Source organism: Xenia sp. Carnegie-2017, unplaced genomic scaffold (assembly GCF_021976095.1).
Source record: "Xenia sp. Carnegie-2017 unplaced genomic scaffold, XeniaSp_v1 HiC_scaffold_19, whole genome shotgun sequence".
Lineage (NCBI taxonomy): Eukaryota > Metazoa > Cnidaria > Anthozoa > Malacalcyonacea > Xeniidae > Xenia > Xenia sp. Carnegie-2017.
Window position 1 is genome coordinate 7415286 of NW_025813481.1, and position 60948 is coordinate 7476233.

At 37.7% G+C, this 60948-nt stretch overlaps 10 protein-coding genes and 1 long non-coding RNA gene across 14 annotated transcripts in view; 4 read left to right on the forward strand and 7 right to left on the reverse strand.

The window, feature by feature from the left end:
- Positions 1–1176, forward strand: part of LOC124439566 (transmembrane protein 72-like) — a 1331-nt gene extending 155 nt beyond the window's left edge. Inside the window, exons 1-4 of the mRNA XM_046989823.1 lie at positions 1–90; positions 540–600; positions 674–745; positions 817–1176. The exon at positions 1–90 is cut by the window's left edge and continues 155 nt beyond it. Of these exons, the coding sequence (XP_046845779.1) occupies positions 66–90; positions 540–600; positions 674–745; positions 817–1051 (393 nt within the window). The 5' untranslated portion in view covers positions 1–65 and the 3' untranslated portion in view covers positions 1052–1176. The remainder of the gene's footprint in view (positions 91–539; positions 601–673; positions 746–816) is intronic.
- Positions 1122–7721, reverse strand: LOC124439562 (annexin-B12-like). Of its 2 annotated transcripts, XM_046989819.1 has the most exons (16): positions 7618–7719; positions 7253–7397; positions 6859–6916; positions 6703–6779; positions 6552–6614; positions 6231–6467; positions 5376–5463; positions 5194–5288; positions 4359–4472; positions 4204–4294; positions 3966–4045; positions 3670–3773; positions 2455–2521; positions 1937–2012; positions 1672–1853; positions 1122–1420 (listed from the first exon to the last, which is right to left on the reverse strand). In XM_046989819.1, the coding sequence occupies exons 2-16, from the start codon at positions 7388–7390 to the stop codon at positions 1346–1348; spliced, it is 1545 nt and encodes a 514-aa protein (XP_046845775.1). In that variant the 5' UTR covers positions 7391–7397; positions 7618–7719; the 3' UTR covers positions 1122–1345. The 2 variants fall into 2 exon arrangements, with proteins under 2 accessions (XP_046845775.1, XP_046845776.1); XM_046989820.1 differs by lacking the exons at positions 1122–1420; positions 1672–1853; positions 1937–2012 and adding an exon at positions 2019–2191 and having other exon boundaries at positions 7618–7721.
- A 3-nt stretch (positions 7722–7724) lies between these two features.
- Positions 7725–15287, reverse strand: LOC124439560 (CCR4-NOT transcription complex subunit 6-like). 2 transcript variants are annotated; one of them, XM_046989817.1, is made up of 7 exons: positions 13910–15287; positions 12858–12923; positions 12392–12549; positions 11590–11744; positions 10648–10955; positions 9192–9675; positions 7725–7957 (listed from the first exon to the last, which is right to left on the reverse strand). In XM_046989817.1, exons 1-7 carry the CDS (start codon positions 14379–14381, stop codon positions 7855–7857), a joined length of 1746 nt encoding a protein of 581 aa, XP_046845773.1. In that variant the 5' UTR covers positions 14382–15287; the 3' UTR covers positions 7725–7854. The 2 variants fall into 2 exon arrangements, with proteins under 2 accessions (XP_046845773.1, XP_046845772.1); XM_046989816.1 differs by having other exon boundaries at positions 7725–7960.
- A 28-nt stretch (positions 15288–15315) lies between these two features.
- LOC124439561 lies at positions 15316–20596 on the reverse strand. The gene is made up of 8 exons (XM_046989818.1): positions 20187–20596; positions 19244–19527; positions 18391–18642; positions 18207–18297; positions 17433–17603; positions 16714–16797; positions 15701–16344; positions 15316–15416 (listed from the first exon to the last, which is right to left on the reverse strand). Exons 1-7 carry the CDS (start codon positions 20368–20370, stop codon positions 15821–15823), a joined length of 1590 nt encoding a protein of 529 aa, XP_046845774.1. The 5' UTR covers positions 20371–20596; the 3' UTR covers positions 15316–15416; positions 15701–15820.
- LOC124439567 lies at positions 17348–18983 on the forward strand. Its single transcript, XR_006946362.1, has 2 exons — positions 17348–17435; positions 18806–18983. It is a non-coding gene; the product is annotated as an uncharacterized LOC124439567 (long non-coding RNA).
- Positions 20597–21048: 452 nt separating the features above from the next.
- LOC124439386 lies at positions 21049–22251 on the reverse strand. The gene is made up of 2 exons (XM_046989609.1): positions 21952–22251; positions 21049–21328 (listed from the first exon to the last, which is right to left on the reverse strand). The coding sequence occupies exons 1-2, from the start codon at positions 22173–22175 to the stop codon at positions 21049–21051; spliced, it is 504 nt and encodes a 167-aa protein (XP_046845565.1). The 5' UTR covers positions 22176–22251.
- Positions 22252–31797: 9546 nt separating this feature from the next.
- LOC124439564 (nucleoside diphosphate kinase homolog 5-like) lies at positions 31798–41918 on the forward strand. Its single transcript, XM_046989822.1, is given in 8 exon segments — positions 31798–32007; positions 32157–32254; positions 32340–32363; positions 32365–32445; positions 39386–39486; positions 40437–40533; positions 40535–40553; positions 41699–41918. Coding segments are annotated over 8 exon segments (657 nt in total). The 5' UTR covers positions 31798–31863; the 3' UTR covers positions 41792–41918.
- Positions 32828–34564, reverse strand: LOC124439563 (tyramine receptor 1-like). Its single transcript, XM_046989821.1, is given in 2 exon segments — positions 32828–34013; positions 34015–34564. Coding segments are annotated over 2 exon segments (1050 nt in total). The 5' UTR covers positions 34167–34564; the 3' UTR covers positions 32828–33115.
- A 2798-nt stretch (positions 41919–44716) lies between the features above and the next one.
- On the reverse strand, positions 44717–47284 carry LOC124438414 (small nuclear ribonucleoprotein E-like). The gene is made up of 5 exons (XM_046988540.1): positions 47117–47284; positions 46797–46823; positions 46224–46286; positions 46024–46102; positions 44717–44970 (listed from the first exon to the last, which is right to left on the reverse strand). Exons 1-5 carry the CDS (start codon positions 47162–47164, stop codon positions 44903–44905), a joined length of 285 nt encoding a protein of 94 aa, XP_046844496.1. The 5' UTR covers positions 47165–47284; the 3' UTR covers positions 44717–44902.
- A 512-nt stretch (positions 47285–47796) lies between these two features.
- Positions 47797–48919, forward strand: LOC124438392 (GSK3-beta interaction protein-like). Its single transcript, XM_046988525.1, has 2 exons — positions 47797–48050; positions 48163–48919. The coding sequence occupies exons 1-2, from the start codon at positions 47844–47846 to the stop codon at positions 48304–48306; spliced, it is 351 nt and encodes a 116-aa protein (XP_046844481.1). The 5' UTR covers positions 47797–47843; the 3' UTR covers positions 48307–48919.
- LOC124438390 (transcription factor E2F7-like) lies at positions 48857–60681 on the reverse strand. 2 transcript variants are annotated; one of them, XM_046988522.1, is made up of 13 exons: positions 60546–60681; positions 59477–60130; positions 59279–59352; positions 57716–57846; positions 57500–57589; positions 56186–56282; positions 54766–54854; positions 53883–53958; positions 52872–53015; positions 52341–52571; positions 51355–51435; positions 50447–50671; positions 48857–50140 (listed from the first exon to the last, which is right to left on the reverse strand). In XM_046988522.1, exons 2-13 carry the CDS (start codon positions 60004–60006, stop codon positions 49059–49061), a joined length of 2850 nt encoding a protein of 949 aa, XP_046844478.1. In that variant the 5' UTR covers positions 60007–60130; positions 60546–60681; the 3' UTR covers positions 48857–49058. The 2 variants fall into 2 exon arrangements, with proteins under 2 accessions (XP_046844478.1, XP_046844476.1); XM_046988520.1 differs by having other exon boundaries at positions 52341–52622.
- Positions 60682–60948: the final 267 nt, after the last annotated feature.

Genomic DNA, 60948 nt, shown 5'->3' on the forward strand with positions numbered 1-60948 from the left:
CGGATACGATAACTTGGACAAACGAACAACCAACTGTTTTTGTCGAAACTGGAATGTAATCGCAAATGTCGTTGGTTTTATGCACAATCGGTAATATAAATGTAAAGCTTCTTTTTTATCACAGCATGGTCATCGGTTAAGAAAGCAGTTGAGAAAGCTACGTATTTCACCTTACTTTGTGTTTCGCCACGTCAACAAAATTCAGTCAGTCATTGCAAATTTTATTACTATCTAATCAGTTTCTTTCTGTTTTCCCATAAATTTTCATTGCTAATTTTCTATTTTTGTAATATCAAGATACAATTATTTTTATGGCAAGACGACATGACAGGGATGTATTTTGTCCAGGTGTTTGCCTTCTGTCTTTACAATTAGCTGACTTAGCTTAAGTAAAGTGAGCTTGTCGCTTTCATAGGGTTGAACCCAGGAAAAACTTTGCTGACTCATAGAATACCCCTGGGCACCTCCCACACACACATGCACACTTAGGAATGCATAGAGAAGCTGCATACAACAATTAACATGGTTTTATCATATAGGAATTTGGGGTTTGGGTCTCACTATCATTAATAACCATGAGGACATTGGAGTTTATTTGATGTAAGTCTGTGCTCAGAAATCTGTTCTCATACAATACACCTCCAATAAATTTGTTCAACTTTTGTTTACATAGATTATGTGCTGTTGCAATGACGATTCTTGAAATGAGCCTCATTATACAAAAATTGCTTTCTACATGCTTAAGGTATATTATGAAACAATGCAACACTTTGGTTATCATTTTCAATAACATATATGATTTTCCTCGATCTCTAGCGAAGAATCTCTAATCCAACAATGTTGGACCTTTGTTGTGGCTACAGATACTTGGAAACGTGCCCTGTTGTACATTGGTTTGTCTGTAGTGTGTTTCATCTATGTTAAGAAAGGTTGGCAAATTCCTTTGGCAGGAGCTCTTATGGACCTTTCAGGTCTATTTTATTTTGTGAAAACATACAATGGAAAACAAAAGATTAAACCATACAGATATAAACAATTATCAGTAACATAAATTGTCAAACCACATTCAGCGACAAAAGAACATTTATACTTACTCTCATGCAATACATGTCTCTCGTTAATTATGCAAACCAGCAATATTTATTATTTCACTTAAAATAAAATGGTGAATGTTAATTATAAAGTATGAATAGTGTTTGGGCAAGAAATACCCACCTAACTATAATTGTCTTGCACGTATAACAACACTAACTATAATTGTATAAAATGAGTACAGTATCTACAAATTCATTGATAAATATGTGTTTTACCACACAGATGTAAGTCTAGAAGACCATGATAGTGATCAACACGGTGTCTTTATTTTGTGACTCTCCAATAAGTGCAAGTAAAGTGATGCAATAGTTTCGCTTGTGTCACCCTATGAAGAAATGCACATAGCCGTGACCTTTTAAATATTCAAACATGGTAAACACGACTGTAATAAAGAATTATTTTTATACAAACTCATGCATATGCAGCAAGTACCTTTATAAAACTTGCACATGCATATGCAGCAAGTACCTTTATAAAACTTGCACATGCATATGCAGCAAGTACCTTTATAAAACTTGCACATGCATATGCAGCAAGTACCTTTATAAAACTTGAACATGCATATGCACCAAGTACCTTTATAAAACTTGCCAAACTCTTTCGGTAATGTCTTTCGAACTCTTGTTTGATATCCAACATGTCAACCTCACACCTGGTGACAACCACTCTTATTAAGGTGGAGTCGTCGGTGCCCAGTCCTTTCATACTTTTATACAATTTCATAGCAAAATAGGCTGGCATGTTTCGTACACATCGCACTGAAAAAAAGGTATAGTGCCAACAAAAAGTTCTGGTTGATTTCAAATTCACCAATAAACACTGTGATTAAATGCCACCTTACCCAATGTCACCATAGAATTTTTCAAATCACCAGACATTTCTCTCTCAATTGACTTTTCTATATCGTACTTCGAGATCTAAAAAACAGTTATTTCAAACTCTGATGGAGTGATTCCTTGATGCCTGCATGCAACTATCAAAATTAAATTTCCTTTTGTCTTGATTGACCAATCAATGAATTGTTTTTCTAGTTGGTCATTTTGATTGGTTGATATTTCTAGCTCCATCAGAGCAATCTGAGAAGTTTCAGAATCGACTGAAAGATATGATTCAATATTTACATGATTTAAAACTTCCCATACTGCTTTTCAAGTCAACGCATATCTTTCTAAACTTATAGAGATGCTTCTTCTGATATGAGCTTGACATATTGTATACCATCTTCATTCTTCTGACTTATTGTTAGTAATAGTGGGCCATAAGTTTATCACATTTGTGGTGTGAGTCTTACTGTCTTCAACAAATGTATTCAAACATTCTTAATACGTCACACATTTACGTAGAGGTTGTTCGTCATACCTTTGCGTATTCGTTAAATGTTGCTCTCAGCTGTGGAAAACTTCGTGACGCCAAGATCGCGTTAAACCTACGTCAAAATTACGGCTGAATTATTTTTATGGTTTGAAGACATTACAGCTGGACAATGGTCTGTCTCGTACGCAGTAACACCACTAGAGCTCGATTATTAGAGAAGGGAGACAAATATTCATGTGTGTAAGTTATAATTCCTAAAAACCAACGATTTCAAAGGAACATCATACGGCAAAACGCGGATTTATGAATACTATACACCCCTACCCCCAATTAACAAGCTGGTGTCACCACTGCTTGAAGAACGAAATACTCAGGGATAGTGTATTGACGACCACATAAAACTTGCTGAAAAGTTGCAACGACTAAATCATTACAGAAAGCAAACAGCCAAAGTAGATTACGCGATAAAGTACTTTCATCGTGGACAGTCAGGCAAGCTGTAAACCGAACAGCTACCTGAGTCCTGGAAACTGGTTGCTCACTTAGTGTAAGGGATTCCTTTCAGTGAGGATAGTGCAAGGGATTCCTTTCAGTAAGGATAGTGCAAGGGATTCCTTTCAGTGAGGATAGTGCAAGGGATTCCTTTCAGAGAGGATAGTGCAAGGGATTCCTTTCAGAGAGGATAGTACAAGAGATTCCTTTCAGATAGGATAGTGCAAGGGATTCCTTTCAGTGAGGATAGTGCAAGGGATTCCTTTCCGAGAGCATAGTGCAAGGATTCCTTTCAGTGAGGATAGTGCAAGGGATTTCGTTCAGTGAGGATAGTGTAAGGGATTCGTTTCAGTGAGGATAGTGCAAGGGATTCCTTTCAGAGAGGATAGTGCAAGGATTCCTTTCAGTGAGGATAGTGCAAGGGATTTCTTTCCGAGAGGATAGTGCAAGGGATTCCTTTCAGTGAGGATAGTGCAAGGGATTTCTTTCCGAGAGGATAGTGCAAGGATTCCTTTCCGTGAGGATAGTGTAAGGGATTCCTTTCAGTAAGGATTAATCGGATTTGTGATTCACAAGGTGAAAAGTTCGGCCAAAATTGAACTGTCGTGTTATTTGATAATCAATGTCGACTGCGCAATAACCACGCAAGGTTTTTGTTATGATCAAATGAAGAGCCAAAATATATCCGGGTATTTGATGGTCACTTACATAATGAATACAAGCCATACGATGAAAGGAAAAGATTGATCTTGAAATAATTAACATTACCTTGCTTCATCTGTTCCCCATCTCTTCTCTCCTGCTGTATAAAGTGCATGGGCGTCAGCTCTCGCTCTGTCGTAATCCACATTCATTGATTCGTCTCTGTTTGCCTATAAACGAAAACACAAAATCAATTGTGAGTTTGCTTGGTCATGATGCAAAGATGTGTTGGAAAATCTCCTCAATAAATTGCTGACGTCTTTAATGCTAGACAAGTAAACAATTAAAAAATTAACAATGGGGGCATTCTCTAAGTACTTCAGCGTCCCCACCCCACCCCATACTCGGGTGGCGTACTATACCTGCAGAAGTGACACAAGGAATTTCTTGAAATGGCCTGACGTTTCGGAGATCACGTCTTTCTCAAGATCTCGACCGTGCACTGCAAACAAAATATTTGACAAGATTATATTATTTCGTGGGCAGTCCCAGACTCCCACGGGTAAAACATACGCCATACATCTAATCTATCCACCCATCCATGTACAAGTAACTACTCATGATTGATTTAAATAATATACGCATTAAAAAACAACATACAATTTTTATAAGTCTTTTTAATCCCATCAATTTCAGTATTTGTTCGCGAACATAAGATCTCTATAAGAACGCTTTCATCCGTACCAGCGCCCTAGAATTCAAGAAATTCAAATGATTCCACAAACACAGCTAATAGATGCAGTCCTCGCCCATACTTTCATTGCTTTCCTAAGTTCCACTGCGTCACTTTCTAAAGGTGAGCGCATCATGGCCAAGAGTAGATTTTCCAAGTTTCCACTTACGGCGTATTTCAGATCCGTATTCAAATCCTATGATAGACAAAGAAAGTAAAATGAATGATTTAAACTCACTACATGTATACAGATGTAGATCGTCCAGGTAAGTGGAGTCCCGACAAAGACTGTTGGTAAGTAAATGGTTTTGAACCCGGGAGTATCGTTACATGTTTGTAAATGTAGATCGTCCAGGTTGGTATAGTCCTGAGAAGGACTGTTTTTGTTGCTGTTGACTGACGTTTCGACAACCTTAGCGGTAGTCATCTTCAGAGTCGAGTGACTACCGCTCAGTAAAATACATGTAACGCTACCTGTCAGTGCCTGGAGCAAATAATTGAAGCCAAATCTTACACCCTAACACGCATGTGTAGTATATCTTCAGAGACAGACTACCGCTAAGGTTGTCCTTTTGACTCTGAAGATGACTACCGCTAAGGTTGTCGAAACGTCAGTCAACAACAACAAAAACAGTCCTTCTCAGGACTATACCAATCTGGACGATCGACATCTACAAACATGTAAAGACTGTTGGTGTTAGTATGTTGACTGATGTTTTAACAATCTTTCAAAATCTACAAACACGGAGATACATGGCGTTAAATATGGCGTAAAATGGCGGAGATAAATACCCCCACCCTCCGTCCACAAAATTGCTAGCTAATAACGTGAAAGATAGAAAGTGCGCCTGAAAATTAAGTGAGTTCAGACTTTACTTAAATAATGTGAGTAGCAAGGACAGAACATACATCCATACCCTGCCAAACTGTGTTTTATACTCTAAGGCGATCTTCCTTCGTTGTTGGTTATTTCGAGTTGACAGAATACTGACTATGGCTTTCACATTTGTACCTACAGGCAATAAATGTTAACTTAGTCGAATAGCTATCTGCCATGAAAAACATGTGAACACGAACAAAGTATACAAAAAACACTCACCAACCCCTCCCACAGCCTTTCTTATCACCTCTGCATCTGCTTGAGGATTGAATGAAGCGCAAGGCTTCACTGTTCCTCTGTTGGCTTTCTACAATTATAAACAATATGCATTCATTAATTCATTTTAACCCATGCAGTCACCCTTCCATTTGTTATTTAGATGGATTAATAAAAGCCAAATGTGGATAAGACTTGACTTAAAATGATTTGAAGGCATTGTAAACAGTGTAGTACTGTATAGTATATATACTATATATATACTATATATACTGTATAGTAAGTTTGAAAATTGGTTATCCAGGCATTTAATACATAAAAAATGAAAGTTTCTCCAGATTGTTTTAAAAATTATTTTATATACTATATAGTATATATACTATATATATACTAGATCTATAATACCGCTGTTGAGCGATGACTTATAAGTGGCTCATATATGATTGCTTTTTTCATGAAAAACGGTATTAAATTACATCAGTGGTAAATGAAACAGTCTTTTATGAACTTCAAATTGTATTCATCTTCTATTACTTGACAAAATCAGTCGTATTTGCTAAAGTACAAGAATTTCCAATGCTCAAACTTTCAGCTACACTGGAATGTTGTTTTTCAAGTTTTGTATCACAAAGGGCATGCTCAAATTTCAAGTGCACTATGCCTTCAAATACACTTTTGGACAATCACAGATGGCATTAAGCTCGCTGAAGTCTTTATGTTAGCTACCCCCCATATTGGTTTCCTTTCCTGGGAAAACTAGACCGACAAATTCTTCATGTACAATACAGAAAAGATGAGATGCATTACAATTTTATAGCATAAACACAAGAAAGTATCAGAGCATAACTGAATACATACAACAGAAGGTTGCTGAGTTGGTCTTGATGGGGTAGAATGTGTCGTAGAAGGCTTTGATGGGGTTCCATGGTATGACTGTGGCTGATGATGAGCAAAAGGAGCAGAAGGAGCAGATGAAATACCATGAAAAGAGTTTCCTTTTGTTTGAACAACATGTTGTTGTGCATATTGCATTGAAGTGGATGCACCCATGGATGGTGGTCCAGAAGGATAGGGAGGGTTGGTAATAGGATAAGACTAAAAACAATCACATTCTTAGATAAATTACCTGTTAATTTATTTACATCATAGAAAGATGCACGAGTAAATTTGAATGCTTACAGTTGGCATTGGTCTTACAGGTGCTTGAAATGCTGTAGCCGCATGAGCAACATTGGCAGCAGTCTAAATACAACAAAATTGATGATTGCAGAAATAAATTTCTTGTTTTACGGTTCCATGCTTCAAAATATTAATTATCACAACATATTACCCCGAAATTTATGCCACTTGGCATTGGAAATTGACTAGCACCATGGGTTGTTTCAGGATAAATAGGGCCATATGATGCTTTTAAAGTAGATGTTAATATTGATCAGTGACAAGTTTGAGACTGAGTGATGAAAATCATTTCAAAAGAATTTCATACCAGGTGGAGCTTCATAACCAGAAAATGGTACTGGTCCAGTGGGGTACGGCACTGTAGGCTAAAAATATGATCATTAACAAAGTAATTAGCAAATTCATAAATAGCACTACACTATAGAGTATGATTGGTTGCCCTATTGAACATAAGGAGAAATTTTCGCAATCATTTTTAGAAAAGCAATGGAAATTATATGAAAAATATAAGTACTTATATCGCACGTTTTCATCATTTCATCAATAAATAATCATTCAAACAAGCTGCAAATCAATCTGCCAGCATTAACTAAAATTCTTCATGGATAATAGTCAAGTAAACAACCATGTTCTTGGCACAGATACGTATGGAAGTCTCGAATGGCGAGACTTCATACATCAAATACAATCTTTGATACAACCTGTGGAGGATACGATGGCCCAATCATTAACTTCTCAAAGCCAATTCCCTCCACATCATTACGAGGCGGATACGCAGGGCCAGATTGAGGAGTTTGGGGTATAGGGGGATATCCAGGATAGCCAGGTGGGTAACTCATAAATTATCTGAAAAAAACGTCTAGATCTATTAAACTTTCATCTTTAACTAAAATCTGACGATATTTTAACTAAGTCAACACACTGTGTGTTCTAGAAATCTGACTTCTGAAACAGAACAGAATAGCCTGGTAATTATGACGCACTTTAAAAGACAGCCACCAGATAAAATACAGCCACCAGAAAAAATACTAGGTTTAGACAAAAGTTTACAAAACAAAACACAAACCTCTTTTGATTATCGAGAGAAAAATATGACAGCATTCATTTAAATCAAAGCAGCTTACGGTTTAACTCCGTTGTAAAACGGTTTAACTCTGTTTTTAATTTCCTTTCTTTTCTTCTACAATTCCGTTAATTCCAGTTTCCCGGATAGAAAACAATTACGTCATTGAAAATTTGCCATACTAAACATAAGCATAGGTACACCCATGAGTACGCCACAAGGCGCCTTCAAGTTTCTTTCTCAACATAGCTCTTGATCAGTGGATAAAACTTTCTGTCGCAGCAAAGGAAAAATTCCAACGACATGATACATTGAGCTGATAATAATCCAAGGTTGCGGCTGTCTTCTGCCGCAAAAATTTAAACACAGCAAATTTAATGATGGCAATATATTTTTAAGATAAAAAGCGTGTAAGATTATGACAAGATATTCAATTGAAGAAATTCTAGGAAAGCTATATGATCTAACATAGCCCCACCTAAACGTCGCTCTCAAATACTACGTGCACATGAATTAATATAAGTTAGAAATCGCTGGTCGCTTATTGGTATAGATTCAACCATGTATCAACAAGTTAAATCAGTCGATGTAGAGATGGTTTTATGTACAGAGCTAGTTTTATATATAATTAATAAACTTATACTGGTTTTATATACAGAGCTTGTTTGATATATACTTAATATATTTATATACATTAGGGAAATTTTAGGTTTTTTCCTATGGCTTTTCTACACCAATAAATTTCCATCGAATTTCTGTATGCGATTTCAAAAACTGCACACTTTCAAAAATAAATGAATGCCGATAAATTATAATGAGCGAAATAAAAACTAAGTTCAAAATGTATTTACGAATACTACGAGCCCGCTTCGTCATTCAAAAAAAAATCAATTTGTAATCTATGCTGATGATATGGGCCGAAGAGTGTTTCTATCGAGACGAAAGAAAGTTCAAGTCTAGGTTTGGTGATATCGTTCAGGGAAATCAAGATTAAAGAAAATTGAATTGGTTTGAATTTGTGCATATGATTCAATGTATATTGGAAGTGCATAATTCTTAGGTTTTTCGGTACAATGGTCGGGCAATACTTAATGCAAGCGAAATAAAAGCAAATGCAAGAAAAACTAAAGGCGCTGATCATAGAACTAAGCACATCTCGATAAAAACACTTCTTACATCGTTATCTGGTTCTATATTAATTTACAGAAGAAAAAAAAAACAAACTAGAAACCTACAAAGTACCCGATAAGGAAATTTTCTATATACCTATTGCTGTTCTACAAAGTAAAATGATAAAAAATAGCCGGCAAAAGCTCATTCGTTAGTCGTCAACAAAATGCAACATAGCAAAAAAAATCAGCTAGCCCTAAAATTCAACAGGACATGCTGAGTGCATGCCAGTCACGTGACTCACGTGATTATTTTAAACATATGTAAGAGATGGCTAGCAATCGTCATTCGCTGAATATGCCATGTGGCCATAAAAAAGAAAAATTTCTTCCGTAGGAAAGATGCAATTATCTGTTAACTAGATGTCGACGAAAAAAGCAACTCTCGTATGGGAATGTGCTGCCTACCGTTGTTGCATCCACTGAGGATTGGCATAGTCACCATTTTGGTTGATCGTTTTGTCCACAAATTCAAATTCAACCAGAAGCGATTGATGGTCAGATGGAAAATGAGGATGCGGCCAGCCAATCAATTTATTCCGCTTAAGATATTCCTGATCGACAGATGCGAGCTCGGCTATTGGCATGAGAGCATTGTAGCTGTAGTACACCCAGTCGATGACACCGCGAAAGTGGAACGTGTAATTACTGTACTCGAGGGATTCGTAAGTTCGTTTCAGTTGGAAAGCGTGCGTGAGCTCCGCGCACATCTCACCTTTGCGAGTGATGCTTAATCGCGACAGGAAACCACCATAATCGAGGGACTGGAAATCCTCGTGATCTGTGGATATGCGACCCTTGTCGAGAAACTCCACCGGTCCGGAGTCTGGGAGCGAATTGAGATCTCCACACATGACGAGTGGGATGGACCTCCCGAGCGTGCCATTCTTACCTGGAAACAGATAAAACTATGAAAATTGGAATATTTGTCTTCACGTTTGAATAACGTGTCGTGAAGTTACTTTTTATTGGTACAATGATATAAACACTACACAAAAGAAAGCCACCCCGCCACCCCCACCGAGATATATTGGTATAAATTCTACATGAATGAATCCCGGATAATGAAACACAACACTACTTAGACTTATGACAATTTACTAATTGCCATATGAAGAACAAGGTCACTCGTGCTTTAAGCAAACAGGTGTCGTCTCTTGAACTCAAAAATACCAAATTTAAAATTATCATTAAAAGTAGTAGTGTTACCAGTTTCACTCACGATTCAACCACATTGTTTGTTGGTAACCTTCATCGTCCAAGTCACCTGTTTTTCATGTGCATATTAAAACCTTGTTAGGATTAATATATTATATATATATACTCTGATGATGGCTTTGGAATAAAGTCGAAACACGGTGCCATCCAATAAACTGCTATAGTGGCGAGAATATCTCGTCCATACGCAGTTTAAAAGAGATTTGACTCGTCTCCAATCCCTGTGGGCTTGGTAGCTCAACAGGTAGAGCGGCGGACTAGTATCTCCAAGGTGCGAGTTCAAATCTCGTCCAAGTCCCATGCTTTTCATGTGCATAGTAAAAACCGTGTTAGGATTAATATATTATATATGTTCATCGTTTAAAGTAGTGTAAAGATTGCCCACATAATCGTATTAAAATAGGACAATCGAAATTGGCCTTTTAGAAACCGACTGGGATTCATTCATTTAGCACTCTTATTAATCTAACTAGTGGTGAACCTTCGTTGTTTTCTTTGTGTGTGTGGTTTATTTCGAGCAGGGGATGATAGAATAAAAAACGCTGTCAACTTTAACTATAGTTTGCGCTCACTACCGTTCACTACGGTAGCTGCTTGACATTGATTTCGTGAGGTGCGTTTAAACTACGAAACCGCACTTTCTCACCTGGCAATATAGAGATATTGTCAACCTCCTCTCGAAACTTCTGCAAAAACTGCATCAATAGAACGGTTTGAATCAACTTGACATCCGAATATTCGGGCTCCCAAGCCATGTGAACATTTGAGACCATAAGCAGACGCTTCGTTCGATCAGAATTTTGACCAAAGCCGAAGTCATCGTTGGTTTCTAACAATGCGACAATACCAATATTGTCTTTCGTCATCACCCGGTTCAACATGTCGGATGCGTCTTTGGAGTTGGCAGCCGCCAGCTGGTTAAACTCCATCATATCGTGTTTCTTTAAAGTGAATCTAGGAAGAAGAGAGTGTATATTTTATAAACCAACAGTCATTGCCACCACGTGCATCACCTGCTGAACCAACAGTCATCACCACCACGTGCACCACCTGTTAAACCAACAGTGATTGCCACCACGTGCACCACCTGCTAAGCCAACAGTCATTGCCACCACGTGCACCACCTGCTAAGCCAACAGTCATTGCCACCACGTGCACCACCTGTTAAACCAAGTCATCACCACTGCAAATACTACCCGTCCTTACCACATACACCACCACATGCACTACAGGTCGGCCACCTGTCATCACCATGTATACTACAAATCCCACCACAAATAACAATCACTATGAGGTGACCACCATATGAATCACCAGTCATCATCATGTATACCAACAACCACACCATGTGACCACATGGTGAATCACCTGTCATCACCACATATACTACCTAAACCCACCAAATTCTAAGCATCGGATACACAATGTATACCACAACACAATTCACAGCAAAAATGTAAACATCTTTTCGTCCGTATTAATGTCTTGGCTTTTTTAGAAAATGTCTAGTGGCATTAGCTGTATAAGACTAATTAGAAATCAGCGGTAGGCACAGTTCCTATGGTAACCATAGCATGTCATGACATACCTCGTAGTTTTAAAAAATATGGCACAGCCATCCACCTTCTTGCTTTCGTCCTCACTCATAGTCCTTGCTCTTGATTTAGCACTAAAGATACCCTCGTAGCCATGCTTTTGTAGCTCTGGTAAGAAGAAATTGTAGAATTGTTCTGTCTCCACTTCCTAAAAAGAAATTTTACCATCTTTGAAAAAAAATCAATCTCTCAAAATTCACATCAACAAATCTGTCATTGAATGCAAGCAATTTTGTCATTTTCCATTCCTACATGAGAATCTGTCTGCCATTTTCAAATAGAAAGTTTTAATTTGTTTTAATTTTTCTACTTAAATTACATTTTGGTTTCTAAGACAGTTTATGCACATCTCCTTTCATCCTCACAATATTGAGGTCCTTGTAATGTATAACTTGCACAAAAAGTGATAAGATATCATGTATAATTGCTTTTATGTTACTTCAACTGGGGAAAGTTCCCATCATTTCTTTTAACGGTATTAATGGTATGAAATGCTTCATAATCATTTTAATCAGATGTTGCCAAGAAATTGAAGGAAATTCAAGGCTTCGCATCAATTCATAATGCAAAAGAATGTCTCTAGTCTATGAAACAATAATTGCAAAGACTTCAATATTTTGAGAATGAAAAGAGACATGCAAATTGCTTTAAAAGAAAGTAAACAGTCGTTATCAAAGTTACGCTGAATTAAACTATTATTTGAATGACAAAACTTTTATTTCATAAACAAACAATACGATGAAAGTTATTAACAGCTTAGGAAAGTTTAAAATGTAAAGCAAATATTTGTGCTACCTGTAGACTGAGTATATCTCCTTGATGTTGCAAAATTTCATTCATTATCAACTTTTTCCTGTACTCCCATTCTAGAGCCCAAGATGGACAGTAGCCATAGACAGATTTAGTGCAATACTTGTCACATAAGACATTATAGCACATGACAATAAATGAATCTAAAAAGAAGCACCACTCATGAAGCACTAGTTTTATACTGACTAGGGGAGGCTAAGGTACGGTTTACCCACTGAACATAAAATAACATGAAGACTACTTCACACGACAATTTGAAGGCAAAAAAATCGCAAACCAAACCAAATGTTTTCAGTAAGCTAAAATGCATGAATTTACCACTAAAAACACGAGCCTTGACCACTAAAAACACATGCAAGAACAGGTATGTTTATCTAAAGATAACCTTCCAATTAATGGGTTTTCTAAAAATTGTGTTGTTAATTCGTGCTCTGAAGAAAATGGTCCTTACTCTCAGCTGTACGTCTTTTATCAGGGACCAATAGCTGCCAATGTCGTTCCTCGGGTCTTTCACAAACTGAAAGTATAATAGATCTTATCAAAGAGATTTGTCTATCTTCTTTGCTTTGTCTTTATTCAAAAGAAATCAAAAAAATTCAACACATGTTATGAATTCACTTAAAGTCATTAGAGCAGGTCGTTTCGTAATACATCTTGGCAAAATAAGTTTTATACAACAACATATGCCAAAACTGTCATATTTCTGTGCTGTTCTGTTGAAAAGGTTTGTTAAAAGAATACAGCATAAAAATAAGCAGATTGTATTACTATGCTTGAAAGGGTAGTCAAAGGGCATTCAATGTGTAGTGAACATACTATTAATCATGGTAAATTTAACATATGGAGTCACTTGAGGCAATTACATGCGAGCAATCAGCCCCCCCAAGTAGTATTGTATTAAAATAATATATAGACCAGCTGAAATATAAAAATGTGGGCAAGATCTGACATGCTATCACAGATTATCATTTGTGAAAAACAATGAATTTCCACATCGAACTATCACATGCACTCAGTCCCCTTGCGAAGAACTGATGACTTTTTATAAAGTTGGAAGCTCTCTGGCATTGCTAATACTCATAAAATCCAATTACTGTTGAAATGATTTTTCAAAGGCGGATTTTTCATGAATGTTCAAGCAGATTAAAAATGTCCCCACTGAAAATCGCAATACGGAATGCTCACGTCACGTAGGAACTCGAAACCTTCAAAAAGGCATTCTTCCTAAGAGGCAAAATATTGCCCATACGATTAATTTTGATTGAGATGACTGTGCTCGCGGTCGATTTCACAAGTGAAGAGCTATTTTCTTAGCAAGTCAATAAGGTGAAATCTCGAAAGAAAAATTCTCCATTCACATACTTTGCCTCCCATCTATGAATGAAGGGATTTTACGCCACACATGTGCCCTTGTTTTAAAAGAACAGAATTGTTCCATAACAGAAGGAATGCAACCAAGTATAATGAGATATTGGTTATTGCAAACAACTTGAATTTACTCACCGGACGAACGGTCCAACAAACACGATATTAGCTGAGCGCTACCATTTTTCTTGGCGTTCCACGAGAGCACCTCTTGTGACAATGGATTACCATCCAATCCAAGAATTTGTATCTGAAATAACCGTCCCAATTCGTGCGGTAGACTGTGCAAACTATTGTTATTTAGGTATAGTTCGATGAGATTGATAAGGTCCCCGATTTCAGTTGGTAAACTTCGTAGTTTGTTCGAGGATAAATCAAGTTTCTGTAAAGACGTGAGCTTGCCAATTTCGGCTGGAACTCTTGTCAAGTTTATATCGTTCAATTTCAGAGTGGTAAGGAAGTTTAAACTCCACAGTTTCGGGCTTAAATTTTTGATATTATTGAAAAACTCCAAGCCAGTCCATTTCGAATTCGCAAGATCTTTCTCGTTGGATTTAAGATTTGAATTTTTCGTTCGGTGGTTTCTGTATTCGTTATTTTCATTCTGCATTATTGACTCAAATTCATGATAAAAACAAGTGTACTATTATCAAAGGTCTTCGCGAACGCATATCTTCGTAGAGCGACTAAATCGTAAGTATTAAAAACATATCAACGTAAAATTTATTACAAACAAAAAGCCTTTGCAATACAGTATGACGTCACAAAAATACACGGACACGTGACCTTCAATATTTCAATGGTAGAAGCTCGCGGTTTTTATGCAAATGTTTACTCAAGACACAACGGGGAGTGCGTTGGACAAAAAAAATTCCGAAACATTTTCGGTCGTTTCATTATAAATGTTTGAATTCAACATTGACGCCCAATATTACCAACAAAACTTAAAATTCAGTGGATTCTTGTACTTTCCAGCCGCGGTAAAAAGTTTAAACTTTACATAAACTATCGAAATGAAACAAGAAAAAAAATCTGCAGAGGCGTGTTGCAACCACAAATTCATTTCAAACTCAGTCACTACAATCACTAGCTATAATTGACGACCGTCCTCATGATCGTATTACATATATATTAATATCTTCTGCCTTTACCCGCATCAAAACATCACATTTTTAATTTCTTATGTACTCTTAGTTCGAGAAAAGCAGCTTTTGGAAAAATATAAGTCATATCTAGCTCGACCTTGTCAAGCAACGATTATCGAACTGTAGGATTTCGCGACCAGTACACCTACTTTCGCTCTCTAAGGAATTATTCGGCATGGAGTTACGGTCTTTCGGAAATAGGACACCAGGAGCTTTGTCAATTCCAGGAAGCTTTTGCAACTTGTTTGTGAAATGTGGCTTCAGACCAAAATTGTAGGGATTAGTTACCAAATTGTGATTTTTTATTGGCTTCAAGAGTTTCGTCAACGCCACAGGTTTGATGGGCGCTCCAGGGTCTTCTCTTTGTTCACACACAGTTTCTTTTTCTGCGCTAGGGTTCATCATTGAACATCTGTGGGTACACTGTGTATCATCATTACCCCCTGAGGTCCACATTGCTTCGAGAATTCCATAGCGACTTAGACCTTCATTATGGCATCCTACAAAACAAAAGTGAAAAATTATTGGTTTTCTTATCTCCTGTATCCTAAGTACATGTAAAATTGGAACATGAATAAATTAACATGAAATATCTGTGAGGACTTATGTCGCTCTGTTCCAGCTTCCCATCTCACATGTCTGAGTAATATGAAATGACACTGACTGCAAGCAATATCGAGATCATCAATCACATATATTCATAATTAAATAGATTTGTTTTTTCATAATTAGCTAAATAGATTTGATGGAAATAGCTTAAGAGATACCAAATTGATTAAATTACCAGTATCGATCGTCAGTTTTGGATTCACTGGTAAAACTCTCAAAGTTTCGCCCTCCATCTTTCTATTACCAAGGTTTTTCTTGTCGACCACAGACACACTTTGTAATAACCGCTCACCAATCACGTCATCGTTTCGCGTAAAAATCGCATTTGATGGAGAAGGAAACGTGTAATATTTAAGCGCAGTGCCTTTGGGGGGTAAATTAGTTTAAAATCTTTATCCATTGTGATCATCCGGGGTTCCTCAAGTACGGATGTTAGCGCTTGTGAATGGCTTGCGCATAGTCTATCATTGATTGATATCGACGTAGCTTCTTCAGACGTATCTGAAGATACTTCGTCAAATGTCTTGTCTCTGCGCCATGCATCGCCCAACTTGGCTCTTTTGCGCTCGCTAGTACCAACACGCTTTGTACAACGAATTTTTATCTTCGGTATCAATCGGAATTCAGCTGTTTTATCACGCGAGAGTGATGACGCCGTTGAGACCAGGAAACGTTCTGGGGTTTCTTGAAGATTTTCGAGAAGTAATTGTCTTTCGATACGACGCTGCTGTAATCCTCGAAGTAAGGATTTCCGTCTTTCGTTGTTGAGTGTAGCTTCAAAATGATGCCGGGCATTCTGGGAAGATCGATCGTCGATGCCTGTCCAAGTGAAACGCAAAATACTTATTGAGCTTAATATCATAAGAAATTTGTATTATTTGTGCAATGTTTGCGGTACATTAAGCAGTAAAGTTTTTCGTTCAAAAGCGCAATTTTAAAGATTTAGAAAAGTTTGTTCGATCTTTGAGCAGTATTTTGTTATTATCTAGAACTATTCAAAGGTATCAATCAGTAAACAGTTTACTAACCACGCTGTCAAACAAAACCAAGTTGCAGTTGTCCTTGTCGGCTAAATTACACATATCTAGTGCTCATACGATTAATCAAAACATAAACAGAATCGTGTATAGTTTAGTCGATCACATTTTAAATTATGAATAGTGCATAAAATTTAAATGACGAGTTTACCTTTTACTTTTGAGTCATATTTCATAAACTTATGAACTTTTCCTCTGGATGTAGACCTCCAATGTACAGATCGTTGTTCTATGTCTAAAGCATTAGAAAACAACATTTTTGAATACCATATTTAAGGTGACCTTATAAAAAGGCTATATTCAAACGGCGGCTTCTAGTTTAGGAGCTCTGAGTTAAACACACGATTTTTCTACCTTCCCAAATGAAAGTTCAAATGAAAAAGCAGAGAATTCAGAATGGTCATAAAATTAAAAGTTTGTAGATGCATGTAGTAGGTTAGTGCGGTCTTCACAAGGACTATTGGTGCTGGTGTTGACTGACGTGTCGAAAACCGTAATGGTTCAAATTCAAATGACTACCGCTAAGGATTTCACAACGTCAGTAAATATACCAAAGCATGCAGTCTTTCTATGGACTCCACTAACCTGGACGAACTACATCTATCAACGTGAACTTTAGTGTGAGTGCTCAGTGCTGTACTTCATTGATTCGCCACAGAGTTAGTGGAAGAAACAGAGGCAGCCTCCCTCCCAAGACACATACAAAATGACATGCAGAGGATCATAAGAAAATCCTGTCCATGGAGATAATTGTCTTTATTTCTCGCACTGAATGATTGGCGAAATCAACGGCAAGCACTTACACAAAACCATACAAGTTGACCTCGATATGTTTGAGTTTTGTGATGTGAAAGATCATGAATACATCACCAGGTAATTTCAATACATCTTGAGTTTTTTCATCTTTCACTCGATCATGACTCTTTTGCTTAACAGCAATGCGCGTTGTGCTGCTTATACTTGTCTTCACTCCGTCGATAATTCTTGGGAGAACGACTTTCTCTTGGTTTGTTTGGTTTCGTTTTGACGTATTCCCATCAGCTGGGACAAAAGAATGAATACTTCAGAACATAACTCGGCAATAAATCATAAAATTCGATATTTTTAATTTGGTTGATCAAGTCAATGCTTTTGAATGCACTTTGCCAGACAAAACAACAATCAAGACACCTGCTGAGGTATTCATACCACGTGGAGAGGTATTCATACCACGTGGAGAGGTATTCATACCACGTGGAGAGATGTTCATGCCACGTGCGGATGTTTACACAGCAAGATTGAGACAATGAACTCTGGTCGTGTCAACTTTTGAAATCGACGAATATTAAAAATCCTCGAGTCATTGTAAAATCACACTGGCCCATCAGCGCGTGTGGAGAAATAAAGCACAAGAATGGATTTAAAGGCGTGCAAGGGAGACAAGGGGCTAGAGGGGGTACAGGAGTAGTAGTGGCAATTCTCCTATAGAACACGTATATACGTATATAATGGAGCACACTTCCAAAAATCTCCCAGTCACAATAAAAAGATAACCTAATTAAACATAAAAGTCTGACATACAACGCGAACGAGTAGTTACCGAGCACGCTCCCCCATACCCCCCCCCCTGACTACCGTGGATCCATTCATGATAAAGATTTTTACCTTGTCTCATTGATTTTAACGTTTTACTCTGACCAACTTGCTCACTTTCGTCTTGATCGTCACTTACGGCAATCTTTACAAAAGAGGATCCCTGGTAAAAATAAAGTGTGATTTCCATTTAATCGTTTCGTTCATGATAAACTAAATAAAATTGTTTTTGGTGAAAAGGTGACTGACGATTTACCCTTAACACAAACGAGGGCCTTTCTTCGGCTCTCGAGCCCATTCTCGTCGCGCGCATGTCATAGACATCTAAAGCATCGAATCCAAGCCTTGATAACAAGTTGCAGCCGCTCATTCTGCTCGGGGGTCTGTATTTTAGTTTATCATCAAGGCGAGGTAACATATCCCCTCCTCGAAGATCATGCAAAGACGATATAGAGTGTGTGGAGGATTTGTGAAGCGTCAAATTAACTACCGATACACGTGTTTGAGACTAAATGTGAAGAAAGAATTTGCATTAGTAAATACCCTAGTGGGTACATGTTGGTAAAGTGGGTACATGTGGGTAAATTGGGTAAATGTTGGTAAATTGGGTACATGTGGGTAAAGTGGGTACATATTATTTATGTTATTATATTTTATCATTTTTCTTCTAGAGACACGAAATTTCATTGCCCATTATAAGAAATGATGTTTATTCGAGAAATTAAACCATAGATGAACAGTTCTGAGCAAACTACAATTTGGTGCCAAACTCTTTATTTCGCCATGTTTGTATGATTTGATCGTTTATTATTTACTAGTTGCTTGCTAATTATATTTAGTAGATGTTAAGTATAGTCGCAAACTGTCTGATCTATGCTATGTCGAATGATATTGAGGCACGTGTAGAAACTGACGAAGACACTGTAAATAAAATGCCGATTATACTTTATTTTTCCAACCGCTAGATGTGATGTGCCACTGAATTGAAATACGTAACTTGAGCACGCCGTTAACGCAAGCAAGCATCGAAAGTTCCAAACGCCGTTCTTCAAATGAGTTGCTTGCATCTCGCCGGAAACATTGAACAAAGTCCCAATTTCTGTTTTTACCTGAATTGGATTCAAATTTCTAAAACTTGAAATGCGGCTTTCTCGTTGAAGAGATTGGCTGTCGTCGCCATTGATGTCATCTAGACTGGTAGACAACCATTTTTTTATATAATTACTTTTCTCCAGCTTTTCCTTGGAAATTTTCAGTTTGGAAGATAACATGTCTTCTCTTGAAATTAACTGTATTCCACGCAAAACGGGCATTTTCGACTCCGGAGTTGGAGATGGTGAAAGGATGTTCATTTTCACAAACAAATTTTTAAGACCTTTTTTGTCTTTTACACCTACAAACGTACACAAGAAAATACAACTGAACGGGTAGAAAGCGATACAACTATTTGTTACCATCATAACTAAAGACACTATTCTCAGGTGGAAGGGCGCTATTTATATACCTAAAGATACTATTATCATACCCAAGGATTTTACTGTCATTCCCAGGATCAACACTGTTTGACAATTTGACTGCACTGTACATTCGTAACTAAAGCTACTGATGTCAAACCTATGGATACTATTGTTATATACCTAAGAATGCTAATGACATATCTAAGGATACTGTTGCCATATACCTAAGAATGCTAATGACATACCTAAGGATACTATTGTCATATACCTAAGAATGCTAATGACATACCGAAGGATACTGTTGCCATACCTAATGTCAAACCTATGGATACTATTGTCATATACCTAAGAATGCGAATGTCAAACCTATGGATACTATTGTCATATACTTAAGAACGCTAATGCATACCTAAGGATACTATTGCCATATACCTAAGAATGCTAATGACATACCAAAGGATACTGTTGCCATACCAAATGCCAAACCTATGGATACTATTGTCATATACCTAAGAATACTAATAACATACCTAAGGATACTATTGTCATATCTAAGGATATTTCTGTCATATACCTAAGGATACGATAGTCATACCTATCAAGTTAGACAAAGCATCAAGGGCATCTTGCTGTAATTCCTCAGAACCGTTTGCCAAGCACATCACGAGTCCTTCGATAGCTTTCTCTGTCAGTATATTCAATTGTTGCACAGCTTCAATACTGATACGTCGTATTGCCATGTCTGGATGTTGCAAATTATCCACCACAATCTTCAACATTTTTGACTTTTGTTGATCAGAAATGGCGGCAGATCTATCAAGAAATGGAATCACAGGTAATTAAACGTTGATAATTTGAATTTGGAAATTTGCAGTTATGATCATATTCTGAAAATCAGAAAATTGATCTTGGCCAGCAAACCACAGAAGAATAAGTTTAAGAAATCCCCAATAAAATCATTCATAAAATAACAATAATATAACGCGTGCGCTGATTGGGACAAAGCTTTGTTAATATAATCCTGTGCAAACCGATCATAGCTCAATCAATTAAATCGATAAAGAGAATTGGCAAATCATTTTACGTTCATCCGTTTCGCATTATTGTCATTTTATAAAAGAAATAAAGGCGTTTTTCGTGATTTCAATGGCTTATGCAAACTTCTGAAACGTTTGTGAGAGCTCTCGAGCGGAAGAACGGTCTCGGGTTTGCATTGATCTGCTCTCAAGTTCTCCCAAAAGTCTCCTCCGTTTGAATAAGTTTGTGCAAACACAGTACACATTCATTTATTTCACAGACTAATTCTAAAATATTTTACACGAGATGAGAAAACGACGAAAAGAAGAATGGTAAAATCGGACAAAAACTCGTTTTATAGAACACTTACGATACCAAAGCCAACAGGTCATCGCAAATCTTCCCATAAGTCGTCGGGGCGCAGGACGACATAATGGCAATTATTTCATCAAAGATATTTTCCGCCGTGAATCCGTCAACCAAAGATGCTTTGGGAAACCACGGTTGGCCAACAATGTGTTGTAGAATATCAGGTAATTGCAACGTCGGATCATCGGCCGCTGCATCATGGGATACTGCATCAGAGACTGATTCATCAAGCATAATTGCTTCTCGGTTAGTTGCATCTTGGATTGCTGTATCCGGGACTTTGCTTTTGGCTTCATCGTCACATTCCACATCATGGCCGTCTGGCTTGACGTCATCATCGTCTTCGGCTTCCTATTATCATATAAATTCGTGATGCTTTCACTTGAGATTGACAAAATATGATGTTGAATATGCACTAGTTTTGCAGTGAATTGAGATTATGAACTAAGATGGGCTTAAAACAATTAAAGCTGAATAGAACGTAATTCACGGATACTATAGTGGTTTTGCGCGAAAGTAAAAGATGAGCTGGCTATGGTAGTGGAAATTATAATGAATTACTCAAAATCGATTACCCCCAGAGCGCTGATTATCGGCATGTCCGGCTGCTTGCTGACCCTTCTACGTCCGCGAGCGGACTGACGAGCTCGAACGCTCGACAACATCTGATTCCTTAAAACAACCACAAATTATGAGTGATGTTCAACTTGCTTGTTGTCAACTTAACAAATACGGTAGATGTTATGTACTAGAAAAACGATAAATTCGTGTGACGTCAATCTGTGCTTTTGCATTCCTGTGCAACATGGTCTTGGACCAATCGAATTGCTTGATTATCTAAAGCTGTTACATAAAGCCTGGTCGTCACTTGCAACATAAGCAGAAACATGAGCATAGCAGAAATTGATAATCTTGTGCTTATGCCGCTTGTATCACAAGTAATCACCAGGTCTCGATCAGTCTTTATCATTTACTTATTCATCGTTGTTTTCACTGGGGCTTTCCATTTCTTGGTCATATCTTCTTTCTTCTCCCTTGCGTTGTCATCGCACTCGTCAATAAAATCGGGCAACGGTTGATCAATGACATCATGCAACGCTGCATCGTATCCATCAAAAATTGATAGGTAACCAATGTCGTAAAGATCCTCAAGGGTCAATGGAAGACAGTCCACGTCGGATAATTCTAATAAAGACATATTGTGTTTTGATCACAGCTGGAGAGCGATCGTGAATAGCCCAAAGACGTAACTAACCGATGGATAGTAATTCTCAACCTTCTTAAAAAAGATGCTTTTACTTTCCTCATAAAAATGCAATTTGTCGTTTTGAAAATATGTTTTCTTCCACATATTGTACAAATGAAACTTTTTGCTTTTGAAGAGACTTTTCAAACTATTGAAAATTTACCATCCAATGGTTGAATAGCGCCAGACAAACTTTGTCCATTCTCCTATATAGCTTATTAAGTGGAACGGTTAGCTAACAAAGACTGAATGTGCAGAGATTTTTTCCGTGTTTTCAATTTTTTTATGAAAGAACAATTTTTTATGAAAAAAAAACGAACGACTTTCACCTTATAACTAAAATCTTGTTAAAAACTATAATTATCTTCACACACTAATATTTTTCTGTTTATCATTTTCTTGCTCACAATTGAAGATGCCCGAAAGTTAAAGACGAAACGTTAGCTACAGTTGATTTTACTTGAAGACATTTCATTTTAGAGGCTGTTTTACGGATCAATTGTTGGGCAATTAATACTCATTCAAAATGGGATCTTCGTACGTGGAATACATCAAAACTGTACTCGATCATAACCCAAAGGCTGCACACAAGATGCGGCACAGTATGGTGTAGTCTATCACCATTGAACTAAAATACATGGAACGCATCTGAAGCAAATAATTTTAGCCAAATCTTACATCAGACACGCGAGATTTTACCCCAGACTCGCGTGTATAGTGTTTCGAGATTCTCTCGTGGAGTAATATTTGAATGACTACACATGCGTGTCCGGGGTGAAATCTCGCGTGTCTAGGGTAAAATCACGGCTTCAAAATATTATTAGGGTTTTGTATTACAGGTAGCATTCAATGTATTTTAGTTCAATGTCTATCACACACTTCAAACTTTTGTCTCCCCCCCTTACCTTTGCGTCCTTTTACAGCTTTCCTCTTTCTGGTTTTTGCTATCCATTCTACCGCCTTTAATCCTCTGAGAAGCTTTGGTATGAGATACTCAGGAAGATCTCTTGGTGGAACTCGTTCTCTTACGACTGAATTTGGGATAAATCCATCAGGAGCACAAGGCCAGTAATCATCCGGGATTTTTCGTACATATCGCCGTAAAAGAGTCGACGGAGTTGCTCGACAAGATCACAGGACGATTCCTCTCCTTGTGTTGTTGTCTATAAGACGAAAAATAATTGATATAGATGATAGAGATTACGTAGTTAATAATAAAATACAAAAATATAATGCCGAGAGTCACATTTAGATCAAAAAATCGAAGGGTACCCCAGGACTAAATGTTCATAATAACACATCGGTTATCCATTTGCTTAGTCAGAGTGATTAAGAATTTTACTACACCGTCACTGTGAGAGATGTGATGGTTAAAATGCCACAATCGACAGGTGTAGCGGGTTTTGTAAAGAGAAGGAAAAACCTTTATCATCCTGGAATTTTGGACAGTGCAGTTGAAACCTCCCCCATCTAGGTAAATCTGCATTTGTTATTTTGTATAAAGTAAATGGTTTGAACCCGGGAGTATCGTTATATGTTTGTAGATGAAGATCGTCCAGGTTAGTAGAGTCCTGAGAAGGAATGTTCTTGATGATGTTGACTAACGTTTCCACAACCTTAGCGTCATTTGACTCTGAAGATGACTACCGCTAAAGTTGTCGAAACATCAGTCAACATCAACAACAACAATCCTTCTCAGGACTCTACTAGCCTGGACGATCTACATCTGCAAACATGTTATTTTGTATAGCAAGTTAGGGAAATACTTGTGAACAAGATAAAAAAAAACAACATAGCAAGTTTTAAACATCAATGAAGATTTCAACTTACATGCTCTGACCTATGGCTCCTTCTTCGAAAAATGTCAAACGGTGTTCCCTCGAGTGAAGATGTTTGAGCAAGTGAGCCTCGCTGGCTCATCACGGAGCGTCGAAATTTGCTCAAGCGCTCGTCAAGCTCACTTTGTTCAAGTGCGGTCGAAAATCGCCTGACGGGATAATTTGTTAGCTCTTCAACGTCTTCGTTCTCGGAAAATTCTTCTCGAATGGCAAGATTAACGCTGAATGCATCTTCAAAGTTGGCTAGGAAAAGAATTATACACAAGAACCATTATGCGGTTCAAAAGTATGAGAAGATGAGCTTTCAAATGACTTTTGATCAAGCTTCGGACATTATCACGAAATTCTGAAGTGAAAAAAAAATTTTCTGATCCTAAGCAATGATTAATCTTCCACATAGTGGTGGTTTGATTTAATGTTAGATCATCTCCGGATTTATCAAATGAAACTCTAGATTCAACTCAACAGATTCCATCGAATTCAGACGTCCAATTATAAAATGAAGTATATGATGAACAGAAATTTGGATTGTAGTTCCTTAAAAAGTGTTACTTTCATCAAAATGCTAATGCTTAGCAATCACGTGGCAAATGTAAGTTAATTATAAGCAATCACGTGGCAAATGTAAGTTAATTAGAAGCAATCACGTAGCAAATGTAAGTTAATTAGAGTTCAATTTTTATTCTTCAAGGAGTTTGACTTTTAAATCGCACTATTTTACATAAACGGATTCCAAATCAGGACTCAAAGAAGATCGGATTCCCGATTTCATCGTTGATCAAATTCTTATGACATCTCACCTACCTTTGGATCATGCTGTTCCGCTTGAAGGATGAGTCTTCGCTGTTCAAGATCCAGCGGTAAAGAAGGAGTGTGTGACGGATTGAATGAGAATCGAAGCATGCCATCGAAGGGTACGTGGTGTTCAAAAACATCATCGGGAAACTCCATTTCTGACAACATCTCTAGCATATTTAACGGTAGATAGTTCTTCAGAGGTACGTGACTGATGTGGGACTGGAAACCAACTAACAAATCACCACGCGTGTTGGCAAAGCACACGCCACGCAAGGACTCGTCGAAGTAGATTTCTTTGAGAAGTTTAGCGTTGGTGTTCCAGATTTTTACGCTCCAATCATCACTGGAGGTCGCAAATATACCAAGCGTGTGACAAGCAGAGAGCTACAACAAGAGCAAATCATATAGATAGAGCAAAATTCAATCACAACAATTTGCAAATACTCGAAAACATCTTTATTTGAACGGGTAGTCACTATATTAACTCGATCCATTGACTAAACCTACCCCAGTTATAGCTTTTGAATGTGTTTCCTCCGAAGAAGAGGTATAACAATCAATTTCGCAGAAATTGTCTTCCGTCATAAAATCCTTTTGATTATGTCTTATTTCTGTTGCAGTTTCCAACTCGATATTCATCCTAGAACATTTCGTCAGAAAAACAAGTCAGCAAACGGAATTGATAGTTGAGATCAATTTGGGCTGTTAAACGAAAAGCGAATTCACATATCCTCAAGCGGATGAATTCATTCTGAAAGAAAACAAACTCGCCAATAAAGTAGCAGTTCAGTAGCCTAGACTGCTGAAATTTAACAAAACAAACATGCTCTAACTTAATGACAACAAGAAAATCCGCAGTCAAACGAGCAGGGATTAAATATATCATCAAACGGATGAACAAAGTTTGAAAGGAAACAAGTTCCTAAACGCAGTAACACAACAATTCAGGAGTCTAGACTGTAAACGATGATAAAGACCGACAAATAAAAGAAGCTCTGAACAAAACGAAAGTTTCAAACTTTACAGTTCAAAATCTGTCTCTCTGTCAACAACAACGCATATATATATAAGCTCAGGAAAGTGAAACACTCGCGGGACGCCCGCACAACTAACCAGGCAGCTCCACGTACCTACACGTCATCATTATATTGCCCTCCATAACCAATCCAATCGCGGATCCAATAATCTCCATGTCACGTGGGACGCTCGTCAACTTCACGCATGTCAGCAGCTGAAGCAAAACGATCTTCGTAGGCTCGTTGGAAACCTTCCAAATTTTGAGTTCACAATCCGAACCACACGATACCAAAATGGGGAAGTGAAAAGGATGAGAATCGTCTTTGCTATCATCGATCTTGGACGCACACAGCAATGCTATTGTTCCATAGTGAGCTTCGACTGTCTCGTACATACTAAGCTCTGATAATGTTAAAAGAAAAGCAGACGAAGTTGAGAAAATCATCAGCAAATGACAAAGTAGACTACGAGAAATTATACTATCCCGTGGTCTTATACAAAAGCAAAAAGTCACGTACGAAAATTTATAATTTTGACAGTGTCTATCAATTCCAAGTTTTGCTACGAGTCTACATATATACTTCTCGAACACTATTGTGCACTTTGAAAGTGCTCTTAAAAACAATTTTTTTAAGATGATAAGTGTTAAAAGTATAATAGGATCTTAGTCACACATTTGTATAAATTTATATTTCATGTAAGTCTATTGATTGATGATTTGATGTTAGATACAGGAACCTTACAGTGATAGCAGCATTCGATTATACTGATTCATCCCGCATAAACATTGCTCAACCATAACAACAATTCTGAAAATTATCTTCGCAAAATATGCTCACCATTGCTGTAAATCAATGAAATACGTCCATTGTTTAAACCAGCAAACAACAATGTATAAATGGAACGGTCTTCTTTGTTGTCATGTGATTGATCATTCTCTGCAATCTCCATCATCGCCAGACAGTTAACGCCATACGATTGAGCATTACATCTGGAGTTTCCATTGTCGCTATCGTTTTCGTCGCATCTCCAATACTGGTAAGCACTGAAAAATATACAATTTGACTTGTTTTAAGAGGTAAGACGACCTCATCAAACGCCTAGGGTGGAAAAACAAAGTATCAAGGATTAGGCAAAATAAATTGTAGTTGCTAATTTTAGATTCCAAACACTTTTATGACAATATCATTTGTTGTAAATATCGAAGGAATGAAATGAAAGACGATGATTAAAATAACGCTTGTACATGCCACTAACCGTTCAGCTCATTAGAATAGTGTAAGTTATATAGTAATAGAAGCTAAAAAAGGAAGCAGATGTTTCAAAAGTATGGGTAATGTCCAACGAGCCTCAATGTCGAAATTAACTGACTTTTCAACCAAGCTTCTCGACCAAAACAACTGGAATTAATAACTTATAACAGCGAAAGTAACAGATTCATTAATACTCGAGGACAGCAAGTTCCCATGTCAAACCACATCATCTGTTTTGCAGCAAATAACTCATGTAAACAAAATCTTCCCACTTACCTGCAAGGGTTCGTTCTGGTATCGAAAACCAAAATCGCACCCGAGGAAAGAACAACGTAAAGTCTTTCCTCGCGTGGATTGTACGCATAATCCACGATACAATGAGGGATGGTTTCGAGGGGAAACATAGTGGTAATGGTGACACCATCAGTTGGACATACAATTCTTATAGCACCGTCTTTACCATGCAGTAACAGGCGAGTAGGAAGACCTTCGGACACGACACGTCGAAACGTCGCGATCTCGAACCCCAGCATCGTAAATAAGCTATGAAAGTGGTTCATGTTCCAAACGCGAATGTGCTTATGGGATCGATAAAAAAGTCTTTGTGACGTCATCAGTTCCATATAGTGAACTTCCTCGCCAGTTTCCAAGACGTACGTTTGTGCGAACGTCTCTAAACTCCATAGACGGATTGTTTTGTCGATGGAACTGGAAATGACTAGATGACGAGCTTTATCAACTTCCAACGCGGTTATTGCTTTGCAATGGCCTGGAAACGAACAAAAGAACTAACATATTACCAATGTATGTACACTGTGTGTATACGCAACATAACCGAGTTTCATTCAAGTATTATCTTTTGGATGTTAACTTAAGCTTGGATCATTTAATCTTAAAAGATTTACACGGAGTTCATGCGAGGTGCACCTGCGCGAGAGTTCACACAAACGTCTCAGAGGTTTGAATTTCAAACATGAAAAACATCTTTTACAAAAGAGCGATGAGAAACAGATTAAATATTGAAAAAAACGTTTCATCTTTCCTCAAACAAGTATTTATGATTGGTTTGCAAATTCTCTTTGGTTAACTTAATTGATTCAACTCGGTTTGTACACTCAGCTATAGACCAATCAGCACACGCGTTTCGTTGTTTTTTAAGAAATAAAAGATTTTTACTGTGTTTACGCAGGCTTAAGAAAACTCAGCTATAGACCAATCAGCAAACGTGCTTCATTGTTTTAATTTTACAAGCATAAACGAGAGGTTAATGATAAACAGCGTAACTTTACTATGACCACCAAAACATTCCTATCCCGTATGTTTGTCTACAATAACAAAACGTTTTCTTTGAGTATTGAACACCAAGAGTACTCATTACGATAAACCAAGAAATTGGTAATTTCACTTTATACCACTTGCTAATACATAAACTTTAGCAAACGAATAAATCATAGATATATTAAAATAGAGACTTTGAAATGTTTTAAAAAGAGTAATTACCATGGCGAATGGTCAAAACGATAACGTATAATGTAATAGTATAAGGCAATAGTTCTCGTAGTTTTTTGCACAGTTCTTTTAAGAAATATTACGTTATTATTTTGACCATTCACCATAGATATATATAAAGAATATACCATTAAAACAGGTAACCAGAGGACACTGGTTGAGACTTCTGTTCCAAACCTTGATGGAATGATCCTTGGAACCTAAACAAAACATACAATCGAGCGGATGAATATAACCTGAAGATTTGGGAAAGTCCGTCGTCATATCCATTCACCAGTGATAAAATAACAGCTTGGATGGTAAAACGCGCAAGTGGTGAAAGGCAACTGGTGACGGAAATCAATATCGAAAACAAATTTCACTTCGTAGCTCTGTTCGTCCAACATGACTATAGCTTCTTCACAGTTCAGCAGAAGAAGCCTCGAGGATTTATCCAATCGGATCCAAATGACCCAGAACTCGGGATGGATCGCGGGACATTGGATTTTGTGAGAGGGATATAGTGGGTCGTTTTGCGCATGAGGTATCTTCCATATCATCACAAAACCTTGAATGAAAAAAGTGAAACATCATCCTGAGCAAAGTTTACGAATGTACGTAGGTATTTTTTTACATCATTTCAAACAGAATGAACGCATAGGGGAACATGGTAATATTCAAAACATCCCAATGACCCATTTTGCATTGTGTATACAAAAACACAAGTGTTCTTATCACACTATTTCCTCATACATCGCTTTTATGACATCAACATATCCAGTTAACACATTTCTAAAATGAATGACAACAATGAACTGAAATTTCAGCACCAGTACTAAATCTTGAGGGCTGACTACCCCACGTAGTTACATTCGCAATTTGCCTAGCAATCACCTCAAAGAGCCAACATTAGTCATTCACACCCGCACGGCATTGTGGTAATAAAGTAAAACAAGTACGCGTCATCAAGTGGGCACTTAAACACTAAAACTACAAGAAATTTCCCCCAAGACTATTAAGATACATAACTGTTTCGTTGATTTTTTCGATTTTATTTTTTTTATTTTTTTTTTTTTTTATTTTTATTTTTTTTTTTTTTTTTTTTTTAGAATCTTTCACTCTTTCACAAACAAACCGCGTTCATGAAAGTCTGATGGCGAATAAAAATCGTAAAAACAATATCTCACCTAAACAGCCAGCAAGCACTTCGTCACGACATGCGTTGTAGTAAAGACAGAGAACAGAATGATTTGTTTCAGTTCGTGAGGTTTCCTTGAAGTTCATCGTGGTATACGCATGAAGACTGAGATCGGTCGCGAATGCAACGAAACAACGATGCTTCGGAACGTGAACGATGTGTTTCAGTTGATAGTTAAGTTCCATTGACGCCAGCTTTTTTTCTGCCCTTGAATCTTTCTGATTTACGGTCCATAAATTGAGAACGTAACTTCGTGCTTTACCGTAATGCGTTAGGAATGTGTCGTAGTCATTCATGTGTGGATGAAGCAAGACTCTGATTGGTTCAGGATGGGTGATGTCATACAATCCTAGAACGACGTAAGCAAAAATGACCGATGCTTTTACAACGCATGCAAAACTCTCAGTGGAGAAAAATGAATCATATAATACAACAAGTAGCAAAGCTAGCCCCATTATTTACTCTTGCAATGCAATTTTTCAACAAAATCATTTTTCGTTTCTTAAGAAAATTCATTCATTCATCATTCGTCAATAAAAATATTTGCATCGAAGAAGTGGAAAAAACGGGCTGGCTTGGTCATTGAATACAAGCAGGTTCGAATTTATCAGGCAGTTCAATCTTCAGTCAACCAGTGAATTCGTACAGCTTTTGTCATAAATATCCGGGGCAGAAAGCCTGATAGAACACTGTGCAGGAGTGGGGCACAAGCACCTTTCTTACTTTTCACAAAAGCGCCATTTTTTTCAGCTAAGAATAACCAAAATGGCTTTTTGTATTATTCGTATTGTACTCACACTAGTTCAAACTGCGGCCTTCACTCTCACAGACCATTTGGTAAGAGAAAAGATGCTGCACATTATTGCTTCGTAAAATTGAAACACTGAAAACATAGAGAAAAACAAAAAAGCTGAAAAAACCTTGCATTCCATACGGTAGACACAAAGCGTTCGTGCGCTCTGGATTATTCTCAAGAATTTCTTTTATTTGCTTTTTTACTGTGTCCCAGCAAGCGAGTTTTCGACTTCGCGATAATTTAGTCATTTTTTCAACCGTTTGCAATTATATAAACCAGTTCGCTTCTCTTCTTTCTACATCTTTTGTTTTTTTCCAAGACTCGAATTAGCTACTGGAAACGAAATTCATTTGTGACGTCATAATAGTTCAACATTCTAAAGCGCATGCGCAAGAGTTGTTCTGTATGCAACCAGTGAACTGTAATATAAACCCGAAACGATAACTCCTATAGTTTTGTCCCGTGATTGGTTGAAGCCAAACATGCACCTAAATTTTAATGAGCTCCCCCTGAAATAATGCCTGTTTTGATTGTTTTCTTCGCGACTGACGTTTGTTTTGGCTTCTTGGCAGTAAAAAACGTGAAAAATTAAATATTGTGGTATTTTGACAGATTTTGTGCTGTAAAATTTTGGTCGTTTGAGCGTTTGGCTATGCCTGAAACTTTCAAAACTCAGAAAAGCAATAAAAATCGCGCGGACATTTCCTGATTTTGGACTTTGCTTTCAAACTTTTCAGCAATACTATGACTTTTGGCTAATTTTTTCGACAATCTGTAAATTTGACTAATATTCTTCAAATTTAATAGTATTTAGAAAAAGTAACGCGAAGTTTACTTTTAAAACTTTATAAATATAAAAATTCCATTTAGTTTACAAAAGGACTGGAGCGACCTGCATGGCTGCCATCATCTGGCTTCCATTCCCCCATGACTTATCGTTCCAGTAGTTTATAGTTCACTGTATGCAACACATAGGAACACATCACTTACAACATACTTAGTAAAAAATGATTGAGAAGACAATGCTCATAAATCTATTTATAAATTGCTATAAATACACACCATGAATAAATATTTATAAAGAACAAGAGAATTTTCCAAAGCAATAAAATTCAATCTGATAATATAAGATAAACTGCACGACGTCATTACCATGACGCCTATCGCCATAGCAACGTAAAGCACCGCCATTGCGGTTTAAATTCGATCAGTTAAACGTTAATCATTGTTTCCACTCATTTTATCTGGGAAAATGCTTGACGAACAAAAGCCAACTTTGATAGCAGATATTTCGATTCGCCTCGGAAGAACACTAGCCATAATAAAGCCTGATGCTATAGACCGCAGCGATGAAATCGAAGAAATAATTCAACAACATGGATTCACTATCTTACAGGTCGCACGAACAATTGCCGACAATTATTTGATAACGAAAGAGCGTACTTTGCTTCCGACTTTATTTGTCCTAACCTGAGAAAATCGATTTCACCATGCCTAGTGTCTTAATAACGAAACGGCCTCAAACGTATATTTGTTCCTTTATAGAAACGACAAGTTTATCTCACTCCGGAGCAGACGAGTGATTTTTATGCAGAACATTATGGGAAAATGTTCTTTCCCAGTTTGGTGGCGTATATAAGCAGGTTAACGATGTTCAATATCTCGAAGTGTACAATATATATATATAATTTAACCAAATTTTACGGGATTAATTTTTTTCTGATGTAGTGGTCCCATACTTGCTCTCACACTCGAGAGAGGATGCGGTTTCATATTGGAGGCAGTTAATAGGACCAACGAACACTCTTAAAGCCAGGGATCAAGCTCCAGAAAGGTAATGTACCAGATATATTTTATCAAAAATTCTATCAGGCCCAAATTTGATATTTATGCATCATTGAGTTTTTCACCATAATTCGAAAACATACTCCAAAAAACGTCATCCTGTAAACTCAAGATTCGAGATATATTAACAAAAGATAGCATTTTCACAAGTAATACATCAACTTCATTCATTTCATGGTCATTCTCAAAAGTGACTTTTCTCCAGCTGGTATGATGTTAAGCAGTTATTACAGAGAAATGGCGTTAACATAACTCGAATCTTGATGTTTTTTCGGACTGTATTTTCTCAAATGTACATTTTAATTATCGACTGCAAAAGGTTCTTGGACGTTCGCCATCCTCAATCATTTTCAACGTCACACTTGTTCATGTAACAATGATTACATTTTAATGAAGCAATAATGATGCAAGAAGCTTACAAAGTGACTATGACTAAGTATGATTAGTTTATAAAAATCTAAATACAGTCGCCCCCTGCATTGTTACGTTTATTAGTACAAAGTTGTATAATGTAGTCGGAAACGGAACGTTTCGAGTTTTTTTTTCATTTTTATCTAATCAACGAATCAAATATCACACCATACGCACGCACATTAATGAACGTATAATTGGAACTCGTCCTTAAAAAAACCCCTTTGCCACTCGTTATGTGACAATACTCAACAAGTTTCGTCAGTGTCGACAGCTTTCAGCTCGTCTCCGTCATCTTTTCTCGAAAGACATTTGAACGCGGGGAGAAGTTTACTAAACGTCTCCGTGAAGACCGCTCTAAACTCGGCGTTATGAAATGTGTATATGTAAGGATTTAGACACGAGTTTAAATAGGGTAGAGTATAGAGAAACAGCAAACCAAGGATCTCCTGTGTTTTCTTTGGCAGAGTATCAACATAACTGTTGGCATACTGTTGCATAACCATTATAACGACAATCGGTAGCCAGCAGATCAGAAATGCTCCCACAACGATTATTAAAGTTTTCGTGGCTTTGAGCTCGCGAATTGTAAAGCGCCTAGTCTTTGCTTCGGATCTCGACCCTTTCGTTTCGACTGTGGCTATAAGCGGTTTGCTGTGATTTTGAATTATCTTGCGTTGTTGTTTCACGGCGATTTTAAACACCAAGCAGTACAAGACAATTAGTATTACCATGGGCACAAGAATGCCTGATATAAGAGAAAAAGCGTAAAAAAGTTTGTCCTGTTTCGCACACTGAGGATGCGATACAAAGTTTCCGTCCGAAGACCACGTGAAGAACGACAAGACTGCAATCGTGAATGCGTACAACCAAACTGCCAGGATTGCTTTGCAACAACGCGAGAAAGTCACGATCGTAGCATAACGTAAAGTCCGCGACAACGCGAGGTAACGATCGGCGGAGATGAGGGACAGGTTGATGATTGATGCCGTGTTACACAATAGATCTATAAATATCCAAAATTTGCAAGTGTGTTCCCCGAGATCCCAATTGACGTTGAACGCAAAGTAAACACGAAACGGCGCGGAGAATATCACAACTAAAATATCGGACACGGCCAAGGATATAAGAAAAAGTTTGAGATCTTTGCAATCGTCGTACCCAGTAAACAGCCATGCATACGAAGCCGTTACCAAATAACGCAGCTGCAATCACGATAATCAAGAACGAAGCTTGAAACCTTTCCGAGAACTTTGAGTACTCAACCATAGGGAGCGTTGTTTTAGTACTTACAGCCATCTCCCTTGACCTGGACGGTGCGATTTCCAAATTGTTTTTCCTAGAACTCCGAACAAGCTTTTCAAATTTGACAGGTGAAAGTTTTTTCCTCGCAATTTGAAGTGAACGAACCCGGGAAGTGATGACGACGCCTTCTTTTTCTTCGTTAACTTTATCGACTTTTGCGGTAAATTCGTCTCTCGTGATGTCTTCCCAACTAAATATTTTTACAATGATCGAGACAGCCCCCACATTAAGTCTGGTAGCTTTTCCAAATGCACACCTGCGAGTGCCTGAGTCACATAGCGCAACTTCTCGTTCCGACCAAAAACAATACCTGTGAAAACTTTACACGCCGCTTTCAAACTCAACGGGTAATCCTTTCAGAGAACGCCGCTTATTTCACAAACGATAAAACGCTGGATGAAGGAAGAAATAAATTGTTTTGTCATCATTAATGAATTTCAATCTATTTTTACATCGTATGTGAATGCAATAAGTCTATTGCAAAGATCAGATCATATATAAATAATTAGTCACGAAGTCGTGTAGGTAGTTTGTCGCCCGATTGTCAAGCGACAGGACTTGATTAATGCTTTCGTAGACAATATCATGAATATATATGGCATTATCATATATTTACATAAATATGATGTCTTAAAAACAGCTAATACTCGTTTTTCCATTTTAAATATTGTTTGTTTTCGTTAACAAAGCAATTTTCTTCAGCTATGCGATCTGCACATGCGATTTTCATCCGCGCTAATAGGAACCAATTCTACATTCTCTTTCGCACAAAGTGCAAAAAAACCTCGTAAATGCGCTTTTTACCAAAGGAAACACGGGACAGATTCAAGTGATTAAAGCAATACTCCATAACGCGTTTCTTTCAATTAACATTTAATTATAGTTGCTATAGCTGCATACGCTTTGCGTTCATGTACAATTAATAGGATTTTCTTCTCAAAGCAAGCGTGCATCCAATACATAATCGACTTACAAAAATCTGTTTAATGATGCTCGCTGTCGGCTTCTAGTCTCGTCTACGGCGTCGTTGCTTCCACGTCCCGTTAAATGAAATAAAATAGCAATGTCCTTCGCGTTTCAATGATGGCACGATGAAGCGAGATCGTAAACGGAAAAACAAGACTGATCTTAATTAATTAGTATCTGAAAACAAGGCGTTAAAATATAAATGACAATACGCGAGACTAAACACTGTCGGCGTTTTCAGTTCAGGACATTAAATTCAGGCATGAGGCCATTTACTCGTAACTTTAACTAATATAGTTTCCCCTTTCATGTGAAAACTGCAACACGTCAAAGATTGTTCAAATGGGAAAATGAATGAGGCATCCCGGCCACAGAACTTAAGCGATCGTTCATGCATGATTTTTATGATTTTTCTAGTATTTATTTTACAATAATCATCCACGCAAAAACACCCAAAGTTCTCATGGATAGGAAGAAAATTTTCCAAACCCAACTGATCCCAGTTGTGAGAATTTCTTTACTACATTATACGCAAATTGCCAAATATACTGTTCATTAATTAAAAAATGAATTGTTTCGACGCTTTATTCTCTAATAAAATAGACATAACAATATTTCAACATATTAAGGTATTAAGTCGCCAATATATTGCTTATTTTATACGGCATGGCATGTGGAGCAAAACGTTGGCATGAATGAAAAAATGAAAGGATGATTTAAGGCTCGCAAGATTAAATAAAACTTTATCATTGGCTATTTAATCGAGTTTCGCGCGATGACAATGTAATTTTTTCTCATTGCAACGTAAATGCTTTTCTGATTGTGTAAACGAAATGGATGATTTGTCAAAATTATTATTAAATGTGCTTGTTAACAAAGTGATCTTTCCCAGATGTGCTTCGTTCGTTTCATTAGGAAAGGCCAACAAAACAATACAACAAATTTGGATATACATGCATAAACACAATTGCCTTACTTAAATACACGCTGAGACTCAAAATGATTATGGCATACTTACATTTCGTTATTTTACACATCATACAAAAGCTTCGGTGCTGGTGTTAGTTGGTTCTAAATGCGTCAACGCAAAAATAGACTAGTCGCACTTATTACGTATTTAAACATTCCTTCAGAAGGGCCCGCTGTCTACATCGTGTAAATATTTTGCTTCGTGGTTTACATTTTAAGTTTCAGAAATTTTGTTTATTGATTGAAATGGGCGACAAAAATCATGTATATCTACCTGATATCGACAACAGATAACAAGAACCAATAGGAATTCGTAATTCTCATCAAAAATTGATGACCTTTCTGTTTCGGAAACTCGTTATACACCTAAAGTCTTTGTAGCTAAGAAGTCGTTTTTCACGATCGAAAGTAGTTCCGTGTGTCGACGTTTTCGATTAGTTTACGGCCGCTCGGCGCTGTTCATTCACGTATGATGGGTAAGGCTAGTCTTATAATGTCTTGGGTTCTATTTTAATATCTTCTCAAACGTCCCCAATCTCGTGAAAACGAATTCATTCAACATTCACGAACTGATTGTTTCGAGCAGACCAATTTTTTATGATTCCACCGTTTTTTTTTTGCCACGTCGCTCGCTTCCCCCTTTCATCTAAATCATCACGATCCTGTCCTAATCCTTTGTGTACACCAATTGCAACGCAAAGGCTCATTGGAAGCAAGTTGATTAGAAAGTCTTAGCAACAAATATTTGTACACATTAATGACAAAGCATTGAGCCGACTTTCAGGCATGCATGCATGACGTGAAATTATCGTACACAAACATTTGTCTAGCAAAATCCGAGAAACAACGACTACATGTCTCATTGCTAACGAATTGAAAATCGTGAAAAAATCGTGTGGCGATACGAATAATACATTTCTATGTCAAACTGCGCGAATCAACATGTTCGTCCTGTTTGAACTATCGCTAAATAGCATTGAACGGACGCATATTTCAATAGCAACAAAACACAAAAAACGCGGTGTGCAAAAGCGCCAGTCTGAATATGCATGGAATTAAAGAAACTACGGATGAGCACAGTCTCCATGATAGATGTCATAGCATCAGAAAAACTATATATAATTACGACCAGATGGAAACCAAACCTTCTCACCATGGCATGTTGGCGCATCTGTAACGACAATTTCCACTAAAATATATAACTGGTTGAAGTTCTTTCGACGTATTTCACCTTACGAGTCTAAAATTGCCATCTCGTGTGAACGAACGCTATTTTAGTTCGTATGTCAAAAGCAAACGCCGATTTTGAGCCAGAGGCTAACTCCAAAGTATGACAACATGCGAGTTGCGCAAATATGTGGGTAATTCTTGTGGCATCAGAAACGCTTTAACAATGAAACATTCGACTGAGCAAAATAATTCCCTTAACAATGCTTGATCATATTGGAATGCTTTGAGTTGAGCACAATCAGCTTGATTAGCGGCCATAATTTTTTCGACTGAATGCATCGAGAAAATGTTCGGTGTCTCATTCACTTGTGTAATCAACACATAAATGTAAATTCATTAGCACGAAATCCATCCTCGGCCCTATTTTGTTTGCGAAAGTCATTAATGTCCTGTCAGAACATCCAACATGTGTCGTACCAACGTTTTTGCGACGATCTGGGAATAATGTCGGACCGTACAGAAGAGCAGACGTACAAACTTGTGACATGGCATGTGGAATGGAAAGAAACGGATAGACACTGCTCATAAAACTAGCGATGTGTTAGAAGCAGCAAAAAAGGCGAATGAAAAGCTGATATAGAAGTTTGCCATGAAGCAGACGTATAACAGGTGATTTATTGCGAGCACTTGACATGGATGATTGTCAACAAAGAAGCAGGCAATTAGGAAACGCAGTGAAGGGTCAAGGATAGTTCTTACAGAAGGTTACGTCAATCTAACTGAAAAACGAATAATCACGAAGCTGAAACAGAATGACTAAAGCCTGAAGGTGTATCCAAATCTAATTAAACTGTGTTGATATTAACGGGTGAGAATGCCGATACTTGAAGAAGAATCGATCGAAGGATACTGTTGAGAATAAAGATGAACATGCTGCGAAAGTCCTCGAGGGTGACACAGCAAGATCGGTTAAGAAACGTAGAAGTTAGAGAGAACCACAGTGATAGTGATTGACAAGCACAGTGTGAACAGCGAAGAGAAAACCTCCTCCAGTTTGGCCACGTTGTCTGTGTAAGCAACGATATTGTAAAGCATAGGAAGAAGCTGTGGGAGAAGAAGCGGCGGAGAAGGAGCGGTAAGGAAAAAATTGGTAAGGAAAGAAGGAGGGGAGAAGGGGAAGAAGGAAGGGAGAAATCAGGAAGGAATGAGGAGGAAGAAGAATGGGAAGAAATGTGAGGGGAGAAGAATGGAGAAAGGTGGGGAAGAAGCATGAGGGAGAACATGGGGAAGAAAAAGGGAGGAAAGGTGGAAGGAGGAAATGGAAAAGAATGAGGGGGAATGGAAAGAATGGAGAACAGGAAGAATGAAGGAAGGATGGAGTGGAAGAATGGAAGAAAAGTGGGGAGGAAAGGAATGAAGAAAGAAGAGGAAGGAGAAGAATGGAATGGAGGAAATGGAGGAATGGTGGAGAAGAAGGATGGGGAATGGAAGGGAGATGGAAGAAGCATGGATATAAAAGAAATAGAATGGAGCAGAAACATTCGACTTCAAACATTAGGAAGGATGGTTTAAGGCAATGACGATTTTAAGCTATGTAAGCACAATTAAAAATCCACACGAATCTCTATTTGTTGCTCTTCCCAAAAAAAAGACCATCACCGAAAACATTACATGGGTAAATGATCGATGTTAGAAAACAGTGCTTTTCGCTCGGCTTGCCTTAACGTTACATAGCTAAACCAACACTGACAAGATAAAAAAAATCCCATCAATCCAGTAACATAGTTATAAAAAATAGCAATTATTCCGATGGGTTGAACAAGTCGAGAAGTTCGACTGCCGGTTCTTGTGCAATGCGTTGACAAAAGCAACTCTTTGCATTTTTGGTAACTTTTACAATGACGAGTATATTCCATATCAAGCTTAATTTAAAACTAATATACTTTTTGAAGTAAAAATTGCTCATATTCGTGAGCAAACTCAATTGCAGTAAAATTCCAATTCCACTGCGAGTCAAGGGGAATCTCTCCATATAGGTCACGTGACTTATGTAGTTAACGTCAATACCAGTCCACCACCGGAAACTCTCTATTTTCGTTGAAATATAGTTTACGGGCGATTTACGGCACGGACAGCCAGAGAAATGCACTCCATGGAAGCGACAGTGGAACGAGTGCCGAAAGAGAAATTCACTTCTTCTTTCCGAACAGTAAGTGAGAAAGTATTTTCAAATTGTCATTTTATGAAAGATATCAACGATTCTATTGAGGATTGCCGTGGTAAATGTCTGGCGCAAACAACGTAGAGTGACTGCCTGAAAAAAATTCACCTTTCTTCGGAGGGATATTGCTTTTACTCTGCCGAGAAAAAACTGCATTTCAAATTTCTCGTTGTGGCATCAGGTAGAGCTCGGAAAGCGGTGAAACTAGTTTAGCTATTAAACCTGAAAAACCCTCTAATTGTTATTAGGTTGCCCACAAAGGGGGCATTCTTCCCAGAGCCCCAGAACCTTTATGGACCCCAATGTTTGGGAGAGGACCTAAACTTTTCAAAATTCCTTCAAACAATTTGGGGACGGTATAAGGAGCTTTTGCATTTGAAAGAATTTTCGAGGTTGCTGCAAAGCTGTTTCAAAGTTTGTTCTACATGCGATCGCAGATTTTCTAACACACGACTGATGTAGCAATCATGACGTAACGAATGACTTCATCATCATAACGTAATGAATGACTTTATCATCATAACGTAATGAATGACTTCAACATCATAACTTAACAAATGACTTTATCATCATAACGTAACGAATGACTTTATCATAACGTAATGAATGACTTTATCATCATAACGTAACGAATGACTTCATCATCATAACGTAACGAATGACTTTATCATCATAACGTAACGAATGACTTTATCATCATAACGTAACGAATGACTTTATCATCATAGCGTAACGAATGACTTTATCATCATAACGTAACGAATGACTTCATCATCATAACGTAACGAATGACTTTATCATCATAACGTAATGAATGACTTCATCATCATAACGTAATGACTGACTTTATCATCATAACGTAATGAATGACTTCATCATCATAACGTAATGAATGACTTCATCATCATAACGTAATGAATGACTTTATCATACCCAAGGTATCGTACAACCAGTATCGTATGGTCAGCGAGCCAAAGACTATCTTAGTCGAGCCGTCAACAGCACTCTTGTAAAAGGATTAACTGAACTATGCAAGAAAACCCGAGGATCCAATAGTGAGTGAGAATTACATGTGTATGTATGTATATTGCGCTTACTATAGAATACATAGCATTGATTACGACACATTGCGATCAGCAAAATGGCTGTTTGAACAACTATGACGTTTACACAGTGAGATATTGAACCGAGAAGAATAATAAAACAGAGAATAAAAGAGGCAAGGCCATAAAATAGCTATTTTAAATCTATAACAAACCAGATAAGCTACAGTCAGTCAGTCAGTTAATTATATGGTAAGAATGAACCTTTGAACTATCGTTGTTGTCAATGCACAACGTTTCCACAATGTGAACAATTGAAGATATCAAACAACTCATAAACCCAATAATCAGCCAATAATCCTAATCCACGACTACACAAAGCAACATATGGTTGACATGCAAGATATCAACCCACTAATCAACCAATCATAATCCATGACTCCACGAAGCAACATATGGTTGACATGCAAGATATCAACCCACTAATCAACCAATCATAATCTACGACTACACAAAGCAACATATGGTTGACATACAAGATATCAACCCACTAATCAACCAATCATAATCTACGACTACACAAAGCAACATGGTTGACATGCAAGATATCAACCCACTAATCAACCAATCATAATCTACGACTACAAAGCAACATGGTTGACATGCAAGATATCAACCCACTAATCAACCAATCATAATCCACGACTACACAAAGCAACATATAGTTGACATGCAAGATATCAACCCACTAATCAACCAATCATAATCCACGACTACTCAAAGCAACATATGGTTGACATGCAAGATATCAACTCATTTATTAACCAATCATAATCCACGACTACACAAAGCAACATATAGTTGACATGCAAGATATCAACCCACTAATCAACCAATCATAATCCACGACTACACAAAGCAACATATAGTTGACATGCAAGATATCAACCCACTAATCAACCAATCATAATCCACGACTACTCAAAGCAACATATGGTTGACATGCAAGATATCAACTCATTTATTAACCAATCATAATCCACGACTACACAAAGCAACATATGGTTGACATGGAATATATCAGACGACAAATCAAACAATGATAATCTATGACTCCAGATAGCAACATTATGATAATTTTTTCTGTATTTCTATAGTTATGGCTATCAGACTGGCTAATCGAGAACAATCCAAACAAGCCAAAAATCAAACAACCCGATTATGAAGTAGAAGAACCCGAGGATATATAAACTGCTTACGATGAAAATTGATCCTAACTTAATAATAGTGAACAAATATTTCGGCATTGAAATAGCAGGGAAATAATATGCATAGAATATATTCCATTTTGTAAATAAAATGCAAACGAAATTCAAACATGCCTCCGTATATTTGGGGTTTTTTTGCTGCTAGTCAAAAAAGGCAGTTTGCCCTGCGCGTCTAAAGTCGTGGTGAAAACTAGCTGCGTTCTTCCTTTATTCTTATTCATCCAAACCCAATTGCTTAAAAGTTCTGGTTGGTAAGTATTGCAAAATGTTATGGAAAAAATTTCAATTTTTAATTTTATAACATAAGCTGTTTTGACCACGATTTGCAGTTAGTTTCAGGCACTTGCAGTTAGCATCTGGGAACTTACAGTTAGCATCTGGGAACTTACAGTTAGCATCAGGCACTTTCAGGCAGCTTCAGGCACTTACAGGTACCTTTAAGCACTTGCAGTTAGTTTCAGGCACTTGCAGGCAGCTTTAAGCATTTGCAGGTAGCTTTAGCCACTTGCAGGTAGCTTTAAGCACTTGCAGGTAGTTATGGGCTCTTGCAGGTAGCTTTAAGTACTTGCAGGTAGCTATGGGCTCTTTCAGGTAGCTTTAAGCACTTGCAGGTAGTTATGGGCTCTTGCAGGTAGCTTTAAGCACTTGCAGGTAGCTATGGGCTCTTTCAGGTAGCTTTAGGTACTTGCAGGTAGCGAAGCTACCTGTGATTATAAAATCTGAAAGTGACACTCTTCAATTAAAATGGTACGTACGGTCGTTCCAATCGTACGACAACATTCCAGTATTGAATTAGAGATCAGTAGTTGACGCAGTTTATTATTATGGCGTCATAAGCAGAATACTAATTGCCAAGCACCTTCCACGACCAATCAACAACGCATCGCAACAGGCAACACCATCGCCGAATACTTCTCAGAAAACTCAAGTCATAAAATGAAAAATTTTAAAAGTGAACCTTCTCGCAAAGACTTAACCAATGCGTGGATTCCAAATAAACTCAGTTCTCGAGTGGCACAGAGCGAGCGCCAAGAAAGTCGTGGTAGTTTGTACAGTCGACATTTAAATCATCAACGCCAAAAGGATAAGCCCGTAGACTTGGAAAAGCAACAAAATACTCTGTCGAAGATACCAGAAAATGTGGACAAAAAATGGAAACGTAATTTGATTGCGCCCTTCTCGTCGTCAGGTAAAGCAACCTGTGGCTATTTCTTCTCCAGAAACACTGACCATCGCAAGCGAAAAATTGGCATACCACCATCAAACTTGGTTCAATGGAGATCACATTTATCTTAATGGATCTTCACACAGGACCCTCGCCAGGCAGTGACGTGACTTTTGCATTTTGAATACCAAGAAATGGAAAGGCTTTTTTGGAAAAACATTCTTTGAGAAATAAAATTGTTGCCAACCGTGTACTTTATAAAAACAGGGCCTCTGTCTGTGGTAATTGGCAAACCGTAGCAATGGCAACTTTACCGTCACGTGATGATGACGACGCACTTCAATTTGCTTAATGTTACATTTGTCTTTCTTAAAAAGCCATTTTGCTTTTGAATGCGGAAGCATTGATTTGCTTGGCCTTCGCTACTCGAATGTTTAATAACAGTCTCACACATGCAAGCACAATTACTTTTTGCTCAGGTAAAATGTAGCTTAGCGAATATCACAACGCGTTTATTATATCATAACATCGCATCTTACGTAGGTACGTAAGAAACGAAATCGGCGTGTTCATTTTTGCTCATTAAAGACATAAGCAGCGATCACTTTAAATGCGTCACGTCTATACCGAACTAAAATTTTCAATAATAAATTTTCATGTTGTAATGTCGATCGTCCAGGTTGGTAGTCCTGAGAAGGACTGCTTTTGTTGTTGACTGACGTTTCGACTTAGCGGTAGTCATCTTCAGAGTCAAAATGTAAAAATCTCTTTTGACTCTGAAGATGACTACAGCTAAGGTTGTCGAAACGTCAGTCAACATCAACAAAACAGTCCTTCAGGACTCTACTAACCTGGACGATCGACAATTACAAACATGTAACGATACTCCCGGGTTCAAACCATTTACTTTAATAAATTTTCAATTAGCTATGACCGTAAATCAACTTCGGCTGAAAGGACGGTAGCTACCTTTATTGAAAAGATATTCGTCCTTTTTGAGAGAAAATTCGCCTGTGTGCAATTCATTTTACCATGTATTAGACACAGCAAATATTCATTGATCTGTTGCATTGAATCTAGATAAGGAATCGAATTCATAGAAACCTAAAAGAAAATAAAACAAATTCCGAAAACGGACATCTCGTTTTCTAGATATTCAAGATAATACAAGAGTTTTAAAACAAAAGATGGTGTATTATTTCGTCTTTATTCAATTATTCTTTTCGGAATTTGTTTTATTTTGTTTTACTTAAAATTGTCTGCTTGTCCTGGTTATTAGAAACCTAAACGCGACGATTTAAATTTCACGAGCAACAAGAATTCAACGCTTATTCACAAATGAGCAAATTCTCGTTAACTCAAAAAGTCCAGGTTTTTATGTAAGTTTCAAAAAATCACTAACGAATGGGATAACCCAAGCAGGTCCGCGCCTACAAAGGTGGCGACAGGTTTGATACTTGCATACCTTTTGGAAACTTGAAAGACTCCTAAAGCTTTATGATCGAGATTCGGACATTCAGTAAAGATAGTTATCAACAAAAACTTTAAAAAATTGAAAAATTCATCATGGCAGAGCATCAACAATGTGGCTTTCCCCATAGAGGAAAAGAAGATAACCAAAGATACACTTTGACTGTTATTAACACACGCACCAAAGTTTGCTAGTACATCTCGCTCAGAAAATATGATTTTTACGAGCAGTTTATCGAAATCGAAATGCAAGCAAAGAGACGCATGTTCAATTCAATTTTAGTCAAAAAATGACTAAAGATCTTTACTAATGACGAGCTTTTTGACCACACGCACGAACAGTGAGATGGCTAACTAGTACGTTCAACTGTCATACCTCTCAGCTGTCCTTGAGATAAGTTGATTGGAAAAGAATAAAATACAAATAATAATATACAAATGGTTCATCCACCAGAGAGCTATTGAGCTGTTGTCGCCGAAACACTCATAATAAGTGTTATATTGTCTCCCTTTAACAATATGCGTCCTAAAACACAGTAATCTACAGTAAATGTGTTGAATAAATGAGGGTGAGGGGAACAATTATATTTCCTATGAAATAGAATGGGTGGCTTGCAAATATCCCCTAGGAGTAAGAGAATAATGGAATGCTCGCCATGTTGGATGAAATTTGCGTTGTAAATAAGGAAGATCCTTTGTTAAATTCATCCAACATGGCGGCTATGACCTAGCTTGCACGCCATAAATGTTCAATGATTCTGAGTTTGTTGTATGTCGTCATCACACTATACGCCTTCATTAGTGCTGAGTTTTCAATCCAAAAGATGATGTGGAATGCTTACATTAAAACTAGTAAACTATACTCTTGCAAAAACTAGCTGAAATATAGCACAACTAAAGATGTTAAAAATCTTCTCATTCAATCTATTAGTATTTTTATTTAATCCAAAAGTACTCCAGTCTAAACTATCACTATTTTCTTGTTATTTAAATATGAACTGTAAGTACTAAGCTACAAGATAAAACATACTTCAAAAACATCATGTTGTAAACTCAACATTCAAGGTATATTAACCCGAGACAAGATGTACAAGCAACATTTTGACTTTATTTGAAAGTCATTATCAAGCCAAACGACTGTGAAATGAAGTCAAGACTTTGCTTCTAAATCTTGTCTCCAGCTAGTATATCTTGAATATTTCTACTTTACACGATGTTCGTTTGGAGTATGTTTGTATGTTATATTTCTTTAAATTCTAGGATGGAAGGTAATTAACTACCATACTGGGGCCAGCTGCACGAAGCCTGGATAATGTTATCCATTTGATAGCAAATTTTTTTTAAACGGTTAAAAAACTTCTTAAAAAGGAAAAATATAAGGTTTGAACTGAGCAATAACCGAGATAGAATATTTCTTCGACGATTACAAAATTTCTTTGTCATAACAAAAATACAAACACCTTTTCTACAACTTTAAAAAATTTACTATCAAATGGATAACGCTATCTGAGCTTCGTGTAACCGGCCGGTGAAATTCAACATTTACACTTCCTTCCTCCAATGAAAACACAATACAAACCTAATGGCTTTCTCGATTTCCTCTTTATGTGAACTTCTTCAGCTTCATCCAAAACAAGATTCATGTACTCATCAAAACCCTAAAATTTGAGTCAATTTTATTTTATTTCAAGATTTGTTCAAAAACAGAAGTTAAGTTAATGCAATAAAATACATAAGTAGTTTGAACACCATCAAAATACAAAACTTTTCAATACTGACAATGATATGTCCCTCAATTCTCATGTTTGTCTGTTCATAAAGCCACACTTGGATTCTTGATCTCTATTAATATAAAGCAAAATTCTAATAACTTGTCTGATACAATCAACCAGAGGTGGAGCCAGGATGATTTGTGTTAGATTTTGGTAGCTACTTTGTTAATGTTGCTGTGCCATTTCAGACATTTTTTTTGTTAAATTCTTGTTACTCTTATACCATGATTGAGAAATATTTTTTGGAAGGTTGCTCCATTAAGTGCAAATCATAATTGCTTTTTTTGATTTAATGCTTGATATTTTAATACTTTGTATGGACATTGGCACCCTTCTGTCCCCCTTCTAGTAATGCCAAGAAGGTGTGCACCTTTCCAAACCCACCCACCCCACCCCCCAACCCCCACCCAGTGAGTCCTCCCCTGACGATGATATCATCATAACTCAGCTGTGCTTTCATATTCATAGCAAGATATATTTCATGCTTGCTAATTTGCGGGTCAATATTCTATCATCATAGCATACTTAGTATGGAAAAAAGTGCATGTGGCTCTCAAATGCCAATGCTAAAAATACTCACGTTTTGAAGATACCTGAATATAAGATTCTATTTGGCAATAATAGTTAAGGAAGTTCCTTGATCATTCAAATGGAAGACGTTTTAAAGTTTTCACTTTGACAGGTATTAAAGTATGTGTTTCATCTAGTAGAAATCGTCCTCATGAATAAAGGGCATAAAGTGACTACTATATTCACATGACTAATTTTCCAAGCCAAGCAGTCAATCCTGCAAGAGTACCTTCTCCATTATTTTTGCACGTGTTCACATGTTTTATATAATTGTTAACACTACCGCTAAAGATATTCGCACTTTTGACCGTTCACAAAACGAAAGGATACAATTGGCTGGACCATAACTTTCTGTACTTTCTGCGCTTTGTAAGCCATAATGTGAAGAAGAATAATGTTAAAGCAACTCCGAAATATAAACTTTATCAATTCCACTTTTCGAATTTCGACGACCCCGAAACGTTTCCGTAAAGCACACGGGTAACACTGGTTGTGCGCATGCGTGGCAATCTCGTGATAATAATAATAATAATAGCTAATCTTTATTGAGGATGCCAACATCACTAAAAGTGGTTTACAGAAGGGTCCTCTAAAATCCGCAATAAGCGGATTCAAACTGTTTTGAAATTTTAACTCATTTTGAATTAACAAATTCTTTGTTTTGGGGAAAATTTTTGATACTCTATGAGTGATGAGATGGCAGTATAGCATACACTTCCCTAAAGATAGACAGAAAGGAAGACATAAAGGTATCATACATAAAGACTGACATTATCATTGACAAGCTTTTGAAACATTCGAGCTCATGGGCATTGCCACTGATCTGTATTGCCCATTGCCAGTATTTCTCCGTCCACTGCGAGCACGCCTTGTTCTTGACCAATAGTCTCAACATTTATCAGACAACCTTGGTTTGAGGCTCCTATTCAAGGCATTGTGTACTTTACGGTTAAAACTGAGCAGTGTTCAAAGATTTGGCTGATAGAAATAAGAAATTGATTTTGGCTGAAAGAAATAAGTATCTGATTTTGGCAGATGGTAATCAATAGGGTAATCAATGAATATAAACATGGCGAACTGTTGTGATTCAGACGAAATTGATTTCAAAAAAGAAGCAGAATCTATCATTTCCGATATTAGATTTGCTGTTCGTAGTATAGACATATCCAAAAAATTAATCAGCACAAAGCAGTGCGTATTTATAAATATAGTTACTCGGGAAGATTCGGTGTTCTGCGTACAGCTAAGTACAAACGGTTTAAAAGTATGTTTCAAATATATTTTAGCACCAATGAGAACGATCATTATAACATTTGCAAATTGAGACCTTAACGGAAAGTTTGTACCGTTTTAAAACGACCTTTTATTTTCTCTAGGTTGTTGGACGTGAAGTGGACAAGGATACGGAACATTCGGGTCGAAGCTACGAGTCAATTTATGCCCTTCTGGATTCGTTGAGTCCCGCTTATGTTGAGGCGTTTGGAGCAGAAATTGCGCGTAAACTTTCCGAATTGCAGTAAAACTTAAACAATTTTCAACTGTATGGATTAGTTGCAATTTTTTAATCGTAATTAGAACGATAATTGTGACATTATCGCCAAAGTACTTTGTATTGCGACATCGCAATAGTATTGATATTTTACCAAATAAAATAATGCACTAAGTGCAACTTAAATACATATGTAATGTATAAATGACTTGCCTTGTTTATGTTTTGCTTATTGCTGGCAGATTTTGTAGAGTGCTTTTGGACTACACTATCAACAATGCTTTGCCTTAGTTAGTATTACTCTGCCTGTCAGCAAAATGTAAACAAGGCAAGACATCTATTAATGTTTTCCCTGCCACCTGCATGTCTTTGGTCGGGAAAAGTTTGATATGTGAATGCTTTTATTGACTAGATTACTTTTGACAACATATCATGCTATAGCTTAAAGACAAAAAAGACCTTGACTATACACTTACCTGTTTTTAAAGTGTCAAAGTACATTAGAATGTTAAATGGTTATGTTGTGTATGTTAAAACACACATATTTCAGTCAATTAGAAAAAATAACTGTGAGAGAAAAATTTGCATAAGATGTGCAAAGCAAAAAGTTTTAATTGGAAATAAAATATATTGAAAATGCGCAAGAAAAATGTTTAATTTATTAAAATGTTTGAGCTTTTATGCACTTCAGGCAACATCGCGCCTTCTACTAGGAAGTGTGTCAACCTTCAGCTGCATTTCAAGCTTAAGCAATAAGGTAAACCAAGAGGTTTCTTTGCTGTTCTAAATCTTTCCATGATTTTCTTTGGGTGAGCAGAGTTTTGGAGTATTCTTAGGTTGGGCTGTATCCTCGTTTCCAGATGTAGGTGTTTTTCCATTGGAAGCAACATCAGCTTCAACTTGTTCTTTTCTCTTAAATGCTTGCATGTGACCTGATGGTGATGGAATTTCCGCCATGTTGGTGGAAATTGAGCGTCGAGCTTTAGGCTTTATGGTTTGTGTTTCCATATTTTTGACCAGTTTGTTGGTACAAGGAGTTGGCATCATAGAGCACAGTTGAGAAATACCGGGGCTTTTCATTTGCTTAGGGTCAAATGGTATGGGTGAAGACTTGATCGATGGCGGGCAAGAATTGCTCTGGTATACAGGTTGGCTTACTACACCATACATATGACTAGCTTGGGATATTGGCCCACTGTTCATAGATGGTTGATGTGGAGATGGTGGGAAGAAATACCTTGTGCCTTGAGTCAATGGGAGCATTGGAGAGGATCTGCAACTTGCAGATGTGGGATAAGGAGAGGTTACCCGTCGTGAATATTGTTGTGTGTATTGACTTTGAAATGGTCCTATGTTGTTTTCGTAGGGTAATTCGGGGGTTGAGGGTGGCACAGGTGGAGTGGGAATAGGAGAGGTTAGTTGTGGCTTCCATGGTGATTGAACATTTCTGTTCACATACACTAGCGGTTTTAGCGGACTGATATTCTCAATTAAACTAGTTTGTATGGCTATGGAGGCATGTGGTACAAGCTTACAGGGTGGAATAGGCGATGATGCTTCATCCACAAAACGAACAATAGGACTATGATGGCCATTATGAGGTGTAAAACGCCCGTCTATTGGTTGCCATTGACAATTGCTTTTAGGCTTGTGCTCAAGGTTTGATCTGTCAGACAAGTCACACGGCAAGTTGACTGGAACAAATTTTGAGAGATGACTTCGTGGTAATTCGTTGACGCTAGACATGACTTTGAAAGAAGGGTTCACGGAATAGATAGGTTTCTTTTCAATTTCTGTATTTCTGCCGCTACTTACGGCGATGATGTTCTCTTTATTGGTCAACACAAGAGCACCTCGGTGCACATCTATCGAAAGTTTTAACGCAAAATTAACACTAGCAAATGCTCTCCGATGCTTTTTGCTCGTCAATATCTTTCCCTTATTTTTGTACTCTACTTGTTACAAACCACAGTCAGTTTAGAAATTTTTGTCAAGAAAAGGGGTGTCACCCAAAAGCCCTTCCGCGACATGCTCTTTCCCGCCCTTCATCACACTCTTCTCGTCCTCCCCCCCCCTTACATTTGACTCCACCAGTTTGGATTTCCTGGGTCTACCTAATCCCTGTTATGTATAGGTTTTGTGTATGCCCAAATGCATTCCTGCCCAGTTACCTTCTCCCTTAGCTCCTCTACATCCTTCTTCTTTATCATTCCTTGGAAATGAGTTGAAGTTTCCGTCAGAATTCGTTCGCAAACGTTTGACGTTTGATTGCGTGCAACTTTCAGCGTCCGATTTGCTCTTGTTGAAAAGCTTTCTTCTACTTGACTTGTTGATATTGCTGCTTAAATTAGCTGGCCTGAACTGTGGCTGAACATGTGCCAGCAGTTGGGACATGCTTAATGACGGTTAAGGAGAACATTGTTAAATGATTCAGAATTTGTCTGTCAGAATATGAACGATTTTAGCTTCGCAGAGCAAGTTTTAAGCTATTCGTGAAGCAAACAGTGTATTTGAAGGGTTGTAAAGAAGTTAGAAGCCTCTTTCATGAATCACTGGTTATCGACAATCAGTGATGTCATCGATAATCAGTGATATCATCGATACCCTATCGTATCATCGATAACCTGTCGTATCATCGATAACCAGTAATATCATCGATAACCCGTGATATCATCGATAACCCGTGATATCATCGATAACCCGTGATATCATCGATAACCCGTGATATCATCGATAACCCGTGATATCATCGATAACCCGTGATATCATCGATAACCCGTGATATCATCGATAACCCGTGATATCGATAAACAGTGATATCATCGATAACCCGTGATATCATCGATAACCACCAGTGATATCATCGATAACCGCCAGTGATATCATCGATAACCGCCAGTGATATCATCGATAACCGCCAGTGATATCATCGTTAATCAGTGATATCTTCGATAATCAGTGACATCATCGATAATCAGTGATATCATCATAACCAGCGATATCATCGATAATCAGTCATATCAACAGTGGAAGCATCGTTTATGAATCAATGACATTACTCTACTTTACAAAAGGATATGTTCTGGGTGTTTCTCTAACATTTTTTCCAAGTCTTCATGGAATGTTCTTTCTGTGGGGCTACAGAAATCCATGTCACGACCTGTTCGACGAAAAAAAAGATTCAATTTATTCTCTCAAACCCGTTCACGTTGACGGTTAGCAGTGATTTCAGATATGACCGCGCTGTTTGGTTGTTTTTAACAGAATCTGAATTTGGTCATTCCTCATTGGGATCAAATTATTAAGGAGTTGCATTTCCTCGCCACAAGTTTTAAGTGCAAAATCAGCAATTTCTCCACTGTCCGATTAAATTATGAATTGATTTTGATCCTACTTAACAAACCGACAAATTTTCACAGTGATAGAAAATGAATGCTCTTCAACAATGCAAGACCTCGAGTGGTAGCACCTCGAGTAAGTAAGCATTATTGTTATTGTTAAAGTGAATGGTTTGAACCCTGGAGTAATCGTTACGTGTTTCTAGATGTAGATTGTCCGGGTTAGTGCAGATATGGGGAAGGACTGGGTTCGGTAGACATCATTTGTGTCGGAAGATGACTAGCAAGAAAGTTGTGGAAATATCAGTCAACACCATTGAACTAAAATACATGGAACGCTACCTGCAATAGAAAAGCCTAATAATTTTTTGAAGACAAAGCTTACACCCAGATACGTGTGTGTAGTCAATTAATTTTCACTCCGCGGGAGAATCTGAAAACACTAAACACGCGTGTCTGGGTGTTTTCTCACGTGTCTTAGTGTAAGATTTGCCATCAATTATTTGCTTCAGGTAGCGTTCCATGTATTTCAGTTCAACGGTCAACACCGACACTTCATCTCAGGACTGCATGATATGGACGATCTACATCCACAAACACGCATTATTATTTTTCTCTCCTTTCACTTATCGTGTTCTTGAATGATTCGCCTTAAAAATGTATAATTATTTGTTTCGTTTTGTGCGATTGGAAACATTTCAAATATTTACACGCCGGCTCTATTTACCAGAAGATTCAAACTCGTGAACTTCGAAGCCATCTTTTTCAGCTGCTCCTTTCGATCCTCCTTCGTCTTTCTCCAAGTCGTTTTGGGAACTTGAATGTCGCACGAGCGATGCTCCAAACGACGCTGACTTCCTCCATCGTGACCTGGGAGCAAACGTTGCTGGGCAAGGAAGACTGGGTTCTTGCAATAATGGCGGTCGTCCAATTTTGACTTGCCTGTTTTGATTTGTATCTGGTAGAAGGGAATGCTTTGTTTTGTAGGTCACAACGTCTTTACTGGCCACTGAGTAAAGAGAAGAAACAATAGAAGTTTTGGTCGCAATGGAAAAAGATCTATTCTGAGCATGAGCTGTTCCAAAGGCTTAAGTCTAATGTTGGGTCACTACTATTCAACGCAAGGTGGCAAATCTCAAAGTTTTATAAAATGACGAAGTATTCTTCGATTCAGCATATTTCATGGAGCTGATGGAAGTAGACATCGGTGAAAAAGTACCATGCGCTCCCCCCCCCCCTAGAAATCCCTTCCACTTACTTGTGCTATCTGATAAACTCTCGATATCCTTGCCGATCCACTTAAATCCTGGTTTCTTTCCAGTTACCCCTCGTATGTGAACTTTCTCTATGAGCTTTAGACTTTGCAAGATATTGGCAATATCGTAGAGGCGGCGCACTTTGGCTGGAAAGAATGACGAAACAAACATTCTCTTAGAGTTCTTTGCATTCAACGGTGAGGTTTGTGTGTATTTTTTGAACGAGCAGTCACATCTCCGCAACGTAGACATGTTGAGAGAGACAGTGCTATACATGCTAACAACGATGGTAAAGCGGGAAAATATTTCTATTTGTCAGATTTTCAGATCATTCTTGGACTAGGAATATATGAGTAAATAACTTACACATAAACATCGTCATTTTGCTCAAGGAATATCGTCATATGTTTGTAGTAAATTGAGATCGTTCTGGTTCTCGGCGTTCTGAGAAGGAATGTTGATGCTGAGTGACATTTCAAACTTTCGACCACCTTAGCAGTAGTCATCTTCAGAGTCAAGTGACTACCGCTCAGTAAAATACATGTAACGCTACCTGTCAGTGCCTGGAGCAAATAATTGAAGCCAAATCTTACACCCTAACACGCATGTGTAGTGCTTCGAGATTCTCTCGCGGAGTGAAAATTGATTGATTACACACGCGTGTTCTGGGTGTAAAATTTGGCTTCAAAAAATTATTAGGCTTTTCTATTACAGGTAGCGTTCCATGTATTTTAGTTCAATGCTATCGCTAAGGTTTTCGAAACGTCAGTCGACATCAACACCAACAGTCTTCTCAGGATTCCAATAACCAAGACGATCTACACCGGTGGGTTATAATGAGTTATTTCCCAAGGATTCGATGCGTGTTTAATCCCCTGTTATTTATCTTGCAAATTTCTTTGCAGAGTTGAGAAAATGTTTTGCATTTGCTTTGCCGTTTTGAAGGGTTTCTTCTGAGCGCACTCTTTTTGAGAAAAATGCCGTTTGTAACAGCCCTAAATTTGCACTCTTACTTCTATACTTGACATTCGTCTCGTCGTGTTGATCAAGAAGAACTGTCGCAGCATCTTCTAAGGTCACCACACCACCCTGCAGTGGAAGATTTGCAGACGGGTAAATAATAAGCTACGCATGCGCGCAGTCAGCCACAACTTCAGGTCGGGCTATATAAATATTTTGGCGTTCGCTCACTGTAAGAACAATGAATTCAAAAAGAGAGACTTTGTCGTGGTGACAAATTCGAACATTGCCTGGAAAATTATGGTGAATGGCCAAAAATTATGCACTTCTCAAGAGCTGTAAAAACCGAGAAAGAGACTGTTTTATAATGATAACATCGTCAAGAAAGGAGTGTTTTACCGATCCATAGGCCTGTTGTGTCGTGTAATAAGGAGGAAATGTATCGTCAACAAACCGTTTGTGCAACCCAAATGGTACAAGCGGTTTGTTGATGACACTTTTTCCCTTTTTTTACACGACACATCTAGCCAATGTATTTTTCAAGCAGGTCTTTTCAGAACCCATGGATTTCTCTTGTTTTCGCTTAGGTTTCTTTTAGTTTTCAGAACTCTTGGGAACTCCATAATGTTTGACCATTCGCCATGGCAATTGCGCACTACAGGGCAAAAATAAATTTCCCAAAGAAGTAGCTAATGTTTTAAATTTACAAAGCAGGACCAAACTTGCAGGCCGGCTACGACACTACTCGTGCGAATGCATTTGAAAGTACGATAACATGAAAAACTATATCGTACTGCAAGTTAGATTGTGAAAACCTACCGTTGAGAGTAGGAACATGATCAGAAATTTCTGACTTAAAACGCCCAGTGATTTGTCCTATCTGCAGTTGTCCATCATGTACTATATTGTACTGCAAGTTAGATTGTGAAAACCTACCGTTGAGAGTAGGAACATGATCAGAAATTTCTGACTTAAAACGCCCAGTGATTTGTCCTTTCTGCAGTTTTCCATCATGTCGATTGCAGCTTCAAAGAAAACGGCGTGGTTTAACGGTAAAATAGTCACTTTGCCCTGGTCGTTTCGTAACGTATAGATAAGCTTGCGAGGTATCGAATTTTGAATTATACTCTTCAAAGTGATTCGCGTGTCAAGTTAAAGCACTTGGGGGGTGGGGTGCAGTCTCGGTGGACAGTAGGGGTGCCAATTTTCCAGGGAGGGGGCATTGTCATCTTATGGGGCCTCGGGATGTTGTGGATATTTAGGATTACAGATGATTTAAGCTTGGGCAATGACAGTGTAATCACCTTTTTAAAAATTTTTTTTGTTTTTTGTTGATAAATGCGCGGTTAGCAATTTACTTCAATTTTAATGTTTCGATGAACACGCGCATGGTGTAAAACTCTATTGCAAATGGTGGTTGTATAAAATATGTAATTGCCTTTGAAATGAGAAGTTCTACTTTTACTTAGTCAGACTGTACAATTGAATAGCCTCTAATACTGTTAAATTAATCGTCTAGTGTACGTAACACCATTTCATAATTTGTCGGGAGGGTGGGGGGTGCTAGAGAATTTTAAGGGGGGCGCACCCTACTGTACCCTCCCAGAAAATTTACCCCCCTGAAAAAACTTCCTCGCCAATCGACTTTTGCTTTACAAGGGATGTAAACCAGTTTGAAACCAGTTCGGATACATTTCAGTGTGTTAAGCTTGAATTGAAAAAACAGATCAAACATCTAACGGTTATTAGGAATTCTGATAATGCGCTATCTGTTAAATGGTGGTGACCAGGGCTAAACCAGGCGGGAAGCAAATTCTTATAATACATATCAAAGGCCAGCGAAGTGCTTTCAAAAGAGCAACGTCACACAAGGCTATATGTATAAAAAAAGGAATGTTTATTAAAAAGCGTAACGTTCCGTTATTACTTTCAAGACATTGCGTATTTTTCACGGAGAATCCTCGCGCAAAAACTTCCTATGTATGTATATGTATAATAGGAACATTTACAAAAAATTAAATTACATAGTGGGAAGAAAAATGTGACAGTACGGATGGGATGAGTTGGTATAAAGTGGGACATGAGGATTACATGAAGGATACGAAAAACACACACAATCACGACTGAACGGCAATGGAGTTTCCTTGGACGTTAAGAGAGGGTTTTATTGTGTTAATTAAGAAACTTTCGCATATTTGTATTTGATGGCTATTTTGAAAGCACTCAGTTGGGTTTTGATATTTATTATAGCTCAACATAAGTACCAAGCGAATGGATACATGGGGTAAAATAGGTATATCAATGAGATATGTGGGTGTATGATTGACAAGACTACGTCATACATAGCTACATGTACCTTTGATCATTGCACGTTCTTCCTCTTGAGATAAAGCGGGCTCATTGAATTGTCTACTTGGACTTGGTTCGTCCCCAAAACTGTAAAATCGTTTCATCTGAAGGAAATAGAAAAGACAAATGGCTGATATTTTTTTCCATCTTAATTATGGATCTTCCATATCGATGAAGAAACCGTGGATGGGTTCTTTGATGCGTGGGAAATTTGAGGAACTATAATGAAGTTAGCTCAGTAAAATGCAAGGCCAAATTGTGCAAAAAAAGAGGCATTATATTTTACAGTACAGGACCTAGAGAAAGCGTGAGATCGATAAGCTGTTTTAGAACAACATCGGGGATGACCAGCTTCATACGTAAATATATGAATGCATTTTACGTGGTCGTAAGTCGACCAATGATAATGCAGGAAAGAATAAGACTGTACAACCACAGAAAACAAACATACATAAGGCAGTGGTGTAGACAGCCCGCAAGTTTGTACGTAAGTATATGAATGCATTTTACGTGATGGTAAGTCGACCAATGATAATGCAGGAAAGAATAAGACTGTACAACCACAGAAAACAAACATACATAAGGCAGTGGTGAAGACAGCCCGCAAGTTTGTTCGTAAATATATGAATGCGTTTTACGTGATGGTAAGTTGACCAATGATAATGCAGGAAAAGGATAAGACTGTACAACCACAGAAAACAAACATAAATAAGGCAGTGGTGTAGACAACCGCAAGTTTGTTCGTAAGTATATGAATGCATTTTACGTGATGGTAAGTTGACCAATGATAATGCAGGAAAAGAATAAGACTGTACAACCACAGAAAACAAACATAAATAAGGCAGTGGTGTAGACAGCCCGCAAGTTTGTACGTAAGCATATGAATGCATTTTACGTGGTCGTAAGTTGACCAATGATAATGCAGGAAAGAATAAGACTGTACAACCACAGAATACAAACATGCATCAGGCAGTTCTGTAGACAGCCCGCCAAATTGTTTGGGCTATATAAATTTTTCCAAGTTTACTGACTGTAGTAACAATAGATTTGTAAAGAAATGCACATGCTGACGACGTGAAATTTACATAGCACGACCAAACTTGAAGGCTGGTCGTGCTACAGAAAGAAGGTCACAGATTCCTCCATTTTGTGGAAGTAACCTCCTTCCCGCGGATACATTGAAAATGATATTCAGAAGACTTGTGCAAAATCTATTAGGGGAGTATGTCAGTATTTGGTGATGAAAGAATAGTTTAGGATGAATGACTAGAAGAGGTGTTTTCCTTAGATGCTCGTTGAAAATAGTAATCGTGCCGTGCACCTTTTGTTTTCCAGGTGTTTCCACTATACTTTGTAGGTTTTCCTTTTGGCGCTCTTGTATCGTCTGATGTAGACTTTTCCTCGAGAGGAACTAGAAACATATCGAAAATTCACAGTAGGTAAATGGAAGTCGTAAAAAAAGGTACGCATCGAAAGTCGCTTTCCATTTTTAATGATACAATTTAACGAACTGGACTCAAAAAAAATCGATGTAAACCTTTAACTTTCCAAGAGTTTGCGTTATTTTTGATTTCCCGTGCCAAAGATAACGATTCTTGGCCAAGCGACTTAACACATCGACACTTTCAAGTACGTTAACTATATCGTAAACTCGACGTCTTTCCACACCTAGGAATAAAAAGAGACGGATGCAACCCGCGTATAAATCGTCTCGAGATTAATTATCAAATGAAAAGTTCCAAGTTTGGCAAAAACCAAAATAAATTACATCAGGGATTGATTTCTGGGAGGGAAGCGCCCCAGTGACAAATTACTAATTACGACGAAATTGTGACAAAATTGTGGGCCTTTAAGCGATACCTATTCCTCCACTGAGTTCCATTTTCCTTTACTTTTGCATTTTGTGTTTGTAACCCACAGGGCCAAAAATGGGGAAATGTTCATTTTAAAGATCAAACGAAATTTCGAAAATCATTGACATGGTCAGGGAAATGGCAATACTTCATGAGTTCTGAGTATTATCCATTTGAACAGTAGATGGTACGAAAGCCATTTTTCTCTACATTCAATTGCTTGTTAGGTTTTCAACAGCATAAATAAATCAAACTTGAGCACATTGGACATTTGACTGGCAAAAACGTCTAAATCCTAATTATGTCTAGATGCAATGGGCCTCTCGAAAGCTTGGGCCTGTAGGCTTAAGCCTACTTAGCCTACTGGATAATCTGCCAGTGCGCACCACCAATAGCCACAGGGGTTGGGAGGAGTGGATATCTCACAACAAATCCTAATATACGAAGCAAAACCATCTTTGATCAGTGTTTAATGGACGTTTTAATGGAAAAGCAGGAAGGATTTAGGGGAGGGGTGTGGGGGTGCAGGGGGGGGAGGGTAGTGCATGCACCACTTCTCACCATTTTTAGCTTTGGCTAGAAGGGGTGCAGTGGGGTGCAAATTCCCTCACGAAATATTTACATACCAAAAAATTAAGCAAAAACAACTGCGGGACTACACATTTCCCAGGGTCTTAAGTCAAACCTATAAAAAGTCTGACATGTGAATGATAAAACGTCATCCACAAAGAAGCCACAGAAATCTAATCAAAACTAAACTGAACAAACGACAACTTATAAGAACTAGACTACCCCCCTCATACAAAATCATCCTGGATCCATCCTTGATAAAAAGGTAGCAAAATCATCCTGGATCCATCCTTGATAAAAAGGTAGCTCACAGAAGTAAACAAAAAAAAGTATGACATGGTCAAAGTATAGGGAATATACAGTAGGTCCACTTAGCTGTGCAACTGCCTGCTGTATATCTAATTTGATTACTGGCAACTTTTGCAATGTCAGCACTCTTATTGATTAGGAATTGCAATTGACTGGCTGCCACTATGGTAGTCACATGTGCAATGAGATATGCATGGCACAAAAAAATTTGATGGCGTGGCTCTACTGTATGTTCTCTGCACTGTGACATGGCACAGCAACAAGTAGGCCCCAAAATCGAAACCCAATATTATATGGAGCGACTTTGAATGTTACAGCTAATCACGTACATATGGTCTGGTCGAGCAACATAAAATGGTAACACTTACGTAGATCTTTGGCAACTTCATCTAATGATACTTCAACAGACCCATCAGGGTTCTCGGGGAACAAGGCTAAAAACCTGTTTCGAAAATCACAATGTGGTAAACTAATGTATTGCATCCAAAAGCAGAAAAGAACATGTAATGAAAATGAACTGGAAGTAAAAATTTTTAAATCTATAATTTCTCATTGTTAAATCCCACCTTTGACACAAAAGTCCCAGTGACCTATCTTTTCGACTGTAGATAGGTTTTTCATCTATGACTTCTGCCTTGAAAGTGCGATTGACAAACAGATCTTTCTTCTTTTCATCTCTGTCTCGTATTGCTGGGCTTACAACGCTCATCAACATTTTGAGGTTGGCAGTTGGGGTCAGAGGATCATCACAAGTTGTTTTCTCGACCGAGGCAATTTTAGTCGGAGTAGAATGAACTTCCATTTGAGCAGCAACATGGTTTGCGGGGAAAATATCTTGTTCTTGTCTACTTTTATCTATACAGGTTATCAAGGTTTCCTGACTTTGCGAGTTCTCCCACTTTTCAATGAGTTCTTTTTCATTCATGGCAATGGTGGTAAGCTCGGCCATTGAGCCATGTCTGGAGAGCAACTGACTAGCTTCATGTGACTGTTGTTCATTAACATTGCATTCTTTGGTCAAATGCTCAAGTGTGGCTTGTGTGAGTGTGATATCTAATTTACTATCCTTAGATTGTTTTACTGTTTCATCATACATTTCTTATATTTCATTAGAAAGCTATAATCTGATGTTCAAGACGGTTTTCTGCTTCTAGGCATCAGATTTCATATGTTTGTTACGATCCATTGGGTTCGCCTTCAAAGGCAATTTGAAAAGGCACCTAGAAATCATTGTTTACGTCAATGTATCGTGGGTTGTGTTATACGATTGCGATAGATATTAACAGTGAGTGAAGTCTGCTACAGGGTATGCATAACACATGCTTTTAATGCATTTCGAAAGAAGCAAAATTTAACGACAGTTCACAGCTTGAAAATTGAAAGGCAACAAAGCTGGGTAAATAAAATGTTGATGCTGACGATGCCTTTAAGATATCGCGTGTGCAATTACGCAGACAAATTTTATATTTGCTTATCACCTACGCATCGAATCTCTTGAGAGCATTTCAATGACACTTTAGAAACTATAATACTTCAGACAATGCAATTTTCATATGCGAGGGTGGCAGCCGAAGTCCCAAAGAGCAAATTTATGTTTGAATTTGTACGAGCACTGACAATAAATATGGCACTCACCTTGATGCATTCTAAATCCTCCAGAGTCCTAGTGTTTTTATTCTTAGAGCTTTAGAGTCAGAATATTCAAGTATAAATTCATAAATATCAGTGTTGGTATGCATTTCTTCTTGTGTGACTTGAATTTCAGTTGATTTTGGCGCGTTATTTCCGCGGCATTATTCAGTTGGTCTTTTCTGAGAGAACGTGACCAATTGAAAGCAGCAAGAGATTGGCCAATCACGAATAGCCATCTTGACTCAGGTCAACCAATGAAATAAGTCCCTTTCCGTTCACTTGAAATTCAAATATTCAAATTTTGAAATTGAGCCAACAGCCAAAAGCTTCTTCGGTCGAATGGAAATACTTTACGTTGCGAAAATATTGCATTCATTCTTCCGTTTGGATTTTCTTTTTTTTTAAT

What these genes read in the sequence shown, in the direction of transcription:
- LOC124439560 (XM_046989816.1), bottom strand. Translation starts at nt 14,381, where the DNA reads ATGCAGAATGAAAATAACGAATACAGAAACCACCGAACGAAAAATTCA. An exon ending in TTTGTTGGACCGTTCGTCCG is followed by an intron (nt 12,924 to 13,909) that starts GTGAGTAAATTC and finishes TTATACTTTCAG; the next exon opens with TTTGTGAAAGACCCGAGGAA. An exon ending in ATATTTTTTAAAACTACGAG is followed by an intron (nt 10,956 to 11,589) that starts GTATGTCATGAC and finishes TCTTCTTCCTAG; the next exon opens with ATTCACTTTAAAGAAACACG.
- LOC124438390 (XM_046988520.1), bottom strand. Translation starts at nt 60,006, where the DNA reads ATGTATGATGAAACAGTAAAACAATCTAAGGATAGTAAATTAGATATC. An exon ending in CTGGGACTTTTGTGTCAAAG is followed by an intron (nt 59,353 to 59,476) that starts GTGGGATTTAAC and finishes TTTTCGAAACAG; the next exon opens with GTTTTTAGCCTTGTTCCCCG. An exon ending in AGAACGTGCAATGATCAAAG is followed by an intron (nt 54,855 to 56,185) that starts GTACATGTAGCT and finishes TTTTCTTTGAAG; the next exon opens with CTGCAATCGACATGATGGAA.
- LOC124439562 (XM_046989819.1), bottom strand. Translation starts at nt 7,390, where the DNA reads ATGAGTTACCCACCTGGCTATCCTGGATATCCCCCTATACCCCAAACT. An exon ending in TGGGGAACAGATGAAGCAAG is followed by an intron (nt 2,522 to 3,669) that starts GTAATGTTAATT and finishes ATTTTGACGTAG; the next exon opens with GTTTAACGCGATCTTGGCGT. An exon ending in CATTTAACGAATACGCAAAG is followed by an intron (nt 2,013 to 2,454) that starts GTATGACGAACA and finishes ACTGTTTTTTAG; the next exon opens with ATCTCGAAGTACGATATAGA.
- LOC124438392 (XM_046988525.1), top strand. Translation starts at nt 47,844, where the DNA reads ATGAATATAAACATGGCGAACTGTTGTGATTCAGACGAAATTGATTTC. An exon ending in TAAGTACAAACGGTTTAAAA is followed by an intron (nt 48,051 to 48,162) that starts GTATGTTTCAAA and finishes TATTTTCTCTAG; the next exon opens with GTTGTTGGACGTGAAGTGGA.
- LOC124439386 (XM_046989609.1), bottom strand. Translation starts at nt 22,175, where the DNA reads ATGTCTTTATTAGAATTATCCGACGTGGACTGTCTTCCATTGACCCTT. An exon ending in GTGAAAACAACGATGAATAA is followed by an intron (nt 21,329 to 21,951) that starts GTAAATGATAAA and finishes ATATGATAATAG; the next exon opens with GAAGCCGAAGACGATGATGA.
- LOC124439561 (XM_046989818.1), bottom strand. Translation starts at nt 20,370, where the DNA reads ATGTTGAAGATTGTGGTGGATAATTTGCAACATCCAGACATGGCAATA. An exon ending in GAAATTTGAATCCAATTCAG is followed by an intron (nt 18,643 to 19,243) that starts GTAAAAACAGAA and finishes CTTCACATTTAG; the next exon opens with TCTCAAACACGTGTATCGGT. An exon ending in GTTAAAATCAATGAGACAAG is followed by an intron (nt 17,604 to 18,206) that starts GTAAAAATCTTT and finishes CTTTTGTCCCAG; the next exon opens with CTGATGGGAATACGTCAAAA.
- LOC124438414 (XM_046988540.1), bottom strand. Translation starts at nt 47,164, where the DNA reads ATGGCTTACAAAGCGCAGAAAGTACAGAAAGTTATGGTCCAGCCAATT. An exon ending in AAGTTATGGTCCAGCCAATT is followed by an intron (nt 46,824 to 47,116) that starts GTATCCTTTCGT and finishes ATTGCCAAATAG; the next exon opens with AATCTTATATTCAGGTATCT. An exon ending in GAATTGAGGGACATATCATT is followed by an intron (nt 46,103 to 46,223) that starts GTCAGTATTGAA and finishes CTCAAATTTTAG; the next exon opens with GGTTTTGATGAGTACATGAA.